Genomic DNA, 71775 nt, shown 5'->3' with positions numbered 1-71775 from the left:
CTAGAAAATACTTATCTCGCCCTTCATATTTCTTTATAAGGGAATTTCCATTCACCGACTCCAAAAGCTTGTTCGGTTTTTTCCTTCTCTCCCTCTTTTCCATATGCGTGGGAGTTAAGGGCGAGAACGCGAAGCGTTTTCCCGGCTTCGCCCCGGCTGTGGGGGAGCCTTCGGCCTTCCCGGAAATGAAACCCTGCAATTATTTGTTGGCTAAAGTGAGCGAAGTGCTTCGAGCGAGCGAGAAGCACGAAGCGGTGTCCAGTAGCCCTGTTGGGAAGGTGAATGCAAGGAAGGGAGGGAACCCGGGTACTCTCCCTCTCGCTTTCTCCCGACAATACAATGAAGTCCGGAACGGAAGGAATACTCCGCCTGGGAAACACTACCGTTCCGGGAATACTACCCGGAACGCTGGCGGGAATACGGCTGGAAGGAATACATACTCCCTATACTCCCAGCAAAATACTACCGTCCCGGGAATACTACCGGCCTTCCTTGACCGTGTATTTATTACGTGGAGTGTATTCCCCTGGAAGTTGAGAGTAGTATTCCTATTCCTTCCCTTCCCTCACCCCGGCTGGCTTCCCAGTGCGAGTAGCAATACCCCCAGTTGCGGCATGGTATCAATGCGAATACCAATATGCAGTGTTGCAGTATGGTATCAATGGCAGACCGAAGGTCAAATATAATAGCGTTGAGTGAGATCCCCAAGGCAAGGATCGCACTCATAAGCGAAAGGGACCGAAGGTAACGTCCCGGCAACCACCGAGAAAAAGCATTCCGAGGCCTCCTTCCGGCCGCCTTACCTATAGCTGGCACTGCTGGCATTGCTACTGGCACTTACCTTTAGGCTTGCGGCCCAGAGTAGCTTGCCTCTGACTTCGCTCAAAAGGCCCAGCGTACGTACTGCTACTAGGGAAATGTTAGCATGTACTGCGACTAGGGAAATGTTAGCTTGTACTGCGACTAGGGAAATGTTAGAATGTTAGCTTGTACTACTACTAGGTAAACGTTAGGTGGTAGCCTTTTTATAAACCCTTCGCTTATGAGTGTGATCCACTTTTCTAAAATCCCACTCAACGCTGACCTCGACACCCTTTATTTGGAATTCGCGTTTAGAACGAACTGCACGGAAACGCTCTGGCAGAAGTATCAATCAGAATCTGAGCATGGCTCGGACTCCAGACAGGTGTAGAGTTAGTGCCAGGAGGAAGAGTAATGTGCAGGATATGATTCAGCAGCTTCTTCTGATCGAGCTCCTCAATCCGATGCAGCAGCTGTTGGGGTTCCCCGGGGGTGCATTTGGAGCTTCTCGAGCATCTTGCTGTCTGCAGATAGGAGGCTGATGCTCATGCTTGGGAGGCTCACAAAGAAGTTACTTTTTCATTCGAAATCAAAGCCAAGCGTTTCCACACGGCAGCTCATTCGACATTTTTCTGATAGAAGTTGGTTGGTCGACCGGGGGTTTCCGGCCATCCATCTTAGGCGAATATTGGCATCTGCCTTCCAAGCAGTTCGGGTTCGAGTCCCGTTATCTGCAAAACAACCCCTGGATAAGGGGGTAATGTAGGCTTCTGCCTCCTGAGCCTTTAGGTTTAGGCCCCGGGAGGAGGTAGCTTTTAATACGATGACATGTTGGAGCGCTGTGCACCCCTGTGCGAACAAACAGTGCAGGCTGTGTTATGCCAACAGATAAAGCTACAGTTAAAAGCGCTGAACGCTTTTCAAGAGCATTCCCGCCTACGTTTGCAAGACAACATAGTCAGTTGTTTTCGCTTCTCAGTCGGTGATGAATTTCGCTCTTCTTGGCAGAAACATCAGTCAACACTAATCCAACCAAGCATGGTCTCCTTACTCTTTTATCGTTTTTAATTTGCACCTTCACCGGAGATCTACTTACCTTTCAAACAAGGAAAAGGCCTTCTCTCAAAGTTAATGGAAACTCCTTTTGATTTTGATAAAGTGTTTGAGGGTGGTACGTTAGGCCCTCTCTCCTCTTCTTGCCTTCTCTCCCCTTCTGGCCTTCTCTCTGGTAAATTCTCGTTAGCCTTAGATCTTTGCACATCTGGCCTTCTCTCTGGTTCGTTAGCCTTAGATCTTTGCACATCTGGCCTTCTCTCCGGTTCTGACGATCCAGATCCTTGCATATCTTCATTAGGACCTTTATCTGGTACATTAGGGCCTTTATCTGGTACATTAGCAGGCAGAGAAGATGTCACAAGTCTGCTATTGTTTTTCGAGCTTGCGGTTTTGGATGGAAGTGAGAAACCACATATTAAGCATGTAAAGTCAGAGCCTGAAGTGGCCACTAATTCGTGCCCCTTACTATGAAGGGAAGTTTTATTCTCTACAAGGTTGCATGGGGGGGAAGGGGTCGGACCTTCCCCCAGTGTTGGTTCGTACTGAAAAGTTTTTACGGAATGAACTGGGTGAATAAAGCGCTGAAGCCGAATGTATATCTGTAGTGATCGATGTATATACAGAAATAGATAGAAATATATATATACAACGGAAAGGTGAGGGGCTACGCGGAGGAAAAGCATCCACGTAGCTCTGAATTATAGGATCAAATTACAGAGTGAGCCCATCGTCCCCGCAGTGCAACTACTTCTCGCCCCGCCTCATGGGACTCTGTTATTCAATTCGATTGGCAAGGATGGGTATCTGTTGTATGGATGAGGAATTGGATGCTGCTCCATTCGGCGATGTTTATTCCTCCGCTTCGTTCGAGCTAAGCCCTCCATGACCTGCTGGGCTGTAGGACCAATCCAAACTTTCCGACGTTGATGAGTGAAGACAATCAAGATTCTGGAATTTCGCTACGTGTTGTCTAGTAATTGAAAATGAATAACTCCACGATGGTATTCAAACACGACGTCTTTTGGGGGGTCGGCATCCATTATGTGGCATTGGGGTTACATCGCGAGTTTTGGTAGTAATAGGACCTCCCTCTTTTGAACCTTTCGGCGGAAATCCCTTTCTTACAAGACCAATTCCTTTTATTCTCACTTCAACCGACTTAATTTCGGGTTAAGTGGCAGCTTACGCGACATGTTCTGCAGTTGCTTGAGCCGCATACTTGTTCGAGCGACGAGAACCCTTAAACCCTTTTAAACAACCTGAGGAGGACCCTGTTTTTTCATCTCCCTTACAATTCGTTACGGTAGTGGAGGTATTACTAAAAGTTGGTTAAGTATGGGCAATACCGTGGTGCTTCCTTGGCTTTTAGTGGTGTTTCTCCCATTTTCGTTGGCGGCGCGGTTACTGTTGCTAGTGCTTAGAAGGCTGCTTTTGCATAATTGTATTCTTCATCCTTATCTCTTCGGTTTCGTTTCTCTTCCGGCGCCTCGCTTTCTCTCATTCTTGCGAATGAAAAAGCGTCGTTGCGAATTATTATTCCCGATTGAAACTTTTCCCAATTTGCGACAAGTTTTAGCATTAGTGTGAGTTCGTTAACCGCGTAATGGCAATCCTGCTTTATGGCGGAATCCGCGATAACGGCTAATACTGATTAATCATTTGATATACCGCTAAATTTCTCTCTTCAATTCCGAATCAACTAGGAATTTCTTTCAACGTACTATTGTGCTAATCCGGTCAATCTAATACCAAGTCGAATTATTAACCTTAATGTTATCACCGAGACCCGACTAATCACAAACCCAAATGGCTTTTTTAGGTCCAATTCCAAAGATTCGGGTTGAGGCAAGTCTGACTTATTTATTGGAAACTAATCTGGTTCCTGGAATATATGACATGATTTGCTTTTTCTTTCCCTGCTTTCTACGTAGAATTTCGTTTCAATATTTTGTACCTCTTCCTTTATAAACTTCAGGGGGTTTACAACTTCTGACGCTAACAGCAAATTAAATAACTTTTCAGGGATCCATTCCGGTACGACAAGTGATATTATGCTTCGAGCGAAAAACACAAACCGGAGGCGTAACTCAAAGTCAAATCTCATGGCTGAACCCTGATTTTGAATCCAAAATAGAGCCTTGTGGGTTAGTACTGACTTTGTATCCAATTGTTTCCGAAGAACAAACGGATTAGGCTTCCGTAGACTTGACTTGATTTCGTTGTTCTCGAGGTTTTTCGTGTAGAAGCAAACTCTTTTACGACCAACTTTCAAGCAAGAAATTCCTAGAAAGAAAGGCAGCGCAGTCCACTAGAGAAAGTTGACTATTCGATGGGGGGCTCTTTATTCCAATCAGGTATGGCCTCAACCAACTCCCCTGCTGCAGAAACCAACTCCTCCGCTTCCACAGGAAACGTCGCGTGGAGGTAGTCGATGTCACGAAGAAATTCTGGAGAAGCGGAAAAGGCTTCAGAATCATGCACGGAAAGGTGGGCAGCCTGACCAAATTCTGTGAATTTGAACGGGATACAATCCCCACAAAGGTAATCTCCACTCTTCCCTTTGACCACGGGATAAATTCTACATTCCGGACATAGATCTTGGCCGTTCCCGGGTTTCCGACCTCTGCCGCTGCCACGTGGATATCTGTTCCGTTTCCGCAAGTAGGGGGTTTGGGTGGTTTTCGAGGGGGCCTCTAGGTTTGCCCGCGGAGGCCCCTAGGCAACCCCTGTAGCAGAAATAGAAGCAGCAGGGTTCTGTGGCTGAAGGCCACGCATGACGGAAATGCCAGGAAAGAGGAAAAAAGGGTCCAGCGGCAATGGAAATGAATAAAAGACAGAAAGTGTTCCTAGGCCCTATATAAAACATAGATGAGAAATGCTTCGAATTTCGAGGGCAAAAATGCTTTAGCAAGGTACTCGTGTTGGCTTTGCTAACACGAGGTCTGTTCTCGATATTTATGGCAGTTTAAGGAAGCGGGATGCCATATTCGACGGGAATGGGTTGTGGGTGGATACGGTGCCCAAGAAGATAGTCGACAGTGAAGTGAAGCTCCGGTCTACTGCTCAGACGCATTCAAGCGAAGCACCATCCAAACCAGTGGCGAACCCCCAGCCTACGCCTGGGAACCCGTCTTCGAAGAGGAAGAAGGAGAAAAGGGAACCCGATAACGAGAGGTCTACAGATCAAACGCTCGCGGGAACCAGCGGCTCGTACTATGACGCGAACAGAAAAGAGCTGGATCGGCCAGAACCATCATGAACCGGCATGAACCGGATCAAATGCCCCGGGAAGGGAACCAGCCTCGGTGCACATGAAGGACAATGGGACGGATGATTCGGACGATTGGCTTCGAGGTTATAACGTGAACTGGGAACCGGATAAAACGCTTCCGGCTCGGTTCCCCAGCGCACCTTCAAATGATTCGGACGATGGGCTTCAAACGAAGGACGATGGGCAAGCTCCTTCCACACCTGATTCGGATGATTCTGATTGGCTTCACAAGAACCGGCAGAGAGTGCTCAACGATGTTCTCGGGAAAGCAAACCAACAAGTGCAGGCTCAGCAAGTGTTGAAGAGATCGGGGGGGACCTTCCAGAAGATACTGCGTTGTCGGCTCCGGGAACCGTTGAACCCGCTTCATCTGCTGATTCTGATGCGTGGAAAATCGAAGCTATCAGGAATAGAGCCAAAGTCCAGATGATGAAGGATAGTGTTGAGCGATACAAAATGGAAAGGCGGAAGAAGGAGGCCCAGGACCGAAGTGAATGGAGAGAGAAGATGGAAGCTGAATTATTTGGTGAGTCGAGCAGCAGGCTACAGCCGGGAAGACCCACATTTCCGCCATCTCTCACAATTCAAGGTCTACGGCTCCCGAAGCTACCTGTTCGAAGAGACAACAAGCTTGCCCGACCGGAGGAACCGAAAAGAATGAAGAGTGGAAAGGCTAGAGAGCCACCAAGAAGGCACTTGCAGTTCCGGTAGTTTTTGTTTCGACCCGTCTGTTCTGTTCTGTTGAACTAGGCACCTTTAGCTTCCCACTTGAGTGAATGCTTAAGGACTAGCACTTCACTTCACGGGAAGGGAAGGGAAGGGAAGGGCTTTCCCGGATTTCAGAATCAGCATCAATGATGAAAATATTATCGTATAATAATAATCAATGCATTGCATTGATTTTCGCCTGGACGATGGGGCGATCGATCCGAAGAGCCAAAGCTTTCACGCCAGTGAAGCGGTAGGATTCGTGGCAGCAGAATGCCTGGCCTCCCTGGCTCTCGTGGATGGCTGCGGGGACCGGCAGCCATCCAAGGCTACAGGGTACGGAGTCGAGGGTTCTGGCCGTGACGCGGCGACTTCGCTTAAGGATGGGAAACCATCCGACCAACAAGAACCTTGTCTTCACTTTTGCCCTGGATAAGTACCCTGCTTCCCTTTTTCCCCGGGTTCTACTGTAACCCAAAGACGGGTAGATCCCGAAGGGAAGCCCCGGTTCCACTGGAATTTCCAGGAATATGCTGGTTTAATTCAGTTGATTTTTACTTTGGAATCCGGAATCAAATTGAATAAAGCCCGTAAAAATTCTTCAATCTGCGGAAAGTATCCTAGGAGGTGCATTGAGCGTTTCGCTTACTCAACGCTCAATGCACCGGAGGTAACATCAATATTTCCCGCTCAACCTCCAGCCGTGTAGTTTCAGCAGAACCCGAAGGGGTACCTCAGCAGAACCCGAAGGGGTACCTCAGCGTCCGTGTGCCAATAAAAAAAGCACAAAACAATAAAGCCCGAAGGCGGGGAGTTTCTCCCTTCCCTTTGGCGGTTCCACATTTCTGCTAGTTGAGGGGATCAAGATTCTTCCATACTTAAGCGGACTCGAACCGCTGGCATCCGCCACAGGGTAAGCTACCGTCTCTCAGGCCTACCTGAATGATTCTACCACGGAGGCCGGCGATAGACAATGACTCCCCTCCGAACACGGCCTACAACTCTCATTGTACCGTGCTCTCCGAAAAACCTTTCGATAGGACAGTTCGATAGGATGGGGTAAGTCCTATCCGCCCCGTCCTTCCTTCCGTCCTACAGTTCGTTCCCGTCCTGCAGTTCGGTAGGAAAGCAGTAAAAAAGCAAACGAAGATTATCGATCCATGCTTACGTAAAGAAGCAAACGAAGATTATCGCCTTTCGGCACGGGTTTCGCGCGTTCGCCTTGGCTTTGGCAAAAGGCCATGGTTCGCCGGTACGGCCCTGTGTAGCCATTTTTCCCCGGGAACGAGCCGACCAACTCGATTGGCATGGGAGGGCTTCTCCGGTTTTGCAGACCTTCCGAGCTAGAAATGTTTACAGCGGGGAAAGGATTGATGCAACCATCGTAGTAAAGCATCTCGGAATCATTACGAAAGGGAATCAATGCAAAGTGCATCGCTTGCTTTTAGGAATAGTTATAGCACGCGCAGAGCCTATCGTCAATCCAGGGATGGAACAAACAGGTAAAGAAGCGGGCACAGAATGAATGCGCGACTGCTTCCGGGAATGATGTCGAGTGAACGACTGATGAAGCCCAAGGTAGAGGCCTCGTAAGACCGGTTTTCGGAAGCGTCGAAGGCCCCGGTGCGTCGAGTGGGATCCGGGTGGATCACACGAGTAAGCGAAAGGGGCACCGAATGTAATATATCCTTTTACACATTATTCTGTCAAATTGATTCGCCGGCCAATGTAGAAGGCATAATCGGCTATCGACTCCAACAAGAATCAGTTTTTATCCGGAAAAGTACTTGGACTCGGCACTGGAACTGTCCTATCGCTACGCAAATCAGATCCCCCCGGTAATTCTGATTTGCGTAGCTTGTGAAACCTTGCAATCCCGCTACTTCATCCTTGCAGGGACGGGAAACGCTCCGGCTGGGGGAACAGATGATACTCTATGCTTTTGGCGGAACTGTCCTATCGCTACGCAAATCAAATCATTCTTCCCCCGATTTGATTTGCGTAGCTTGCCTGCCTCGCTTCGCTCGGTTGTCGTGGACCGCCTACTGCCGGGACTTGCTACGCTACCGAGAAAGAAAATGAAGACTCTCTCTCCTCCCTGACGAACCGGGTAGAATTTACTTCATTCCTTGAACCCCGACGTCTAAACACGTCCAATTCGCGTTAAACGCCAGTCCCACGCAGCCTAAGGGCAGCTGCGCAGTCTCCTTTCGTGCGAGACTCTTTGTCTCGTATCACCATCCCCGCCCACCGGCAGGGACGATTTGTCTCCCTGTTTTACCAGACACCTATTTACCCGCACATAGCAAAACCGCGTACTGCGCTTACCCATGCTACATGCGTGCGTGAGTGCTAGTTACTCTGCTCTAGGACAGCCCATTGCTGAACCTCCAGGGTCGAAGCGGTCAAAGTCAACCCCTCCTACCCCCGGTGCCGGGACCATGCCCACGGCTGCGCTTCGCAGAGTCCCATCTCATAGGATCGTTACCACAACACTAGTGGTTAGAGATCCAGGCGGAACACTTTATCCTACGCTACGGGGGAGTTGGCAATTTCCAGGGCCTCCGGCCGTATTGGACTGGCACTACTGAAAGGCCATTAAGTCAACCTTTTCGGCTTGCCGGTAGCCTTTTACCCCGCCCAGTAGATTCGCCTAACGCTTATTGGTTCGCTAGCCTAGTAGTTAGCTTATTAGTTCGCTAACATGTACGCTGTCCCGGCGCTTAGTATGCAAGTTATCGTATAATAATGAGAGCTTATTAGGCTATAAAGCTATCAATAACGCTAACACAGTTTTGTTTCGGAATCGAGATTTTAGCACTCCCAAATCAATCATCCCTGTCTTTCCACTGATCAAAATCGGTCTTTTGATAAATCGGGCATCATGTAGAAAGAAAAGTCATACTTGCCGTGCGCTCGCATCGCTTCACTTTGCTCGCCCTTGCCTTCGGCTGCTTCACAGTCAAAATTCTATCCATGGGACAGAGGAAGCCGAAAGGTCCCGTACCCCACCCCACCTCATTAGAATTCGCCGGGGGTACCTCACTGCGTTTAGGGAAAGCGCTGAGTGGCGCTTTATCCCGGCGGGGCCTTCCTGCGCTTCCCCTTTTCCGGAGGGGTAAAACGCGGGGCGTTTTCATTGATTTGTCGAAAACGCCTTCTCCAAAAAAAAGTTGAGCGACTAGAGCTATTAGGCAGATCCTTGTGGTATTCGCACCTCTCGACCGACAGAGCTCCGTTGGTTGGCACTTAGCTCGCTCCAGTTCGATCGACGCTTAGCTGGCATTTCTGCCAATGACAATCCGGTTCGCCAGTATAGCCAGAGAGATCAACTCAACCACGCTACGCCACGCCACCTGCTCGACTTGTTGGTAGGTCAAAAGGGCTAAAGGTTCAATTGATAGATGAAGTGGAATCGTATAAATGGTAACAAAGACGGAAGGAATCGTCAAATTCGTTTTACGATTCGTGCTATCGATAGCCGCCCGGAGCAACGGGTTTGACCGGCTGGAAGTGAAAACTCTATAGGACGCCGCAGACGACACCTCGGCACACAAGCTAATATCCATCATAACGATGGGCATTACAATGAAAGCCACCAGAGAAAGGGAGATGAAAGCGAGGCGCCGAAAGGAAAGAACGATAAGGAAAGAAATTCCCTACTTGCTTCGATTTTTGCACTCGTTTCCGGCCAGATCGTGAGGGGTCTCTGCCTAATTCATCCCTTGGATGTGAAGGTACGCATTTCACTAATCTTTATTGGATTAACCATAGGCTTCTCCATAGTCATAGGTAGGACTCATGTGGGAAAACAACTGCAGAATAAAATTACAAAGATTTTCTTTTTTAGGTGGAGAAGGAGCTAAAAATGGTTATTTTGGACTTTTCTGGGGTGTAGAAAGCAGCACTACATCTGTCGCTGGACGTTGTTTTGTAAACATAATGGGTGAAAGCAGCTGGAATTGCTGTGGTGTCATGGCAGTGCGGTGTTCTGGTAAGAAGGTCACTACGAAAGATAGCCTTGAGGGATATTCGTCATAAAATGTTAGGTATAAAAGTTCAGGCACTTCCCAGTGTCCTGGATTCCGTTTTGGCAACGGAGACAAGTTTGGGGGAAGTAAGAGGAATATTAGGGTGACTCTAGAACTTTGTCGTGAATTTTGTTCCCCGTCTTTCCCTTTCTTTTTTCCCTTCTTTTTGCCCTTTCCTCGTTGGGAACAACAGCAGAATTCGGGAACAACGCCCCACCATTGAGCTAGCGGAGGGCGCGGAGCGTCGGCATGGTCGCCTCAATCCTGCCCGCTTGCCCGAAACCTCGGGCTAGGTCGCGAGTCAGGCCAACCTGGAGTAAGCTTCGTATAGCGGAGCCGACCGAGGTTTCTAGGGAATTTTTTTCGTGGATAGTGGCAAGGAAGCATAAAGATCTTATCTTTGCTCCGCACTCCGCAAAAACAAGCTCGCTTGGTGAAAATGGTAAACACGGCAGACTTAAAATCTGTTCCGAACAACGAACGGATTATCGGCTCGAATCCGATAGCGAGTATCCATTAATAGTGTCTTCCGATTCGTAGATAGGGGCGAGTATAACTTAATGGGTCAGAGTGTCAGATTGTGAATTTGAAAACACGGGTTCGAATCCCTTTTCTCCTTGATGATAGTCCTAGGACTACTCCCGGGGCCCGTGGCAAGGTTAAGGGGATTAACTGCCGTAATCTCCGTTCCGGACAGGATCCTCGTGAGAGGGTCCACCAAAGGCTTACCCTTCCGCCAGGAAAAGAAACCCGTTCACTTTGAACTATGAAAAACCTCAGAAACACGGCACAAACCCTTTGTATTCCCTGTATTACTATACGGAATTGTTCTCACTATTTGGCTTCGTCGATATCGATAGTGCTGTCTGATCATTCAGGCCGTACTCGCACTTCAGCCTCCATTCGTACAATAAATCTAGGTTTATATGCTGGCCGGGTTCGTTCCCTTACCGGCCGTATCTCTGGAGCGTGCGGTAGCCGCTTCTTCGCAAGAAGAGAAAGAATAGGGATAACCTTTTATGTTGGTCTACTGGGGTTACAAAGTCCTTTATTTCAGCGCTCGTTCTCAAAGCCCACACTAATGAATTCTTCTCAATTGGATTCACCCTGGAGCCCCCGCAATCTTTCCCCCCTTAGCGGCGTAACGCATCTAGCAATGCTCAAGCATAGAGAGCTAACCGGCCAAAAGCCTAGCTTTCCTTTATTAGGGAAATGGTGAACGAGCAGGCCCCTGTGATTGAACGGTTTGGAAATGTCCCGGACGCTCGTTACAATCTCTGGAATGATTGGAATAACTTCAATGAAGTGGTTAAGCAGTGTGCAGAAGGGGCTCTGCCGGGGGGAGAGGCGTTCTGCGAAGTAATAAATGCCCTTAAGAAAGGAGAAAATTGGGCGAATCTTCTCCTCGGCGCAATAACTGTGAATTCGGCAGGGCATTCCGAAATAATTCATTGGGTGAACCAAATTCGGGCACAAAGAATGGACTTTTACCGCCATGTGCTGTACCCTGCGGTCACTCATCTAATTGGACTCGCGTGTCTCGACGAGCACGTCAACAATGCGCGACCGCTACGCTTGCGGGGAGCAACCCTGGAAGCGTTCGTGCAAAATAGAATTGAGGGGACAAAAGTAACCACCCCAACCTCCGTTAGTTGTTACCACGCGGGAAGAATAGCCGAGTATTTGGCCAATTTGGCGTACTCGCACGGACGGTTATTATCATTACTTCCGTCAGGGGCACATTTCTCATATCCACTCGTTACCGAAACCGCCATTGACACGGCTCTCGCGGTAATCGCCCAAGAGGAGGCCCAAGAGAAGGCGGATCTCAAGGGACTGAGGGATTTTGCAGCTAGTTGTAGGAGCGCCGGGGCACCATACGTGTTGGAGGTGCTCGCCGGGCAGCAAGAGCCCCACCAGGCTAGCGCAACCTCCGAGGACGCGGCGCCTTCCGCGCAACCGGCTGAGTCCTCCGGGACCCGCGGCGAGGGTGCCTCTTCGGTTAGCGAACAACTCGTAGCGAGGTTACCTCTTCTCCTCGGAGTTGCCACAGCTGTTCTCCGGCACCATGACTCCCTTCTTCCTATTGGGATTGCTCTGGGAATTATCTCTCTTTTTATCAAAATCTGGGTGCGCCGCAGGCCGATACAGAAAGGGAAGGGCGGTAAGGGAGGTGTGAGGAGGGAGGAAAGCCCTGGAAAGAAGTCAGAGGGCCCATACTACCTGCCTAACTCGGTCCGTTAATGCGCATAAGACCATGGGAGTGTATCGGATCGAAAGATGCTAGCAGAGAAAATTTTCCCTATATTTGATCAATACCCATGCCTAACCAGTAAGCATTTCTACTACGAAAGAGTTCGTCAAGCCCATCAGATATTGGAGGATCCAAAGCTCCCAACGGAGCACAAGTACTACATCCGTGGGAATTCGAGGAGTGCTACTCTTCCAGAGACTTATGTCAATCCTGTTTGGACAACAAGTATGGCTGTTGACTTCGATTGGCCTACTGGCTTTATAGAGGCAGAGAGATCTTATATGAGAGGGACGGAAAACAACAACGGATCTCTATCGCGGTTGGCTTGACTCAAAAAGAATTGGATGGGCCTTTATTAGAGGCTATAGGACGGAGGCTACATATTCCTACTCAGCTCATTGAAAGGCCGCGCCTCTATCGATTAAGGACTGTCCACAGTAGGGCAGTGCTTGGCATAAGTTGGCTCTTCGCCGATTCAAAGGTATGAAATCACTGGAGCTGAAGCTCCGGTCGAGGGCCATCTACTATAGGAATAATCGGGAAAAGCTTGAGCAGACCCGAAGGATTCTCCAAAGGAAAGGCTTCATGACAAGATGATAGATAAAGGTACAGTCCGATCCATACAGAGATACATGGCGTATAACGTTAAGCAAGCACAACGCTGCTGAGGTTATTTAACATATATGCCATCCCTCTCTAAGTGGTATAACCAGTCATTCTGGAGGAGCTGTTGATTCAGCCATTTCTAGTCCTCATTCATCAGGTGTTTCCCTTATTTCAGGTTCTATTAATTCTATAACCACTACCTCCAACACGCGCGGACCCGGAATGACCATGCATAGATTACCCCCATTCGTTCGGTTTGTTTCAGTTACAGCATGAAAGATTTTCTTTTTTTTGCAGATTTGGCGTTTTTCAAACATTTCCGCCGGGGGTACTTGTTGGTTCCCTAACGGGAACCCTAGCAACTCAGCGCTTTATCTCCGGAGAAGCGCTTTTTGTGGGAGAAAAACGCCACTCTCTACCTACACAATCCCCAGCCGCTTCGCATCTGGGTACAATTGAATCCGCTACCTGCACAATCGAATCCGCCTAGCAATCAAATTCGCTACCGGGAATTTTATACTTCCTGAACTAGAATTTGCGTTAGGATCTATTGCTCGGGCTTATTATACGTCTACCGTAGGCTCAGATGTGGATACACGTGCTTACTCTACGGTGGCCATCATGACTACCGCCGCGTTTACCGGAATCAAGATTTCTAGTCGGATTGCTACCATGTGGGGAGGTTCAATATAATACAAAACACTCACGTCACCTGCAGTAGGGTTCATCTCCTCGTCCACCATAGGAGGACTTACTGGTATAGTCTCGGCTAATTCCGGGATAGACATTGCTCTATATGATACTTATTATGTGGTTGCATATTCCTATCACGTATCTCTCACGGGAGCTGTTCCTGCTCCATTCGCAGGATTCCACTACCGGATAGGTAAAATACCCGGTCCTTAATATCTAGAGACTCCGGGTTAAATTTATTTCTGGATCACTTCCTTCGGAGTGAATTTGACTTTCCCTCTTACGCATTTTCTAGGTCTTTCGGGTATGCCATGTTGCATCCCTGATTATCCAGATGCTTACGCTGGACGGAATGCCTCAAGTAGTTTCGGCTCTTATGTTCTTGTACCGGGGATCCTTCGTTTCTTTGTAGTAGTTCTTAAAACTTTGAGCAGTGGGAACAAGTGTGCTCCAAGTCCTCGGGCTGGTGAATGGAATTCAACCACATTCGAATGGATGGTATAAAGCCCTCCAGCTTTTCATACTTTTGAAGAACCTCCAGCTATCAGGGAAACCAATCTTAAACCACCGAAACCACCGAATGGAACATGCCCCGATTCCTTGAGATGAGATTCTTCGCTTATAACCTTGCCGTTCAATATTACTCGAAAACAAATAGGCTAGACTGGAGTAGGTTTTTGCCTCGGGGGAGGGGCTTAATGAACCCCCCCCCTCCCACCAATGTTTTCTTGTTCATAATTGAGTCCCTCTCAAAAGAATCTTTAGGCTCATTTTCTACTTCGGGGAGATATAAATCCGATCATTATTTGTACATGTAGAACAAATAGTTTCATTTCCTCTTTCCCCACTCCATCTTTCAGATCCCGCACCCCACCCCGACTCACTGACTAATTCAAGTCCCATTCAATCTTGTGGTTATCCTTGTCATCATCGACTCGCGGGATTTAGCGACCGAAGCCTGGCGAATCTGTTAGTTCCAACTAGCCATGGATTCCGACGATTGATGGATCTTTTATCGAATCTCTCGTTCCAGTCTCACGCGTTCGACTACCAAAGAATCAGTCTATTCTGAGTGAGATAGAGACACATCGCTCGGATGAGAAATGATGGGGAGTAGCTCCATACAACTCGATATGTCTAACGAGTCGCACTATACGTCAATCCGAACCGCATCCTCTTCCCCAGGTAGACGAAAGGGCACCTTCGGAACACCAATTGGCATACGGAAACCGGTAGTAAGTTGTAGTTGTCTCTCAAACGAAAGCGTAACACCCGATGGAAGTGGAGGCTTGTGTTGTATTATAACATGTCTAGTCGGAATGAATTTGCATCTCTTGAGGCGGATCCTGGTGGAATCCTTGGTACATAGCCGAGGGATCCGAGATCTGATTGGTGGTGGAATATTTCCCGCGAGATAGATGGGACCAATCTCTACGTTGTTGCGTAAAAGATGTAAACGCTAAAATATCTATGTCTTTCCCTCCGCTAGGAGGGGGGATTCTCGGCCCCCCACACCGATACGCCCGCCTATACACCCATGCATTTACACGTATCATTCAAAGTGGGATCTCCATTCAGGATCGAAGAGAGTCTATTCCACTTCTTTATAGCGCAGGCTTCCGACGCGAGAAAGTCACGTAGTGTCCATTCATTTTCAACAAAGGGGTTTCCAACGGGTTTGCCTCGGTATCGCGTTCATACTGTTGTACTAAATGATCCCGGTCGCTTAATTTCTGTACATCCAATGCATACGGCTCCGGTCTCTGGTTGGGCTGGTTCAATGGCTCCGTATGAATTAGCGGTTTTCGACCCATCTGATCCTGTTCTTGATCCGATGCGGAGACAGGGTATGTTCGTCATCCCATTCATGACCCGTATCGGAATAACGAAGTCATGGGGGGGTTGGAGCATTACCGGAGATACCGTAACTGACGCAGGTATCTGGAGTTATGAAGGTGTAGCTGCAGCTCATATTATCCCATCCGGTTTATTATTTCTAGCTGCTATCCGGCATCGGGTCCATTGGGACCCGGATTTGTTTCGCGACGAACGCACGGGAAAACCATCCCTCGATCTACCCAAAATCTTTGGAATTCATTCATTCTTATCAGGAGTACTTCGCTTTGCTTTTGGAGCATTTCACGTAACTGGTTTATTTGGGCCCGGTATCCGGGTATCGGACCCCTATGGATTAACCGGTAAAGTACAACCTGTGGATCCGGCTCGGGGAGCTGAGGGTTTCGATCCCTTCGCCCCGGGAGGAATAGCTTCTCACCATATCGCAGCAGGTATTTTAGGTATACTAGCCGGTCCATTTCATCCCAGTGTTCGTCCCCCCCAACGGTTATACAAGGCCCTACGCATGGGGAATGTCGAAACCGTTTCGTCCAGCAGTATCGCTGCCGTTTCCTTCGCCGCCTTCGTAGTTTCTGGGACTATGTGGTACGGCTCCGCCGCCACTCCAATCGAGTTATTTGGTCCCACCCGTTACCAATGGGATCAGGGATATTTTCAGCAAGAGATAGATCGGCGGATCCGTGCTAGCAAAGCTGAAAATTCTGGTTTATCGGAAGCGTGGTCCAAAATTCCCGAGAAATCAGCTTTTCATGATTATATTGGTAATAACCCAGCCAAGGGTGGATTGTTCAGAGCAGGTGCTATGGACAACGGTGACGGAATAGCTGTCGGTTGGTTAGGGCACGCCGTCTTCAAGGATAAGGAAGGTCATGAGTTACTTGTGCGCCGTATGCCCACCTTCTTCGAGACATTCCCGGTGGTCCTGGTCGACGGGGAAGGCATCGTAAGGGCGGATGTTCCATTCAGACGGGCGGAATCAAAATACAGTGTTGAACAAGTAGGTGTAACTGTCGAATCTCATGGTGGTGAACTAGATGGAACTAGTTTCAGCGACCCCGCTACGGTGAAGAAATATGCTAGACGTGCCTAATCAGGCGAGATCTCTGAATTTGATCGTGCCACTTTGAAATCGGACGGTGTCTTTCTCTTGCCGGGTAGTTTGAAATCCCTAGCGACCACAATGTGCCCTGAGCTGGGTGGTAAGGGCTCAATCCCTCACGAAGAACTGAATGAGTTCAATATCTCTGATAATATGGATAAATTAATCAAGTATCTTGAACAAGATATCCTAATTCTAGCGGGAGTGCTTAGGAAAGCACAAGAGAAGTACTGGAACCGATTTCAAATCGACATTACAAATTGCCTTACTGTTTCCTCGATGGCCATGAAAATCTACCGTACACACTACTATCCTACTACATACCCAATTTATAGGCCCGAACCCAATAGAGCTCGCTTCATTCGGCAAGGTTATTATGGTGGTCACACTGACGTCTACAAGCCCTACGGTAAGGACTTGTTCTACTACGACGTGAACTCTTTATACCCCTATGCAATGACGAAGCCAATGCCAGGCGGCAAACCAGTGTGGCATGGTAACCTAGAAAGCTCCGACCTAGAGAACTTATTCGGATTCGTTACGGCCAAAGTAAGGTGTCCCGACCACCTCAAGGTTCCTCTACTACCATATAAAGATCCTAAGCTGGGAACTCTATTGTTCCCTACAGGTACCTTCACGGGTGTGTACTTCACGGAAGAGCTAAAATTAGCTAAAAAAGTAGGGTATAAGGTCCAACTTCGACATGGATATCTATTTGAGAAGAAATCAAGCCCATTCTCTTTATTCGTGAAAGAGATTTACTCAGAGAGGAAAGAAGCGAAAAAGAGGGGAGATGAGCCCTTGTCCTATCTGAATAAATTAATAATGAACTCCTTGTACGGTAGATTTGGCATAAAACCAGAGAGTAATATAACTGAAATCTGTGATAAAGAAAGGTTCGACATGCTAATGTCCAATTTTGAATACACTATGTCAGAGCCAATCGGTAATAGCTTGTACATAGTAAGCTACACTGGCAGGCTTCAAAGACTGCAGGATGTTCCCGACGATGATGGGACCTTATCGATCCAGCATTTCTCGAAATCACGAGATGCCGGTTCTTCCTCAGCGGTACAGATGTCGGCAGCAATCACAGCATATGCTCGGATACACATGTATCCTTACATATCCCGCGAAGGATGTTACTACACCGACACCGATTCAGCAGTGTTGGACAAACCACTTCCAGAAGAAGAAGTGTCTTCGTCTGAGCTAGGCAAACTGAAGCTGGAACACTTCGTAATAGAAGGATTCTTCCTAGCACCTAAATGCTACGCCTTACGGGTTAAGGATGGTAATTACGTACGTCATAAAGGTCCAGCCAAGGACTTGGTCGACCTCCAGTGGTTCCAAGATCAATATCAAAATATAGATAGAGTGGAAAGACGTAGCTTAACCGCCAACTTCAAGGTGAATTGGAAAGATCTAAACATTTACCGCAAGGAGATGATGTTAAATCTAGGTATCGACCCTTCTTCTAAAAGAATCCCCGTGTTTGATGAAAATGGGTTATGGGTGGATACACTGCCTCTTCAGGTTAAAGAAAAGCAAACTCATATTTCTTCAGAGCAAACTCATATTTCTTCAGAGCAAACTCATATTTCTTCAGAGCAAACTCATATTTCTTCAGAGCAAACTCATATTTCTTCAGAGCAAACCCAGATATCTTCGGAGCAAACTCAGATTTCTTCAGAGCAAACCCAGATATCTTCGGAGCAAACCCATCTTGAGCCACCGAAGCACAGTACCCAAGATCTTACAGGCGAGAGTACGTTGGCCTTGAAGAGAGAGATAAACGCTCTTAAGTTGGAGATTGAAGCCAAACACACTGAAGAGCTATCGAGCCTTCAAGCAGAGCAGAAAGCAGCTTCTCCTAAATGGAAAGATTGGGTAAAAACATGTAAAGAATGGATAAAAAGATGGCTTCTTCCGGTAAGGAAAGACTTACCCAAAACTCTTTCTTCAGAGCAAACCCAGAAGAAATCACCTACTATCTCGGGTCAGCCAACCTTTAGGCCGAAATCACTAATGAAAAAACAGCTTGAACCACCGAAGCCACCTTTACAAAGTCCAAGTACCCAAGGTCGGATGGACCTGAAAGGCGCTGTTCCTTCGCACAGTCCAAGTACCCAAGATCAGATGGAAACTCTTCCAAGACCAAGAAGAATAGGGGGTAAGAAAAAGGAGAGCGATATTACATTGGCGGGAGAGATAAACCATCTTCGTTTGGCCCATCAACAAGAGATAAACGATCTTAAGGCGACCTTTCAACAAGAGATCTTAAGTTGATCATTAAGTCACTAGTAGAGGATAAAGCCACTGAAAAGCAGCAGGAAGGCACGAAGTCAGAGGCAAATACAGGGACTAAAGCAAATACAGGGACGAAGCAAGATTCTGACCAACCACGCGAGAACTCAGCACAAAGCGGGCCTAAAGCACAAAGCGAGAGCGAGACATCAGGACAAAGCGAGACATCAGCACAAAGCGAGCCAAAAGGACAAAGCGAGATGGAATATTCTGACCTTAAAAGCAGCGATAAGGTTGATTCTGCCATCGAGACTAAAGGACAAAGCGAGCCATCAAGACAAACGATTTTGCCTGGTTCTCTTGATGCTTGGTCAATCGAAGCTACAAGGCATAGAGAACACATCAGGAATCAACAGCAGATTATTGAAAATCTTTGGATTGAGGATGAACGTAAACTAGCCGAACAAAGAAGAAAGGAGATGGAAGCATGGCTTTTAGATGGAAGGCCTCCGGATCCAATCGAAGAACAGGCAACCAAGAAGCGGCAACCAACCACAGATAGAGATAGAGAGAAAGATCCCCCTGCCTCAAACAAATAAAGGCCGAGTCAATTCTTAGGTGTGGCACCGAAGAGGACTTGTGCGGGGATTCGAACCCTGTAGCTATCAGTGCACAAGAAGAAGAGGCACTCAGTGCCCTTGCCTTTTTGCTTCTCCCAGAAGTGGCAGGAACCAAAGGCCTTGCTTTTGCTTCTATAATACCCAATTCCGTGGGACCCAGAGCTATATCGTTCCATCTCTAGAATTCCGTGTAGTGCATGCAAGCTTCAGGGCACTGAATGGGATTCGAACCCGGTAGCTCCAATTTAGCTATCAGTGCTTCCGGGGGAAAACCGGTGGCGCTCTTATCCAAATGAAACAGTAGTGACAGAAGTCTAGTCTCTTAAATAACATATTTACTTAAGAAAAACCATAAGTACGGGACAAAAGTGAATAAGAAACATAAGTATGAGACAAACTTAAAAGAAGACAAAATGCTATGTTTATGTAAAGCATTACGAGTGGAAGAATCACCAGTACTGCTAGCCAATATTGATTTGAAACCATCGCTAGCCCCATTTCCACCATCCCCTACAGTATTTAAACCTCTAGAAGTACTGGCTTCACAACTAGTATCCTCGACTACTTCTTTTTCTTTTGAAACACTTATGATCTCGTCAAAAAGAATATTGTCATGAATACTAATATGTTGTACCGAAGAGCCAGGTGACAAGCATTCCGTATTACTAATCTCTAAGGAAGATATCGGTGCCGGTGACAAGCATTCTGTATTAATACTCTCTGAGGAAGATATAGGCATAGCGGTATTATTTCCACTGGATAGTGAGGGTAGTTCCCCCGAGCTTGAACCGGTGTCCTCTACTGAGGTATTGGAGTGTTTTTCTGATGAAGAAAAAACAGAACGAAGCTTATAGAAAACATATATATAACCCTATTGAACAATTACTGGTATTAGTATGGAATATACGATAAGAGTATAGTGCTGAAATGTTGTAAAATCAAAGATTCCTTCGGACCCTATGGTCTGATTTATCAGATCTAGGATTTGTAGCTGTTGGTTCGAGATACTAACCCCTTCCAGATCGGTCTGATTACCTATATCGCTTCGCTGAGCCATCATTCCGTTAGGCCTAACCCCTTCCAGATCGGTCTGAGTACCTATATCACTTCGCTGAGCCATCAAAAAGGGCATGGTCTGTGTTACCGCCCCACCAGCATTCGGAGTACTATCCTGTGGCATATCATCTACTTGAATTGGCCTAGGAAACTCTCTCTCGTCTAGGGTAATATCTGGATTATTCGTTGTGCTCCTAAACATCCATCTCATGCTTAGTAGGTAAGCTATATGGCTTAACATAACATTAAACCTCATATCAATCCCATCAACCCTCTCATGAATATGCAAAAGTTCATGTGCTATACCCCTAACTCCTGCTATATTATTTCTAGTAATCTCACCAACTAAAGCCACATCGGAGAGAATTTCCGCATTAGTTGAATTTCTTTCTGAAAGGCGTTCTGCTGATATATTCACCTGATTTTCAAGGGCTTGGTTTAAAGAAGCCTGTTCAGATTTAATATGCTCAATACCTGTTGATACAGTGGTATTGAACCTATCAAGGTCCTCTGGGGATATAGGCGCGAATCCACCCCTAAAGTAAACCGCTGCCAGCACGAGTCCGGCAAACAATACGCAACCCCAAAATCTAAAACCTTTATACCAGGGTTCCCCTTCCTCTTTAGGTGTCTTCGTATCTTTGAAAACTCCTGTATTATACCCCTCAGTCTCCGGGTCCCCTAGAACCTGTGAGTTATTGTCTACTACGGATCCTAACGTTGCGGGATCTAACGTGTCTGATAGATTGACTAGAAAGAAATATATGAATGGTAATATGACTATTACCAGTAAAAGTAATCGGAACCATACAGTTAGCTTTAATTTATCACTACAAGCCAGGAGTGCAATTGCAAGTGTAATGGCAACACTCAATGGGAATGCATAATCAAAGAGATTAAGAGAAGGCATTTGGTATGTAGTAAGGTTCACTAAATATTCCTGATTATTCATTATTTTATTAGCATAAAGTAATGAATACCCCAACCCTATTGGGAGTAAATATTTCATTCGGGAAGCCAAGTTTCGTAAAAAGCCTTTGATTGATTGAGTTTTTTCCAGTATTTGCACTCCGCCGCTTTTACTCCAGTCGAACAGGTATTTAGGCCCCGTATCCGTGGTTGGACTTTGTTCTTTAGGCCCCGTATCCGTGGTTGGACTTTGTTCTTTAGGTCCCGTATCCGTGGTTGGACTTTGTTCTTTAGGCTTATCTAAGTCTTTGTGTACCCTTTCTGTAGTCGAAGGTGTGGTAGGGAACGTCAATGGAGGTAAGGTCAGTAAAGCTTCGGATTTAGCAGGGACAGAACCTTTTTGATCGGGTTGCTCAATTGGTACTTCTTCTTTGGGGAACCCCTTAATTAGCGGTGGTTTGATGCCTTGGTCGGAACTTACTGAAGGAATGGAGAAGTTTACGTGTTTCTTGTTCTTTGTTGGCCCAGAAGACAACGAAAATCCGCATGCTAAACAGGTGAAGTTGGAAGTTGAAGTACCTATTAATTCGTGACCGTGTTTCTGAAGGCAATTAGGCACGCTAATGGATATTAACTTCCTATGAATATCCTTACTTTTTCTCACAACATTCTTGGCCAATCCAGTTTTCTTTCCAGTTTTAACAGACCTACTAATATCCATGGACATCTTCTTTTTATAACTTTTACCAGCCTTTCTACCTAACTTCTGACTAGTATGGTTATCCCTCTTCTTCGAATCCATTTCCAACCATTTAGTAATCTGCGAATCAGCCTGAGTCATTATCTTACTCGCCCTTGACTTGGCAGTCTCTTTCAATTTATCAATTTTTTCTTTAGTGCTTTGGCTAGCATGCCGAACCGTAGAGAAGAGCCAGGGAGATAGGACGGGATTCTAACAAATCATGGCTTTGTCTTTTAGTAACGTGTTTTGGTTATTGACATTTAGACTAGAAGAAGTAAAAGAATGTTCAAGGATACCAACAGAAGAATGAGCCGAAGTAATAATATCAAACCATGGAGTACGTACAAAGCCACCAATTTTAGCAGATGAAATAACATTACGCTGAATGTGCCTAAACTTTGGTATGTGGTTAACTTGAGAAGAAAGAAGTATACCATCGAATTCCTGTTCCTCCATATATTCAACATGACTAAGAGTTTCATCATCAGAGCTACTGGAATCACTGCAATAAAGACGTTTGGGTAAGCACATATAATAACAATGAGAAGTGAAATAGCAACTAGAAAAAGAAGTGAATGTTGCACAGGCAAAACGAGGACTCCAAAAAGGAAAGTTTAGAGATACGGGTAATCTAGAACTAGGTTTGATCATGGTAAAAATCCCTCTCGGGTCAGTTTTGTTTCGTGGTTTATATGAATAGGATTAAATTTATCGGCCGGTTTAGAAGTTGTGGCTAGATATGCCTTAACTCTCACCAAAATAGCTTGGTGGACCTCAGCCTCCCACCATCTGGGTAGAGCACTATAGTTTTTATATACCATTGCACCCGTGTAGGTATATATAACTTTTAGAGGTCATCCCATAGATGAGAGAGTATAATAGTCCGAGAGAACATTTTCAGATTCCCAAGGGGGAACCTTTGGGGACGCCACTCCCCTTTCCCACTGGTATTATACTTCATAAAGGGGAACAAGCAGGGCTCTTAGCTTTGCTCTCTACTTCATAAAGGGGAAGTAGGAGGGCTCTTAGCTTTGCTTCAGTTTCCTGTTCGGTATCAGTTTCCTGCTTCATTTCCTGCTTGCCGGTTCCTGCTTTGCTTCAGTTTCCTGCTTTCCGGCAAGCAAACTTCATTTCCAGCTTCCGGTTCCATCTCGCACCCACCTAAAGCTTCAGAATTGGGTATAATAGAAGGATTGGGTATAATAGAAGGATTAGCTAGGCTTTGCAGGAAACAGGGGGAATGAAAGAAGTCAGCCGGGAATCGAATCGCAGGAATTAAATAATCGAATCGCAGGAACCATCTCCCGGAACCCTTCCAACCCTCTCCCTTCGATATCGCAAACTTCGGTCACAGGCAAGCACCATAAAGCTTTTATCCCTATTAGCTAGGAGGTCCGCGTGCTGACGGATCTCTATCTTTTCCATCTCTATCTTCTCTATCTTTTCCATCTCTATCTTTTCCATCTCTATCTCTATCTATGGTCGGTTGCTTTTCTTTGACTGGATCCGGAGGCCTTCCATCGAAAAGCCACCATAAAGCTTCGGTCACCTAAAGCACCATAAAGCTTCGGTCACCGGCAAGCTTTTGCTTTTCCCTCGCACTCACCGGCAAGCAAGCTTTCCCCATTCCCAAACAAAAGAAAGCTTCACTTTCCCTAGTAGATACTGGGTTCGAATCCCATTCAGTGCAATGCACGTAACCCCGGAATTCGGCGATATGGATTCCCCCGGAATTGAGTATTATAGAAGAGATAAGGATTAGCTAGGCTTTGCAGGAAAACAGGGGGAATGAAAGAAGTCAGCCTCCATCTCGATTGTTTTATCGCATCGCTAGTTGAAGAACCGCTGCGCTGAAGAACCCAACCGGAATCGCAGGAATCGCTGGAACCTAGAGCTTTATCCCTCGGCACCATAAAGCTTCGGTCACGCAAGCACCCATAAAGCTTCGGTCACCTAAAGCACCCACCTAAAGCCTTTCTATATACGAAATTTTCCAATGCTAATCCTTCTGCAAAGCTGAGTAAATAAAGGCACCACGAATCACCTAGAGTTGGTGGTTGATCCCTATTTTTCGGTGCTTTCCCGCCGAATCACGCAAGTTGAAAGTTCTCGATAGTTTTGCTTTGTAGCCGGAAAGATAAACTCCAACCTTTCTTTCTGGTAAAGTCTGAACTTCCTAGAAGGCGACTGGGAGCTCTCCTGGCGCCGGTGAGCCAAGAGAGAGAGGGCGGCTTTACCCGAACAAACCAGTTATGGGAGCCCCGCCCCTTGGGCGCAGTAATCTATTTCTGGATACATCGCCGAGAAGGGCGACCGGGAGGGTTTCCCCCGGGTAAACCGAGAGGGGGTGAGCGGTTATACATAGAGATTCTATAGACCGAATTGGTAGTGAGTCAAAACTGTTCCTGAAAGCTAAGACTTTGAGTTGATGGTTTAGCAAACCGAAGGTAATGGACATGACCGGAAGCAACCAACCTTCCGAGGCCCTTTCGTCCTTTGAAACCTAGCCGATTTGTACTTTTTCAACACTCCGGGAGAGAGTCATTCCATTACACCGGGTTTTCTTCGAAGGGATGAGTAATCTACTTGCCGGGGGGAACCTCCCCCCCAATTCGCGATTCCAACCCCCCTCGGATATTCAATAATGATTTCAATTCGCGTTTAATCGGGCTGTCGGACTGATAGTAATACGTAAAGCCCAGCAGAGAAGTGAGAAGCATAATTGAATGGAGAATAATATTCCCACGCGTGTTACCCCTGCTTCGGAAAGCAACTCCTCGTTAGTAAGTTCAGGACTCCCAGGACGGAGCGTTTTAAATAACAGTTCAAATCCACAGCCATGGCAATCGAGCTGACTGAGACGATCGAAAGCATCTTCTGGGCTAGGATAAACTCACAACTGCGATTTTTGCGGTATCCGTTTGGGGTATGGTTTTTGCCAAGTGTTGAATGATCACCTTTGGCATGGCAGCATTCAGCCAAATATCACTTGGGATGGCTAAGGGTGGGACGAGCAGGGTGTAGCGCAGTCTAGTGGCGCATCTGTTTTGGGTACAGAGGGTCATAGGTCCGAATCCTGTCACCTTGACGAAAGCCGATTAGCGAGCGCACACTGTCTTGGCACAAACTGCCATAAATATCGGAGAACAACGAAAGGGATTCATCAAATAAATAACACGAGTGTCTCTTAAGAGCATCCCTACCATTCAGTAGATCCAAGCCCATGGCCTCTCTTGGGGTCACTCGGAGCTTTAGCAAGCACCATCGGTGCTGTTACGTACATGCATTCATTCACAGGAGGTGGAACACTTCTCAGTTTGGGCTTAGGATTGATCTTATACACCATGTTTGTACGGTGGCGCGATGTTATATGTGAATCTACTTACAAGGGACATCACACCAAAGTGGTATAATTAGGACTTCGCTACGGTTTTCTCCTGTTCATCGTCTCGGAGGTCATGTCCCTCTTAGCCTTTTTCCGGGCTTTCTTTCATTCCCCCTCGGCACTCACGGCAGAGATCGGAGCTATTCGGCCCCCCAAAGGAATTGAGGTTTTAAATCCTCGGGGAATTCCTCTTCCAAATACCCCTACTCCCCCTCCCTCTGGAGCTGCCGTAACTCGGGCTCATCATGCTATACTCGCAGGTCCAAAATAACAAGCGGTTTACGCTTTAGTAGCTACCGCTCGGCTGGCTCCAGTCTCCACCGGGTTTTAAGGAATGGAATATTACGAAGCACTTTCTACCATTCCCGATGGTATTTATGGTTTTACCTTTCTCTTAGCCATCGGGTTTTATGGGTTTCATGTCATTACAGGGACCATTCTCCCGATAATACGCGGTATTCGTCAATATATGGGTCATTTTAGCTCTTCGCATCACTTTGGCTCTGAAGCAGCTGCTCGGTACCGGCATTCCGTGGACGTGGTTCGGTCATTTTCATTCGTCCCTATCTATTGGTGGGGAGGTCTATAACGAGGTATGGGCCTTGCCCTCCCCCGGGATGCGAGTAACTGGTAAACCCGACAGGTTGAAAAGCCCGACGTTGTGGGGGCGGGCTGGCCCCGAGGGTAGGCTTGTAGCGGGTGGAGATCCGTTCCTTTTGGAGCTTGATGAATCACCCATGAAAGGAATTTACCGTCGTTGTCTCCCTCTTACGATTTTGTACGGTGTTCGGTAGGTTCAATTCTTACTGTATCTTTCGGAATGCATTGGATGGATGCCTGGGCCGAGGGTTCAGGGGCCGAATACCCAACGATAGAGTCAGGTTCAGGTTCTACTCTCCGTCGCCCATCAGCACTGGTCCACCCCATCCAATGCATCACCGTCCCATCATCATCCATTCCTCCTGTTTTCCATTTACCGCCCCCTTCTATTTCTTCTTCTTCCTATTCACTATCCCCGGCCGGAAGTTGAAAATAGAGACATTTCCGTCCAAGGAACGAAGGACCGAGGATCGATGGCCACTTCATGTTAGGTCATCTCGGTCTAACGCTTGGAATTCAGAATGATGCTCAGTATGATAGGGCAAGCATGCTTCGCCCAGGAAAAAGAATCAAGCGGCTAGGGGACCTACAAATATTCGTAAATGCCACCCTACGACCTCTCCGCTCTTATCCCATAACTGATCCATGCCATTCAATCGATTCTTGAGAGGACCATGCAACAGGGGGGAGGGACCACCCCCGGCCGTGGAACGTAGCATCACGGAAGGAAACCTGCTAATATCTCAATAAAGAGCTCCTTCTCCTTACTCTTGTTCCGCCGAATCGGAAAGAGAAACCCCGTAGGTCTGCTTGGTGGCTCTTTCTTCTAGCCCTATAAGTAAGCCGTTGGTTGGAACACCGCATGGGTGGTACACCGCATGGCAAGATTGGTACCTCGAATCCCGCGTCGAAATCCCAGTCGAGCCGGGCCCACCCCTATGCGCTACTATGGGGGCCCGGAATCCCTCCCAGTTCGTTCGATAATTAGGACCCCCCACTAAACTAAAGTAAAGGGACTCGAAAAGCCTAGTTTCTTCTTGTTCTTTCTCTTTCCCCTCCCTTTCTCTTTCTTCCTATCGCAGAGGGAAAAGCGGATGGAAAAGCTTTAGGTGAGTGCAATTCCGGGAGAATAAATGTTCACGGCAAAAGCTTCTGCCGAGGGAAAAGCAGAGGTGAGTGCCATTCCGGGAGAAGTAGAAGCTCTAGGTTCCTGCGATTCAGGTTCCTTCTGCTTCTGGCTTTAGGTGAGCGCTTCTGCTTCTGGCTTCTGCCGAGGGAAAAGCTCTAGGTTCCTGCAAGGTTGGGTTCTTCAGCGCAGCGGTTCTTCAACTAGCGATGCGATAAAACAATCGAGATGGAGGCTGACTTCTTTCATTCCCCCTGTTTTCCTGCAAAGCCTAGCTAATCCTTCTATTATACTCAATTCTGTTGGTTGGGAATCCTTCTATTATACCCAATTCTGTGCTTCAATAACTTTCCTTCTGCCTTCGTTCGGATAAATGATCTTGTCCTAGAGGTTAAAGGCCCCTGCCCGGAGGAAATGCGTTCTGGGAGATCCAGTACCTTCTGGAAGGGGGTAGTTGATCAAGAGGGTGGAAATCTGAATGGTTCAATAAATGGCCTCTCCCAATGCCGAAGCAAATTGGCATGTGTTTTTGGCAGCCTCATTCACTGCTTTCTACATGTTCCGCATCCAAACGTTTGGACGTGAGCTCAATCGGATGGGACTCCCCGAATGATCGTACCGGGGGAGGGGATTCTCCCGATATTTCCCTCGATTGAAAAAGAAGGGTCAAACCCTTCACTTATCCACTTCGAATTGGGCCTTCCTTGCTCCCCAAACAAATATGCAGGCTGTGTACGTTTACAAGGAGGACAGACTCCCACAATGCAAAGCTGAAAATTCTGGTTTATCGGAAGCATAGTAAAGTGCTCTCCGAACCGAACCGGGCTTTAACTAGATCCTTGAGCGCCCCCGAAGGATCCACTTTTTCTGTTCTGTTGATAATATTCTGGCAACGGAAACGCAGAGGGAAAAGCAAAAGGCAAGGGAGAAGCGTTGACAGCCGGGCTTCCTGTTTACTTCTCGGGATAAGATTCTGCTTCTGGCCTTACTGATTGAAATTTCCTTTACGGGTTTACGCTAGAAGGGAGGGGGGGATTCATTAAGCCCCCATCTCGATCGAGGTTTCACCTATTCGTTCTTTGCTTCATATTGGCCCTAAAAAAGGAAAATTCGGAATCTCGCCATCCGGGGACGGATCCATCTTGGGTGGCAGGCGTGTACTGCATCCGCGATTTGAGCAACACTTGAAGTCATTGCTCCCCATGTAAAACCTCATCGGGTCCCTCTTATTCGGTATGAGATTGTACCCCCTCATGAGCACTCTGTGCTCTTCCGTTTTGGGGGTTTGGTAACGGTATTTGGGATAAGGACCTCGGCACCTCAGTGGGTTACCTTCCATCTGTTGAGGTATGAAGTACGTATCTGAGATTTCCTTCCTGGCCTTGTTCGCATTTGTATATTGGGAATGTAACTTGACTGCCCCCCTTAGTGCGCTCTGCACCACCGTTTTTTGTAGTTTGGATAAGTGGTCGATCTTCAACTTCCCGTCTTTGATCGGTATATTTATAATGCTTGCCAGGCATTGACTATATTTGCGGAGGGGTTTTCAGGGCCTAGACTTATACCTGGCTGCTGAAATACGTACACGACTCGGATGAATAAACAGCCCAAAACGTGACGAGAAATCTGACCGGTTATCTACGAAGGAGTAATAATGGAAGAAGCCCATAATGACGTAGTTGTAGTACTGTATGATCCAATCATGGCTGTTATCCCTTAGTGTCGTTATAGATTTGGGTTTTCGCCCCCCCTGTGACGGCATGTGTATCTTGTGCAGTTTAGTGATTATTCTATCTATAGAAGCTTTCATGCGGACGGGCGCAATTCTTGGTTTTCGTATAACGGAGCCGATTCTTTGCTCGGAGCTCTGCTCGATACGGGTTCCCTTCAGGCTAATGGTTGTTCCTAGGAATAGGGTTTCTTCGCTGTATGGGTGAGTAATTTCTGCTTTTCTTTCCTGTTTTGGGCGCTCTCCCGGGAGTTCTGCTATCTCCGCTTCCGGCTGCTTTGCCTCTGATAGTGGAGCGGTTACTCCGGTGATGGAATTGTCTACGTAACGAACATATTTTGGTCGTCGGAAGTCTCCGTCGTTCATTATTGTAGCGGGTGTTTGTCTCTGTTGATTTTCCAGTTTCGCTATCCGTTGAGCTTGTCCTTTTTTCCGAGCGTACTTCAGCCCAGAGGTGATTTTCATCCACTTGCTATTTCTTTTCCAGAAAACGCGAAGCGTTTTCTGCCCTACGGGCCTTTCTCTGCCGCGGTTGAATCTCCGGATTCTCTCTATCATCCATTGATCGGGCTCGTTGTAGTAGATACTTGCTAGTATCGGGGATATGTCATTCCCCTGCGGAACCCCCTTCTTTTTCACGAACGAAGTGGGTAACCCAAATGGCCTTTCAGGCCATTTCCGGGGCCCTAGCCAACAAGCTGCCTTTGTGGTGTTGAATTCGCATTTGCCCGCGCGTAGTGTTCTTCGGATAGGTCTCATCGATTTATTGTCTCCGATCTTCCTCCTCATGATTCCGGTTGGTATGTGCGAATCGATGGTGTCATAGTAGTTGCTTATGTCTCCCCCAATTGCCCACGTAGTGGCTTTGAAGTTGGTGCGTATGCCTTTGGGTGCAGTATGACATGATTTTCTCGGTTGGAATCCGTGCGACATTTTGCTGAATGTCGGTTCATATACCACTTCCGAGAGCATCCTCGGCGCTTCAAGAACGATCTTATCCAGGATTACGCTTAAGGGTCGGAATTCGCTCTGCCCATAAGGAGGAAGGCTTCGCCCATAAGGAAATTTCTCCGTTCTCAGTTCTTCTTGGACTTAGTTAATCCAGTCTGCTGGGATGCTATCCAGCGTCTGGCCTAATATAGCTGGGGTGGGGCGGTGTGATTAGATGTTACCTACCGCTATGAGTGGTAGGTCTCTGTCCGGGGGTAAGGAATGCGGTTGGTAATTCTTATGTTTTGGATTGACCTGGTTCGTTCGATAGATTTAGTTGAGGTAGTTCGGCACCCACAACGTTGGTGTGCAGAGGTTCCTTAACTCGAGTTTTCCCAGCCCCTGTGAACATGATGGCGTATGTCTTGAAGCGGGCCTCTCTAACCGGTTGGGCCTTCGACCCACTACGGCCATTTTTAGTTTGGCTTTGATAATGCTATTCCGAGGGGCGCCGAAATAAGGATTATTGAGAGATCTCGTCGAGATCTCCGTGAGGTCACCGTGCGGCGCTCGGTTAGAATTTAGTGATCTAACTCTAGTGGTTCCTCTTACTGAAGTAGTAAAGGGCTTATCGGAATCCTCCCGTTGCCCAGTTGCACCTTTGGAATCCCCCTTCAAGCAGATCTCTCTCACCCTGCTCTTCGGCACCTCAACTTTACCTCGTGGAGTTTCTCCACCGAAATATGAGGCCGAGGAACCCCCCCACGTAGTCAAACTTCGAGTCGCACGATGAAGATTAAGGCCTGTTACCCTGTCACCACCGGCAGAAGTTCGTGCGGAAAACCGGTGTGTCATATATATATCGGTAATTATCCAGTCGAACCTAGAAATCTTTATTCCAGTAGACACAGCGATAATCGTAGGGGTCGAGGCCACCCCGCCCTCCGAACCGGACGTGAAGGTCTCCCCTCATCCGGCTCTCCACAGAACTTCGAATGGGTTAATCGGTTATAGCTTCTTCAGATTCACCTCGTGCGCAATCGCCAGATCCGAATAGTCGAAGGTAACTAGACCTCCATGCATCTGGACACGATGGTGGTGACACGGAGGAGAGGGATCTGCTTTCGGTTCAGTGCCGACTGAGTGGCAGCCAAGCCTGATAGTCTTTATTTATCCTAAAGTTCACCGCTTTGACCTCACGGAAATGGCCGAGATGTCTCACTAACTTACAGACATGATAAATCTCAATGTCCAAGTTCTTGCGTCCCAGCACAGCACTGGCTGGGTTGGCCCAGAGTTGCTTGGGGAAGCGAATCCAGTCAGGGTTGAGAGACTTGAATTCACCAGTGATCTGAACTTTCACATTCGCACCTTTCCCCAAGCTTCTGATCTCAGCTGAAGGCATCAACGAGATCCTTCTGTCTCTTTCATCTACATACCCCAAGTCCCTACCGAACCTCCGAATCATTTCCCGATTTGTGCTTATTTGCCGAAGTGAAGATGGCGGACCATTGGATATGATAATCCACTATTGCCTTCACCGAGTGAAGATTATCGCGAATACGATACTACTGCAGCATTCCGCGACCGACGGCATTGTACTATCGGATTCTATCCGGGTGGAATGGATTTCCCGATCTTCCGTAGTGAGTAGGGTTTCCGGGCTTTGGCGATATAAGACCCCTTTGCTTGCCTCGATTTATGGTAGATTTGCTTCTTCGGAGCCAGAATCTGTAGTGGAACGTAATTGTATCTCTCTGCACTCTCCAGAAACGAAGCATGAGGCCGCAGGCCCAGGACACATCTGGCCCAGATATCTCAGTCGATTCCACCACCCACTGCCCGATCCGGCCTTGAAGATCCTGGGAGAGTTGCTGAATCTCTGATGGCAGGCCACACAGCGGCGCTGTTCCTCGAAGGAACGTCCGCTCCGCCCTCTTGGGGTGTAGGGGCCCCGTGGTTACGGGGGAGCTGGGGCGTAGGGGAGCTCCCCCGTAACCAGGGAGGTCCCCGTACCTGGGGCCCGGGATAAATTGCACGGGGAAAGCGTAGCTTTCCCCGGGTCTCCCTTCGCCTTTGGGTCCCCTCCCCGGGCGGGAGACTTTCTCTGGTCCGGGGAAAGGAGGATAAAGCGCTTGCCGCTTCCTTAGCTCCTGGCCGCTTCCCGCGGGGGACGAGGTAAGTACAAGGTAAGCGCGGCAAGCGTTCCTTTACCTCACTCCATTCGGGATAACCTTCGGAGCGCGCAAAAGAAAAGCGCTTCTCCGGAGATGAAGCACTGAGTTGCTAGGGTTCCCGTTAGGGAACCCGGCCTTCGGCCCTCTCCCTACGATCTCGTCTCCCTTCTTCCGGGACCCTGGGGTGGCTTTGCCACCCCGGTACGAATAAGGCTATCGTCTTATTCCCCTCTCACTTCGTTTTCGTCCCCCTCCGGGGCCCTCTCCTTCCGGTCTGGTGGTGACCACTTGACCTTCGGCCTCGTGGTTTTACTCCCTCCCTTCTAGAGTATCCCTCCGAGACTGTAGGCACTTCCCCGCTTCGCCCTCTCGCCCTCCCCGTCCTCGGGTAATTCAGCCGCAAAGAGACGCCGGGTTTCCAGGAGAAGGGGGCAAGAGAGCTGACTGGCCGATTCCTCCTTCGAGGGGTCTTTGGGCGCCTTCCGTAAAGCTCTCGCCAACATGGTCACAGCTCTCTTCCTGAAAGCCGCCCCGAGCCGCTTCTCACGGATCTCAGCCATATAGCGAGCCGCGGTTTTCACTCTCAGGCGCCACTCGCGTTGTTTCGGAGAAATTCAAGACCAATTCTTGATCGGGGGCACCTTAATACGCATACCCAAGAAGGTGACTTCTCCAAAAGCCATATGCTTCGCTCTAGCCGCCATGCCTACCTCCAACCGTAGCTGATTCTACAAGAATTCAGTGATCCTGTCCTAAATCCCTCTTACCAAATTCGCGTAACCGGCAATTCCTAGCGATGAGTCGTCCGCGTAACGCACGTATCTCACCCGAATGGATTTGGGGTCCTTGAACGAGAAGATGCCCGCTTTTCCAGCCGCCCTCTTAGCCATAACTGCGATCGATACTCTCTTCCGAGGAGGGAGTTTCATAATATGCTGATTGGCTTCGAAGTGGGGATATGCCCCATTCTTCCTGCGGAGCTTGCAGATCTTGGTAGTGTCATATTGCCTAACCAATGGATTAACGAACACGTCTGGCTCGTGGGGGTGGATGTTACACAGAAGGGGCGAAATAATACTCCCCTGCGGCACTCCTTCATCCGGGTTAGGCCTTCCTTGCTCACCTCCTATTGGACCCGCCTCAGGAAGACGGTCTAACAGAAGCATGAACCCAGGATCTTCCACCCTTCGTTCAATGGGAGACTTAGGGATGTTCTGATCGATAAAATCGTAACCTTTCTCGGTGTCGAACTCCAACAACCAAGAGATGCCTGTCCATTTTTTCTTTATGGACTCCAGTCCTATGTGACATCCTCTGCTCGGCCTGAACCCATGCGAACAATCCAGAAAGGTACTTTCATACACGCCTTCTAGAGCTATTCGAACAGCTTCCTGCACGACCTCGTCCCTCGGTGAAGTTATACGTCGTGGCCTTCCAGTCTTCCTAGGCTCTGGTATCATGACACGTCGAGCGGGTCGAACCCCCCCCCTGTTGAGACTTTCATCCCGAATAGCTTGGCAAGTCTTATCGACCCATCGATCAGAGATCCGGGGGTTTACCCACTCCGTTTCCGCTAGAAAACTCTGGGGTTCCCTCCCCCCGTCTCCGCCTGGAGTCGAATTCTCAGGGGTTGACTCGAGGCGCTCATAAGCCGCCTGAATGACATTGGGGTCACTCGCAACGCGACAAAGGTTTGTATATTCCCCTGGCTCATTCCTAACCCATTGAATTTCCACCCTTCGATGAAAGCTTCTGCTTCCCTTAATATCCGCCATACGACTAATATTTGCCATATGACACTGAACATGGGGTTTACAAAAGATCCCAGAGCCTTGGGGAAATCCCCCAAAGCTCTGGCGGGGATCGTTATTTTCCCGTGCTCTAGCCATTTCGCTTCCTAGACTCCTAACCGTACATGTAGATACGGTGGCTACGCCATATCTTGAGGATGGTAGAGGGCTGCTATTCCCTACCATGATAGGGACTTGGCATACCACGATCCCAGTAGCTGCGCCCATGCATTCCCCTGTGCATGCCCCGCCGCCGGAAGGGAGCCTATAACGGGACTCGTTGACTTACGCTCTGGCTAGCACTACACCAACTTCGGTCTTCACGCCCTTACTGTCCTTCGGGTGGGTGGAGTTGGGTTTACCGTTTACCCACCACGGAGCCTGGGGCCAACGGGTCGTAACGTGCTCCTCGCACATGGTGGCCGCCCCAACGCCCTTTCCTAAAACTGCACCTTCGAAACAAGTACTACCTGAAATAAAAATGAGTTCTTTCATGCGTTCCATTCCCGTGTGTTCGTGGGATAAAATCCCCTTTTCATATTCATAGCTTTATTCCATTTACGAAACTTAGTACTTCTCCCCATTTACGAAACCTAGTACTTTCCTAGAATGGCCATGAGCTGCCTGCTAGATTTGAAAGCCGAACCCCATAAATTTACCCTCAGGACAAAACAGCGGAATTTCGCTTGGGAAGCGCTCCCACAAGCAAGCAAGCCCGTGAAACATCTTCCGCAAAGCGAACGGCATGGGGCACCCACCCCAAAACTCCATTGACCTCGACTTCACTACCAGATGCATGGAACTCGCGAGTGGCGGGTTGGTTAGATTACCGGAAAGTTTTATTGCGAGAATGCTCGTGATAAAACTCAATTGGGCCTTTTCACACCATGCACTGCTACCTAGTACTCGAAGGGATCGCTCCCTTCTTTCCTCCTTGTGCTTAGACCCGAGACCCCTATTTACCAAACTGCGAAATATTCACATAAATTCTATTTTCTTCCGCAAGCAAGTTCCATAAAGAAAATAGAATGGGTAGGCGCCTCTAAAGTAAAAACTTCCACTCGCTGAGGAAACGCTCTCAGGTCCGGGCGTAGCGGGCGGATATAGATGGAAGGGAAATTATCTGCCTTCCAAGCAGACTATACGGGTTCGATTCCCGTTATCCGCTAGTGAAAGAACAAAGAAAAACCACGAATTGACCATGACAACTCCTCCAGAACAAAAACATGAATCGCACCTACCTAATCAAACAATTCGTGCGGCCCAGTAGGCGGGTTCCCTTTAGTATCAATTCTGGAGTTCGTTGTTCCTCCCTTTCCCTGCCGGCTGGAAGTTCTAATTTTCCTATCGATCCTGCCACGAATTCCCATCAATATCGAGGTAGGAATCCCAACAACAAAATTTGTATATAACGACGTGTGCTTCTGCTTGGTTCAGCGGAATGCTCCTACGTGGTACAGGCCCGGGCACGAAGATAAATAAGTCCCGGGGGGCCCGACCTAAGTTCTCTGTCGCCGAGGTAGCAAGCAGATAGGGGGCTCAGCAATGAGTTACCGTCGTCACACGCTGCTTCGTGAGGTGACATCTCTCCTCCTCCTCGGTAATAGTTCGAGAGCATCTCGCATTCTTTCCGAAGGTTGGGGAGCATCTGAAGCATCAAAAGCATCCGCATGCTTTCGATGGATAGAATCACCTACCGAACAATCCTATCCAGATTGATTTATTCCCCACCAGCCACCCCCTCCGCAACTAATAAATATCCGCCTGCCTCTGCGGTTAGCCAGCCAGAATGATCTGGTTTTCTGATACAATACAGATGGTGCTCACCGTTTGTTTTTTAGGAAGTTTTTTCAAAATCGATATTATTTCTTCAATTGTGGATTCTCCGAGAAAACGCAAAGCTCACCTTCTTTAGGAAATTGCCTAAGGCAAAAGCTTCTGCCGAGGGAAAAGCAGAGGTGAGTGCCAGGGGAAGCTTCAGGTGATCAGTTTCCTGCTTCAGAAGAACAGGTAAGTAAGGAACAGGTAAGGAAAGAATTCCCCAAAAAGAAAGATGGAGACCCAGCATCTACTGGTGGGGCATGGTTAATAGCGGCGGAAATGCGAGGTGAGTAAGTAGCAATCACCATAGGAATCCGCTAGACCAATAATGCTAGCCGAAGCAAGAAGTCAAGGGAAAGGGGGGAAATTTCGGTCTATAGATGCGGCTTGCTCGCTGTAGAGACTTCTATCTACCAAATTTCTTAACCGTTAGAAACTTTAGGAAAGTGCCGGGGCCAATTATGCCTTCTACACTTTTTTGACCTAGAATCGATTATTAGCCATAATCCTACTGTTCGGTTCCAATCGTTGATTTATTCCGAGTAAGTAAAACGATTACGCACCGAAGAGGACTCGAACCTCTGCTTTCTTTGCCGGTAGCTCCAATAACGCTATCAGTGCTTCCGGGGGGAAAACCGGTGGCGCTCTTATCCAAATGAAACAGTAGTGACAGAAGTCTAGTCTCTTAAAACCCATATTTACGGCAAATCTTCATCCGTAGGAATATCCTCTAAAGTGCTCTGCGCTGAGCACGGACGATAGGACGATTCGCCGTTACCAGGTTTATCGGCGAATTGTCTAAAGTCACGTAAACAATCTGCATTTGCGTCAACACAATCGGCATTATCCTCACTACAACCTGCATTCTCCTCACTACAACCAGCATTCCCATCAGTAATCACGATATCAATCCCATTCACGTTATTGCTAGTAAATTGACTGGGATTTGCGGGTAAATACCTCTTTAATATACGCTTGCGTCTATAACCGCGTGGGAGATTGGGGGGAGTCTGGGTCTCAGCATTAGCTGTGGTAGGCGGTCTCTCTTCAAAATTCTCAATATCTTCCATCTCCTCTAAAGGCGTGGTAGTCTGAGTTTCAGGGGTAGCAGTGGTAGGCCGGGTCTTTGCAGCAATATTCTCAATATCATCTATATCATCTATATCCTCTGGCCCCTCATCGGCCACAACATTAGCAATCGTAGAAAGCACCTTGGGTATAGCTCCAAGCCCGCCACTATTAGTACCACCATCATCTCCACTTCTCCTATATAGGAGAATTGCCATCAAAGCACCTGTTAAACAGCCCAACGTCACAATTGTTGAATCTGACAAATACCAGGGATAGGAGGAAACCACATCTGCTGCTGAGCTGGCAACATCTGCTGCTGCTGAGCTGGCAACGTCTGCTGCTTTTTGTGCTGGCAAGGGTAACGATGACGAAGGCAATGGTGGTGATTGTGCTGGTACTACTATTATCCAGGGGAACGATACTGCTTTTGACGGGGGCACTTCCGATACTGCTGGTAACGTTGTTTCCGAACTTTTCTCCTTCTCTTTACTACGTTTATGGTATTCCTTCTCTAACCTGCTTGCAAGTTCCCGCATGTATCTACCAATTCTGTCAAGCTCGGATATTAATTTAGAAAACTCTCCCTTATCAATCAGCTTGAAGATTTCGTTACTTAAATTCAGAGAGCGCCCCTCACAAAGCCGTATGTAACCAGCTGCAGCATCGCCAAGGTACCTATAGACTTCCTGCTGCCTTTTTCTAAAGTTTACGACATCCGTGATCAAAAAAGTGCATTTTCCTTGAAATACGTGAACTTGGAAAATTTGGAAGAAACTTTATCCATACGCACATCCCTCTCGAATTTCTGGAATAACTTTATGTAAGAGACAAACTGCCTTCTATAGTTCAGGTAGCTCTTCTCCACTAAAAGATTATTGAGCTTCAACCGAGCTATGCAAAAACTAACTGATACCATTGGATCCGTTGGGTTTTCTAGCAGTCTTTCAAAGGAAGCTTTATAACTGCTGTTGGCTTTAATCAGAACTAAGTTTTTCTTTTGGGATCGGCTCAAACCTTCACTTCGAGTAGTACTAGATCCGCCCAAGTAAGTCGTTTGCTGCCGCCTTTAGCGCACTAGTCCAATAAATAGGGTAATCATAATCCAGCTGAGATCTTTTGATCATTTCTTCTATACTAAATATGGGGAGCGTATGATCCACGGTTCTCGGGGTTCTTGTCTCGGGCATGGTTTAAAGCAATCGGTTTTTAGGGGTGTGTGCAAACCTCACGATTTCCCAGGGTCGCTCTGGGCCGCAAACCTCACGATTTCCCAGGGTCGCTCTGGGCCGCAAACCTCATAATATCTCGGGGTCGCTCCGGCAAACCTCATAATATCCCGGGGTCGCTCCGAGTGGCAAACCTCACAATGACCTTTTGAGGGGTTGCTCCAGGGGAAGTGCCGGATGGCACTAGAAAGAGGGATAAGTGCTGGGCTGGCAAAAGATGGAAATCCGGTTTTTCCGCCACGGAACAGAATACCTCCAAAGCTTCTTCCAACATGCATGCCAGCCCTCCCGTAGCTCCGGATTCCCAATTCCCGGGAAAATTGGGCAAATAGAGCCTACGCAATGCGGGTTCTAGCTGCTGTTGGAAACCGAAAGCAGTCGTTTCAGGCGATTGCTAGCCTTTAGGAGAGGCGGAAGCCCTCTCCATGTTCCGGTGCTGGGCCTTCCTCCAGTGGCCCTGCCCCCGGCATGATGGAATGCAATCCCGATTCGACCAGTGATAGAACGATTCATACCTTTCTCATGTGGAAGGCTTTTGCATGTTGTCAAAAACTCCGAAGATTGTTGGCTATTCCCCAGCACCGTAACCCCGACACGTCGCCTTCTTCCACGCTGCATGAGACTCCGAGAGCACCGCTTGTTCCTGCAGAAGACTGGGATAGCCCCGACTTCTTGGAATTCTTGGAGAATCCCATCGCTTTTGACCCGATGTTGTTGAAGAAACCGCAGCATACAGGTGCAACAATAACGGAGGGCAAGACCCGGCGGAAGGGTTCGTGAGAAATACCATGGCCGATCTTTCGTCGGCCGAGAGGCTCGTGATGAGGGTTCTTCAGGAGGAGCTGCCACTTTTGGCTGCTATGATGGAGAAAGGCGAGGCCTGCGCTGCACAAGTACACAATACCTTAAAAAACGTCATCCCTCATTTGAACCATGTTCCATGCTCGTATGAGCGCCTATGCCTAGAAACGATGGAGCCTTCGGGCCACCTTCGCCAGGAAACAGGGGAGCCTTCGTCTTCGGGCCACTGTAGCCCAGAAACAAGGGAGCCTTCGTCTTCGGGCCACCAGGAGATTGAAGAGCGGGCCGCTGGCGCCACCGATCCTCGCACGTGGCCCCGCCTTCGGGCCCTCTGTCTGCGGTCAATCCAGGGAAGGAGTTGGTCGTAAGTAAGCGGACATCAAACGCTGAAAACTACGATCTTCAGCCTGAAGGTGCGGTCGGGCTGGGCTTCGAGGAGGCCCCGCTCTCGAAGCTTTTCCGAATTTGCTCGGAAATTCAATTTGGGAATGGCTCCAATAGGCTTTTACTCCCTAACTTCCATAAATATCGAACACAGGGAGAAAAACACTTCTGCAGAAACGAACCATTCTGCACAAAGATGGCTGTTTTCCACGAACCACAAAGATATAGGTACTCCACATTCAATCTCCGGTGCCATGGCTGGAGTAATGGGCACATGCCTCTTAGTACTAATCTGTATGGAATTAGCATAACCCGGCCATTAAATTCCTAGTGGAAATCATTAACCTCATAATGTGTTAATAATCGCTCACGCTTCTTCAACGACACTCCCTCCGGTTACGCTGGCGATGATAGGTGGATTCGGTAATTGGTTCGTTCCGATTCCTACAGGTGCACCTGACACGGCATTTCCATGATTAAATAATATTCCATTTCGGTTGTTGCCACTTCCGCTGTTGCTCTTATTAAGCCCAGCCTTAGTAGAGGTGGGTAGCGGCACTGGGTGGACGGTCGAAAAGGCCGTGCCCTATGGAGACATAGGGAACAATAATTCCGCTCGATGCAGGAACATCCTCACTACGGAGAGAAGTGCCAAGTCAGGCCGCAGGCCTTTGAAATCCAGACCACTACATGCAAAAACCTTTCCCACAAGGGGACAACCTGCCTGGGGGGATTCGCCCTCCCATCAGAGACTCAATGCGGAATATCCATCATTCTGCGGATGGCTCGTAGGTATGACAGACGGAGATAGCTGCTTCGGCATCGTGCTCCAAAAGCGCGAGTACAACCTGAATTTCCCTATTGTCCAAGGCAAGTACAATCCACGGATCTTGTATTACATCAGGAAGATGCTCGGTGTAAGGTCCGTTAATGCGCATAAGACCATGGGAGTGTATCGGATCGAAAGATGCTAGCAGAGAAAATTTTCCCTATATTTGATCAATACCCATGCCTAACCAGTAAGCATTTCTACTACGAAAGAGTTCGTCAAGCCCATCAGATATTGGAGGATCCAAAGCTCCCAACGGAGCACAAGTACTACATCCGTGGGAATTCGAGGAGTGCTACTCTTCCAGAGACTTATGTCAATCCTGTTTGGACAACAAGTATGGCTGTTGACTTCGATTGGCCTACTGGCTTTATAGAGGCAGAGAGATCTTATATGAGAGGGACGGAAAACAACAACGGATCTCTATCGCGGTTGGCTTGACTCAAAAAGAATTGGATGGGCCTTTATTAGAGGCTATAGGACGGAGGCTACATATTCCTACTCAGCTCATTGAAAGGCCGCGCCTCTATCGATTAAGGACTGTCCACAGTAGGGCAGTGCTTGGCATAAGTTGGCTCTTCGCCGATTCAAAGGTATGAAATCACTGGAGCTGAAGCTCCGGTCGAGGGCCATCTACTATAGGAATAATCGGGAAAAGCTTGAGCAGACCCGAAGGATTCTCCAAAGGAAAGGCTTCATGACAAGATGATAGATAAAGGTACAGTCCGATCCATACAGAGATACATGGCGTATAACGTTAAGCAAGCACAACGCTGCTGAGGTTATTTAACATATATGCCATCCCTCTCTAAGTGGTATAACCAGTCATTCTGGAGGAGCTGTTGATTCAGCCATTTCTAGTCCTCATTCATCAGGTGTTTCCCTTATTTCAGGTTCTATTAATTCTATAACCACTACCTCCAACACGCGCGGACCCGGAATGACCATGCATAGATTACCCCCATTCGTTCGGTTTGTTTCAGTTACAGCATGAAAGATTTTCTTTTTTTTGCAGATTTGGCGTTTTTCAAACATTTCCGCCGGGGGTACTTGTTGGTTCCCTAACGGGAACCCTAGCAACTCAGCGCTTTATCTCCGGAGAAGCGCTTTTTGTGGGAGAAAAACGCCACTCTCTACCTACACAATCCCCAGCCGCTTCGCATCTGGGTACAATTGAATCCGCTACCTGCACAATCGAATCCGCCTAGCAATCAAATTCGCTACCGGGAATTTTATACTTCCTGAACTAGAATTTGCGTTATATTTGTCAGTGACAGCATCCTGCCCTTCAATCCCATACAAGCCAATTTCTAATAAACTTCCCGGGGGCTTCCCCCCTCGTGAGAGGTGGGAAGCTTGCTGGGGGATGAGCCCCCCAGTTAGAGGCACCTGAGCTCATATGCACTAGTGTTTTCGCCCAACGTCGCACCGCTGCCCCGGGGTAGTATTCTCTAGATAACGACAATCAGGCCCGGAGGTTACCGGTTCCCTGATACCTACTCAAGGCGCCCACCCCTCTCCCTCTCACCCACGGGGAGTGGAGAGATTAGGCGAGTGGAGATTAACCCAAGATTCTCTTACAAAACTATTTCTAAATGAACATGAAATATGCTTGTATATTTAGTCTAGTTGAGCGTCTTAGGCGCGTCTCCTGGCGGTGGATTTTGGAAAATCCACGGCGGTTGTCCTCATGGTTGAATTTCCCTTTGGCAACCGTCCTTGGTCGGCATACAAAGGAATTAGGTATTACGGCGTTTGTTATTGCTCGGAAAATTGTGAAGATGTATCGTGAATCCCCTGTGTCCTGCTGTCTTTATTTGAAGCAGTGCCATCTCGCCTTGATTAAGGCTTTGGGCTCAACATTACGGTTCACGTATACACCTTCCTCCAGGTTAACCCAATGGGACTTTCCAATCCGTTTTTGTCCCCTGAGACAAGAGCTGGGGAAGCTCCTCCACAACTGGCGCTCGGTGGGAAGCTATCCCCCATCAATTTGAATTCACGCGATGAAAATAAAAAGAAAAAATTTGTCGGATATCGAGGTACTATTCATGTAGTACCCGAACAAGGTGCATCCTTCTTAATCCTATCACCATCCAATCTTTTTCGTAACCCCCTGCCCCCCGACCCAGACGGAGGGGTATATGGAAGGGGGGGTGCATATTCCGATAATTCTGGATCGGGGGGTATGACTGTCTTTCGTAACAACATAGATTCAAAAGATCCCCACTCGGATTCTGATGCTGGATCTATTTGGAGAGGTACCGCAGGACCAAAAGGAGTATTGACAGATTTTGGAGAATTTTATCCTACTACTGGTGGAAGGGGAAACAAAAAGTTGGGCCTTTTAGGTGATTCACAAAATAGCCCCTACTCTTTGTTGTTTTCCTACTCCGTATCAAGCAACAAAGTCTCTTTTGCCGAGGATCCCTTTGTCGATGAGTCAACAGATGCATCGGGACGTAGGTATTGGTATTCAATAGATGAAAATGAATCGATATTTGAATACTCCCCAGATTTATTGGTGGGAGGATCCTTCCCCAGATTGATCTTCCCCCCATCATATTTCCCCGGAGCAAGAATTCTGCCTATTAATCTCGGACTTCTGGTCAGTGAAAACGCATGCATTTACGGGGGTGATATCTGCCTCCAATCCGGCCAAATCATAGCTATTCACCGAGAATACTCACCAATCAGAACAGCCAAGCCTCTCCTAGCAACTGAGGGGGCGACTATTCATAAGAATTACGGAGATATCATTGGGAAGGGGGATACATTAATAACATTACTACACGATAGATCGAGGTCTGGGGATATTATTCAGGGTTTTCCAAAGGTTGAGCAGTTGTTGGAATCTCGTTCCACCGCTTTTACCTTAGCAAGAATCGAAGATATTTCTGATAGATGGAGGAGAACTATTACAAGATTAGTTGGTAATCCTTGGAGTCATTTCACGAGTGCCGGAATAGGTATGGAAGATTGTCAACTGGTTCCGATTGATCAAATTCAAAAGGTTCATGGATCCCAGGGGGTGTAAATATCCGATAGGCATATAGAAATCATCATTTGACAACTGACATCGAAAGTAGTAACGTTGGAAGATGGAATAACTAATGTTTTCTTACCCGGAGAGCTTATTGAATCATCATAAGCGTAACGAATGAATCGCGTCTTAAAAGAATCGAATTTCTACGAACCTGTTGTATTGGGAATGACAAAAGCATCTCTTAACACTACTAGTTTTATATCAGAGGCGAGTTTTCAAGAAACTACTCGGGTACTGGCTAGAGCCGCTATTCGGGGTCGAATCGATTGGTTGAAGGGACTGAAAGAAAATGTCATCCTTGGTGATCTCGTTCCCATTGGGACCGGCAGTCAGGAGGTTATTCGTCAACTAGATGTAGAGAGAAATACGGAATTTTATTTAGCTATTAGTGATTTTAACATTTTCAGTCGAGAGGCAAGGGATATTCCCCCTCATACTTATTACGGGAGGGAGCCGAGTTCCCACCATAGATTAATGATTCACGAAGGATTGAGACAACCCCTCCCCGGAGTCAATATTGGTGAATGAGATTCAGAATCATTTTGCGACGTAGCATCTCGGGTATGTCTCACTCAATAATCCCGACCAGTGAATCGTAATAATTACGTAACTTCCATAAAAATCAAATCAATCTGCGGCTTTTCGTAGTTTTTTTTTTGGGGGGGGGTAAAATGCAACAGAAAAATTGGAATATCGATCCAGAAGGGATGATGGAGGCGGGGGTCCATTTCGGTCATCAAACCCAAAAGTGGAATCCCAAGATGTCACCTTATATATTTACGGAACGGAAAGGTGTTCACATTCCCGATCTAACTCAGACTGCTCGTCTCCTATCCGAAGCCTGTGATTCGGTATCCAATGCAGCGACGGAGGGAAAAGAATTCTCAATAGTAGGTACAAAATACCAAGTAGCTGATCTAATTGCATCGGCTGCGACGAAATCTCGATGTCACTACGTGAATGAAAAGTGGCTCGGTGGCATGTTAACGAATTGGTCCACTACAGAAACACGTCTCCAGAGATTTCAATATTTGCAGAATGAAGAAGATACGGGGGGGTTCGATCGACTCCCGAAAAAAGAGGCATCGATTCCGAAAAAACAATTACTTCGATTGAAGAAGTATCTAGGTGGAATTCAATATATGTCAAATTTACCCGATATTGCGATAATTACTGATCAACACGAATAATCCACTGCTATTAGAGAACGTATCACTTCAGGTATTCCTACAATCTGTGTCGTCGATACAGATTGCGATCCAGATCTCACAGATATTCCGATTCCAAGTAATGATGATGCGCGGTCCTCCATTCGACGGGTACTGGATAAATCAACACTGGCTATTTCTGAGGGTCGTTCGAACTCAAAGATATTGAACTTAATAGATAGTGAAATCAGTAACTATCCCAACTATTCGTGGTAGAATGAAACAGAGACTTACCCCAGAGACAGCAATATGCTGTGATTCTATTATGGGGACAACCCTGGGATTATGTAGTGATTAGGAATCCACTTGATTGTTCTGTGCAAATCATTCTTCCCCACGTTGATTCCTGATAAGGAGGTAATACGAATTCCGAACAATTGTCCATTCATGGGATTGATAATCTATATCAAGTATCGGGCGTGGAAGTGGGTCAACATCTCTATTGGCAAGTAGGAAATTTCCAAGTTCATGCACAAGTTCTTGTAACTTCCCGGGTAGTAATTGCTATATCATTGGGTTTATCTACCGCAGCTACTCGGGATTTGCAAACCATCCCGACTGGCAGTCAAAATTTCATTGAATATATTCTTGAATCTATTAGGGATCCGACTAGAACTCAGATGGGGGAAGAAGGGTATCGTCCCTGGGTTGCATTCATTGGAACTATGTTTCCATCCATTTCTGTTTCTAACCGGTCAGGTGCTCTGTTTCCTCGGCGAGTTATCCAATCACCTCATGGAGAGTTGGCTGCACCTACGAATGATATCAATACAACTGTTGCATTAGCTTTGCCTACATCAGTGGCATATTTCCACGCGGGTCTAAACAAGAGAGGTCTTAGTTACTTCGGTAAATACATCCAACCCACTCCAGTACTGCTACCTATTAATATTCCAGAAGATTTCACTAAACCTTCACCACCGAGTTTCCGACTCTTCGGAAATATATTAGCTGATGAGTTGGTAGTAGCTGTCCTCGTCTCTCTAGTACCCCTAATTGTTCCCGTACCTATGATGCTTCCAGGATCATTCACAAGTGCCATTCAAGCTTTGATTCTTGCGACTCCAGCTGCAGCTTATATAGGGGAATCCATGGAGGGTCATCATTAACCGAGTTTCGATTCCGACGAATCATCGGATTAGGATCGTGGTATTCGACAGGTACTCGGGCCACCTCTTGGAGTAGCAAAAACTGTTTCTGTGGTATAATAATATGATACCCCCCTCCTATTAGAGGGGGGGGGGAAATCCTACTACTCCCATTTCCATTCAAAGGGATGGGGATGGAAATGACAATAGTGATTCCCACCATTCGACTCGAGCATTCCCTCCAGTCTGCAGGGGGGGACGAATCACAAGATGTTCCACAATTCGTGGGAATCTTTGTCACCTCGGGAACCAATGATACCGATACTTACTAGTATCTCCTATCGTGTTACAACAAGGAGTTGAATCTCATCCGGGCCGTGGCTGGAATTCCTCATCATGAAGTACTATATTTTCATCCAATTGCTGCATTACGGGTAACGAGTGAGATTGGTGGATTCTCGTCGGGGGAATGGCTTTATTTCTCGCCCACCGGTATTGCTATTTCAATGCTTCGAATAGAAACAAGTGAATCGGAAGGAACATTTCAACCCATCAGCGGCTCTGAGTGAATTTTCACAGAATTATTCCAGTAGGCATTGATTTTTGCTAAGTCGGAATTGGTTGAATTAAATAAAAAAGAGGAGATTAATACGAACCCCTTGATTCCTGCTGCTTCTGTTATTGCTGCCGGATTAGCTGTAGGCCTCGCTTCTATTGGTCCCGGTGTTGGTCAAGGCACTGCCGCGGGTCAAGCAGTAGAAGGTATTGCGAGACAACCAGAGGCAGAGGGTAAAATTCGAGGCACTTCATTGTCAAGTTTAGCCTTCACGGAAGCTTTAACAATCTATGGACCAGTTGTAGCCCTAGCACCGTTATCTGCAAATCCTTTCGTTCGATCCACCCACAGTGAGGGGTACTTGGGGAGCCCTGTACCCCCTCCCCAATCGGACCCTTTCCAAATCGATTATCTGATTGGGAGATTATCTTATTCAGGGGGGGCCCCACCAAGCAGAAAACGCTTCGCTTCACCGAATCCAAACCACTTTTTTTTGCCTAAGAAGAAGGCAAAGCCAACCACCAAGGGGGGGAACCGGCTTTGCGGTTGGTGGCCCCGTAAGGACGAAAACAACGTTCGACTTGCATGTGTTAAGCATATCGCTAGCGTTCATTCTGAGCCAGGATCAAGGGTTTTGGGGGATTTTGCCATCTAAGCAATAACTTACGACGAGCCCCGGGGGGGCCGAAGGGGATAGCGTAGATCATACGCTACCCCGACGACCCCGCTACTAATGTAGGCGATTCATGCTTTCACTGCTGGCAAAAGCCAAACGGCCCCGGTCCGCCCACCATGCTGCTAGCGGACACTTCGCCGCAGCTGAAAATTCTCTCACTAGCAGGAACACACATAAAAATTCCGCTGCGAATCTTGGTTGTGCTCGCAGCAGGCTTCTGGTGCTTAAAAAAAGTTTCAAAAAGGCCCATCTCTAACGAATAATCGGTCAATAAATGCCACATACCAGCATTAAGCCCAAAATTGGAGAATGGCTAGCGCCACCAAATGACCATTCAATTGTACGGAAGGTGCAAAACCGAGGCAGGCAAGACGGGTTCGAACCGCAAACGTTCGGCTTTCAGCCGATCGATTTACCAATTTTAATCTATCTCGCTTTTTTTCATGGGAAAAAGGGTCGGGCCCCATCAAAACCCTCCCTCATCATTGTCGGCATAAATTCATTCCCCTCTCGGGAATTAAATTAAAGGGTGTTTGTGATTCGTTTTTTCGAATGTTTAGTGACAAACAGCACGAGTGTGCATGAGGGTCCGGGCTGTCAACCACGTCTCCCGATAATTCTCAGTACATATGGCAGAAAACGCCTTTCACATATCGGGGTCGGAATGGGATCGGGTGTTCCGCGTCTTACTAGGATGCCCGGACGGAACGAACACGCTTGATTAATGAACAAAAGAGTGCTAACGACAAAAGCACCGAACAGAGAAAGTGCAAATACAGCTGGTACTTAGCCTTTGATTGTTCGATCGCTACCAACCCCACAAGGAGGTCATCAATTCGCAGGTGGTTATTAAGTAAAAGGTGTAATATGAATGGCTACGCTTTTTCGAATATTCATGGATTATTATACGATAATCTTCGTTTGCTTTTTTACTGCGAGATTGGTAACGAAAATTCGTTACCGCTATTCAGACTTGACTCCCGATCTCTTCAATGCCGCCCAGCCGACGGCCGAAATAACTGACATACAGATATGGAAGTATACATATGTCTATGTCACCCCCAGTGGCTGCTTGTTCAGAACGCGCGTTTATCAGTGTTCGCGGCGGTCCGGTTGTAGTATATAAGGAATGGAGACTAAAAAGTTAATTAATTAAAAGGTACCCATCTTTCCCATTCTTTCTTCGCGAAGTGGTTAGTAATGTACAGCATTCTCAGCTCAGTTGGATAGAGCAACAACCTTCTAAGTTGAAGGTCACAGGTTCGAGTCCTGTAGGATGCAGAAAGTGCACATTGGATCATATACCGTTGGGGAATGCCTCTACTTGTTTGATTCCTCGAACTTCTACTTGTTTGATTAGTCCATTGGAACGGGTTAGGACGTGTGGATTGACCGATTTATCAATGTCTCGCGATCTCGGCTCAGAAGGTCGAAGCTTACTGGGAGAGTGGCCGAGTGGTTAAAAGCGACAGACTGCAAATCTGTTGAAGGTTTTCTACGTAGGTTCGAATCCTGCCTCTCCCAATGCCGAAGCAAATTAGGAAAGAGAAGCGAAGCAACCGAAGAATGAGAGGGGAGCGGGGAGGGAAGCTCGAACATCCAATATCTAACCAGCCAGCCCCGGCCAGCCCTTATTTGATTGACCAAGTGAAAGAAATTGCGGAGGAGGATCCTATGATTCCTATTACTGAGTGAAGCGAGGAAGTTTGATCGCTGTCATCCCGCGAACGCGAATGTCTGGTCTCTAATGTTGTAACTACTTGATATCCCTCATGCCTCAGTTCGACCACACCTAGCGGACGAACTCTCTTCGTTCGATTCCCCGATGGTGCCGGTGGTTGTCGGAGTGCCCCAAAGTCGAGTTGTCTTTCTTGCGTTGTAAATTGCCCGCATTTGGTTTCTGTTCTGGTTTGAATGACCTTTAGAATAGAATAGAATAGAATAGAATAGAATAGAATAGAATAGAATAGAATAGAAAAAAGTGTTGGCCTGTGCGCGTGTATAGCTCTAGGGCGGAGTGTGCCTCGGATCTCGGATTTCATAAACCAGCCTACTCATTACGACGGGAATTCCTATTTGTTGTCGAAAGCAAGCTATGCGATCGGGGCAGCCACGCAACGGGAAGATCCGATCCTTGGCCCAAGGTTGGCTAGAAGCAAAGATCCTTGGCCTGCGCTGCGAGCGAGCGATGTGCACCGGCCAGAAAGGATACCCCCGAGAGCAAGGCTTCGGCTTCTCCAAGGAACCTTCTGGAATTCAATCCCAGCAGCAATGTATATCTCGACCACGTAGTTGCCTCTCGGGCGACGAAATGCTCTATGCCTACCATTCGATCTCTGGATAAAGCCTTCGATCAGCACATTCCCTACGAATCGGTCTTTCTGAACAGCTCAGCCAGGATCCAACTTCCGACATACAGCTTTTCCATGATCCTCCTTTTCTAGCTTCGAGCCGGAAGCATACAGCTTCCAACCTATGGGGTCGAACAGCTAGGAACTTTCTTTCTTTTTACCCAATTTTCCATTAAATACTGCTAACCCCTGGCTAACAGGGTGAAAAAGATAGCTTATATCCTACCCGGCTTCTGTCCCACTCTCTCGATCGTCAGATCCACACCCTCCTAGATGTTCCCTATCGGTTCATCTAACGATCCACCTCGTAGCCCTCAGCTATTCTATCCTCATGGCTAGGATCTTAATCTCTAAACCACCCCCCGGTAAATTGGGAAATCAAGATTTCCCTTGCTCAGATGACGTTAGGAAAGGCTGGATGACGGTTATAGCCGTAGACGCCTATTCGCTCTAGCAAAACCATGGCTCACTAACATGGAGGTATCCGACTAAAACGGAAAACCTGCACTTAAACGATCAATATGGACCTCATCCACAAACAGCACAAACAAGGACTTCCTGAATCACCAATAATTTGAACAGTTAGGCCTTCCCATCAATTCAGCCTATTAGGCCAAGGAGTGAGTTTGAGAAGTTTAGGCTAACTACCACAACTATTACTTGATGATGCAATTCGTGGTTCGTAGTGTCGATGCAATTGATGAGCAGTGGTCGATGCCAACGCGAGGTCGAACTAAACTGATCACTGAAGGCCTTCCATATAGAAATTCTATCCCACAATGCTCCGACTCCATAACAAGAGAAAGACCCGGCCTCTGCTGATCGCCCCGAATCACGGGAATCGAAACAAGCGCTTATCAAACATGCTTCTATGGGGAACATCACCAAGACGGAAATCGAAGGGAATCGATAGAAATCGAGTCGAAGCCCAGGAATATGCTTCTAGCCAACCGGCTTCCAAAACCAGCTGGACCCGCCTACTCCGGGCCTCTTCCCTTCGGTCGAGTAATTTTCAATACCCCGAGAGGGGAGCCGGCAGGCCGACCTGCAAAGCCAACCACAAGGGGACTCCCCGGCACAGAGAGGCCCCCCATAGCATAGGGGCGAGCGGGGGTCCTGGGAGCCGGCCCGGGATAGCGCTTCATCCCGGGGCCACCGGGCTACCTTACCACCCCGCCTGCGAGGCGGGGCTACCCCCACACTCCCCTTGGGTTACTTGTTGCCCTTCCCTTCGGGCGGGTTACCTTGACAGCCCCCCGGGGCTACCCGTAGGTCGGTTTGGCAATCGGGCTACTTACCTCTCCGTAGGTCTCCGGGGTAGGTACTTGGTGCACCTCCGGGGCACTTGCCAGCCCTTCAGGTTAGTGCCTGTAGGGCATCGTTTCAACGAAACAGAACTCCTCCTCCCTCCGGTTCCCCGGGAGAAGTGGCCCTCTCAACAAATCGAGGTCTCACTCCGTGACCTACCTAAAGTATGGGTCAATACTTTTCGCTCCAATACTAGTAAAGGATGAAGGCCAAAGGTAGGGACCAAAGGATTGGGTTTCTTCCCGGGTTCTCCGCCTTGCCAGGAATAGGGCAATAATTCTAATAATCCGATAGTGATAAGGATAATGGGAATCTGATGATAATATCAATTGGGAATGACAGTAATAGTAGAATAGTAGTAATCCAATAATAATAATAAGAATCCGAGTTTTTATATCTCGTTCAGGAAAAAGGGCTTTGCGCCAAGCACACTCGGCAAAAAGGTTACTCGGATCGTAGATGGACTGGTATGAATCGGTAAAGAGGAGGCAAAACGAAAGGGTTGATAAACACGAGAAAGCGTGGGCGACCTCAAGCCAGCTACAGGGGGCTGCTGCTCCAGGTCGGCATGGTCGCCTCAATCCCTCCCGCCCTCGGTAAAGAACCGCAGGTCCGGCCAAGCCAGAGCAAGCTCCGTCTAGCGGAGCCGGGGTGTCTAGAGAAGAAAGTGGCGGACGGGGGCCCGGGTGGGTCGGGCGGAGCAGCAAGAGATTCTGATCTCCGCCCCCGGAGCTTTGCTTCCCCCGTTTGCTCACTTGGTGAAAATGGTAAACACGACAGACTCAAAATCTGTTCCATTTCAAGGGTTATCGGTTCGAGTCCGATAGTGAGCATACTTGCTTGGTGAAATTGGTAAACACGACAGACTTCGAATCTGTTCCATTTCAAGGGTTATCGGTTCGAATCCGATAGCGAGTATGGGCGTGTCTGAATTGGTTTGTTGGGCGGGCCCTTGGGGCTTGCTTGCGGGGAGCCCCAAGGGCGAGTATAACTCAATGGGTCAGAGTGTCAGATTGTGAATTTGAAAACACGGGTTCGAATCCCGTTATTCGCCAAAAACACATCATCCCAACGCTTGAATCCCGACTACTTTGCGCTGCTATCCTCATAGCGAAATAGAGTTCGAAGGAGGATGAGAACCTTCGGTCGAAGCCCAAAACAGAAGACCAATCAACGCCAACCAAGACGTTCAGCCAGGCCGAGCTGTAGACCGAAGCCGGGCAAGGGGATTGATTGGTGGATTGCCTTGATGTCCTATTTCTTGGTTGTGGCCAGAGATTCGAAAAAACCGACGGGGGGCCGGGATCGGAATCCCGGGCATGGGGTAGTGGGCAACAAGCTTCCACGCAACATCACGCGCTGTGATCTTAGCTCCGCTAGGATTACACACTCCCCCCACGCCGGGGGAACCGCTGGGATTCTGTTTTCAAGAGGAATCTCGAACTCCTAGCTCATATCGTTTCGGAGTATAAGTTTGGTACTTCCATTCCATTCCATTCCATTCCATTCCATTCCATTCCATTCCATTCCATTCCATTCCATTCCATTCCATTCAGGTTTTTCCTCTTAGCAGATTTCAATTTCTTTTTGGGAAGAGGTGAAGCTACGGAACCTGGAACAGTCAATCCAGTTAAAGACTTTACCACCAGCCCACCCATCATATATGAAATTATCCATTTCTGCCAGATCCCCTCTGAGAACCCGTTTGCCCGGGGACTGAAGAGGCCCCTAGGCGAGGTAAGTGCCGGCACAACGAAATTTCTACAAGAGAATGGCACTTTAATGAAAGGGGTTCCCAGCGCTTTCTCAGACTTCTTTGTCCGCCTCGGGAAAAACGCCTACCGTTCTTCATCTCTCTCAACTAAGGCGTTTCCTACCTCCGTGGCGAAAACGCTACCACGCGTTTCCATCCGAACGCGGCGGTATTTTTGGTGTCAAGGGATCGAAAATCAAATGAGGTGAAACACCCGAGTGCCCACGCAGAATTCTCATTCATCTGGTAGTGGATGGAACCTCGGCTTTTTTCTTCAATGTCACCAATCATCCATGAAAATTGATCGGGAGTTTGCAGTTGCGCTTCGACGACCGAAAGGTCATTGGAATGTCTTGGCCTGGGCAAGAATGAATTCTGAGGTTCACTGGTTGAGTCCCCAAGGCTTGAGGCGTTTTCAGTTCACCAATGGAGACGCAGTCACAGGTTGAGTGTTGCGCGATCACAAACCGGACACTCATTGCCTAAGATTTTGTACGGTGTTCGGTAGGTTCAATTCCTACTGTATCGAAAAGAATGCATTGGATGGATGCCTGGGCATTGAGAAGGAAGGACGCTTTCAAAGGCGAAAGGCCATGGGGAGATACCGTCTGTGATCCATGGATCTCCAATCGGGAAACCGTATCCAAGCTTGCCGGGCATGCCGTGTGCTGCGGCTCCGCCTCGGACTTGAAAAACTTAGCGAACCGAAACATCATTGTAGCTAAAGGAAAGGAAATCAACTGAGACTCCGTTAGTAGCGGCGAGCGGAAGCGGATTAGGCAAAAAAAGGGGAAAGGGCCCCGAGAGGGGGACCCCCGCTTTCCCCGGCCCCGTGCGGGGGGGAACTTGCAAGGGGGGGGGGTGGAAACCCCCCCTCAAGGAATTCTGAAAAGGTTGGAAGATCTGGCCAAAGAAGGTGATAGCCCCGTAGATCTTTCCTGGCAGGTTTGATTACCGTTGCAAAACGCGGATACCGTGTTTGAATCATGATCGCTTTTACGTGATTAAGGGGGACCACCCTCGCGGCCTAAGTATTCCTCAATGACCGATAGCGTACTACAAGTACCGTGAGGGAAAGGTGAAAAGACCCCGCCATATGCCGGGAGTGCAATAGAAAACCTGAAATCCGATGCGAACCATCAGTCGAAGGAACGAGGCTCCGAAAGCGCTATAGCTTTCGGAGGCGAAGCCACTAATGTTCGATAGAACGCATACGCGAGGCTGAGAAAGCGCTATAGCTTTCGGAGGCGAAGCCACTAATGTTCGATAGAACCCTTGAGCGAAGCTTTGCGTTGTCGGCTCTCGCTCGGCACACTCTAACGGCGTACCTTTTGCATAATGGGTCAGCGAGTAAATGGAAACAGCGGCTTAAGCCATTAGGTGTAGGCGCAACGAGGTTGAATCTTCGGCGTTGTTTCTATTTGACCCGAAACCGATTGATCTAGCCATGAGCAGGTTGAATTGAGCTCTCCACAGAGGCCTTGGAGGACCGAACCCACGTATGTGGCAAAATACGGGGATGACTTGTGGCTAGGGGTAAATCAAAGAGCTACGACTTTGTGGAGTCCGGAGGACCACAAAAACCTACAGGCAGGCAGGAAAAGGAGTCCTCCTTCGGCCTTTTGCCCCATAAGCGTGCGAACGCTTTTTCAATAACTGGCTCATAACGGTGAAACCAGCAAGCTGTTTTTAAGAGTAATGGCCATACCGTGGGAAGTCGTGAAAGCTTCTCCCCCTTTGCGGTCGAGTGCCCCAGCCCTCGGCGATGAATGAAGCAGGTCGAGTTCCAAGATGAAAGCAGGTCAGGTTCGGTAGGAACCGCTAGCGCAAGCAAAAATGCGTTGGATGGGAGACCCAAGTACCCCCCGGGACCAACACTTAAACAGTCCGGAGGACCACCACCAAAAGGCCCGGCAGGAACCCCACCTAAGAGTATCCTTTGGAACTTCCGAAGGGGTCCAGAGGACCACCACCAAAATGCTCTCGTTCCCACTCGTTGATCCTCGTCGCTTTATTTCGTACCCCAGAACCTCGTTCCGGCGGGAACCTCTCTCGTAGCTATGAGCTAGCTCATTGACCCCGTAACGACTGATTCGAAAGATGAGAGCATGATCGTTAATGCCAACACGCCGGTTCTCACCCTGGCCGAATTCATCTTGAACCAAAGGTTTTCCGGCCATATGCACGCACCAGTGTATCGAGAGCTTTTCGGCGAAGAAAAAAAACTAAACTTTAGACCACATTCCCGCCAAACATGCCGGCAAGAGAGCCCTTCACGAACAAGATAAACATGGGGCGTAATGTGATTTACTCCCGGCATTAGTGCGTGACCGTTGGGGGAAAGGACATGTCACGTCTTGTCTCAAAGGTGGGCCAACCAACCACCCTAATACCAGCCATGGACTTGAAATCAAGCAATCTTCAAGGCTTGCTCCAAAACCGAACCCAGGCGAAGCAAAGGTTTAGCTGGCTGAATCTCGACTATTCGCGAGGCGAGCTGCCAGTGTTGATTGGAGTAGTGCCGAAGGATGTATCGTCCAACGGAGTGCGATTCCTTCCATAGATTTGCATGCGAAAACAAAACGAGCTTCAGTCTGAGCTTCTAAAGATGAAGGTACATGGACGGCCATCTGATCTCCGTCAAAATCTGCATCAAACCCACCACAAACCAATGGATGCAAACGAATAGCGCGTCCTCCTACCCGCTTCCCGAAATGCTCAAAAGTTATCGTATAATAATGATCGAAACTACGGAATTGAAAGATTTTCTACCACAGTCCGGGCACTCTAGTAAGACGTGAAACACCCGATCCCATTCCGACCTCGATATGTGAAAAGCGTTTTCCGCCATATGTACTGAGAATTTCCGGGAGACGTGGTTCGACAGCCCGGACCCCTGTTGGAAATTTGATCATCGTAGAATGATACTGAATTTCCTAAAATGTAAAAAAACTATATAGGGAAATGAACTATCACGAGCAGGATTATGACCATGAATACGACAGGCCCGGCCTCTCTGGCGCCAGCACGGGTAGTACCGGGTCAGAGTCAAGCCTACCCGAGTCCCTATTTTATAGGGAACTCACAGGGAAAGGAAAGATTCTCCCCAAAATGACCTTCCCTGCCATAGAGGTTTTGGAGAATCTTCATTCAGAAAACCCATTGGCCTACCTGCGACAGGATTTGGTAGATTATGCCGATCTTTCAGACCAATGCAAGCGGGGGGTTCCGACGGGAGCCAACGTTTATGAGTTCGGTCAAACAATGAATCCCGTCGCCCAGCTTGATTTTATCCACACGGAGCTCCGCCGAGGACAAGGGCAGGGGTCTTCCGACTGGGAAGACTAGTAAGGGCGGACCTCCGTATCCTTGGGGATACAGCCAAAGCCTTCTTCAGGGAGGAGGTGGAGCCGGAAGAACCAGAAGAAACGATTGTTGAGCCGAAATCCCGGGAAGCTAGCCCATCACCAAAAATTCCACTAGATGAGGAGAGCTTCGACAAACTTTCGTTTGAGGAGAAACAGGCACACGCCCGAACCCTTCAGTATTATGCATTTTTAATGTGGAGGCCCTGTCAAAGCCTTTTCCTGGCATTAATCGAAGGGGATTTCCCAATCGATCGCCCGATTGACGACTCGGAAGGGGAAGAGGCGGTCGAATTCTCCGACATGGAAGTGGAAGAGGCCCCGGAACGGGAGGGGGCGGGCGAATTCTCCTACTCCGACCTTGAACGGGAAGAGGCCCTGGAACGGGAGGAGGCAGGCGAATTATCCTCCTCCGACATGGAAGACAGCTGAGTAGTTATTTGTTAGAGGGGCCATTATCTGGATAGGTAGGCCCAAGCCTCCCTATGAGAACCTAGTGAGACTATTTTTTTACCCCAAATAGATAGAACCAAGAGATTGATTTTTGAAACCTCAAGAGGGGGGGCTTAAGGAACCCCCCCACCCCCCCCCCACAATATGGAGTAAAAAAGCCAAAATAATTCTGTAGGATACTGTTGAGATAGGATTGAAATCTGACGCATCTGCAAACTCATACTCGATTGGAGCAATGTAGCGAACAGAAAGGGAAATATAGAATCGGATCCAATTTATCATAATAGATTGGTGAATATGTTGGTTGATCGCATTCTCAGGGATGGTAATAAATCTCTAGCTTATCCTATTTTTTACCTGGCTATGAAGCGGATTAAGGAAAAGACGAATAGGAATCCACCGTCTGTTTTGCGACAAGCTATACGTAGAGTAACCCCCGATATAGTAACAGAATCTAAACGTGTAGGTGGATCGACGTATCGAGTTCCCGTTGAAATATTACCTTCAGAAGGAAAAGCTTCGGCTATCCGATGGTTATTGGTTGCGTGCCGAAAACGTTCAGGTCGAAGTATGGCTTCAAGACTGAGTGACGAATCAATGGATGCCGCTAGAAATCACGGCAGTGCTGTGCGTAAGAAGGAGGAGACTCATAAGATGGCTGAAGCTAATAAGGCTTTCGCCCATCTACGGTAGTCTCAGTTTTTCCTTTCAATCCACAATTTTCTATTCTATTTGTGGGTTGAAACCCTCAATGTAGTATCCTTGCATGACTCATATCGAGACATGGCAGGGACATCTAGATAGGTGGAGACTAAGTGAGTAGAGACATGGGAGAAATAGAAATATCTAACGAGATATGTTTTATAAATGTCGAGGTATCTCTAGATATATGTCTCCCTCTCCCTCTACTTTATTATAGAGGGACTACTCATCCATCGGTCAAATATGAATCTCTAAATGTAAAAGTTTGTTTTTTCAGTCAAGACACGGGAAATTTTGAACAAATTATTGACTTTTTTAGCGAAGTTTCAATATAAAGTACCGTAATAGTTACTCCATTTCTAAGTATCAACCTGCTTCGAACTACGAAAAGTATTGATCCCCTCTTCCTCCGCGATAATTTCTCGATTCTTCCAGAGTTTAGTAGAATTTCCGGCTTAGTAACAATAGCTATTGCCGATTTAGTATCTAAGGGGAGAGATACACCTCTGCTTCATCGAATTTCCCTAACATCCTTAGTCATTAGCATAGTACTCTCGTTGTGTCAATGGCAAACCAAAACTGTTTCAATTTTTTATGGAAGTATCCAGATCAACACTTTCAGCAATATATTCAGACTACTCCTCCTGATCTGTCCATTACTATCTGTTCCATTATCAGTTGATTACGTACGATGCGCAAAAATAGCCTTGACAGAGTTTTCGTTATTTATATCAACCGCGGGTCTAGGGGGAATGTTTTCATGCCGTGCAGATGATTCAATAACTATTTTTGTAGCTTTGGAGTGTCTGAGCTTATCTTCTTATCTATTATCCGGATACACGAAAAGGGATATAAGATCTAATGAGGCGACCATGAAGTTCCTTTTAATGGGCGGGGCCAATTCAGCCATTCTAGCTTATGGGTTTTCCCCACCATACGGATTATCTGGTGGAAAATTTCAACTCGATGAGATAGTTGACGGACTTGTGTCTACCCAGATGTATAATTCTATTGGAATATACATTTCCATCACGTGTATTGTGGTAGGAATGGGTTTCAAACCTTCCCTGGTTCCGTTTCATCAGTGGACTCCTGATGTATATGAAGGAGTGTGACTCGCCCGAAAGAGGATCGACTTTTCCCGAATCCCCTTACGAATATTAAGCAATTATTATACGATGGATATCCCACAGTCACGTGGGGGGGTAAGAACTCCCCGAACATCTTTATCATTAACTGACTCTTATCACAAGTTTCACGAATTTCCAACAATAAATCGTTTCGTATAAGCAAGATAAAACAGAGTGCGGAGAAAGATGCAATTCAACAGAGTTTCTAATTTATTGGTTTTATGCTTCTGTTGCTTCCTGCTCATTCCTCCAAAAGTTTAACCATTATGGGCAGGTGTCACGAATAAAAATGACTGATGTAAGGGAAGGGTAACAGCAAGGGTTTATTAGCCCCCCCTCCGAGATGTAGATTCCATTAGTTCCAATCCTTCAGGAATTATAGGTGCAACATACGATACAAGCATTTGTCAGCGAAGGAATCGCCCCAAGATAATGAAGCCGTGCCTGTCGGGGACGAAGAAAATCCTATTCCTGTTCTCCCGTTTCTGATATACTCTGCCTCACTCTATACGAAATTTCCCTCTATTCAGAATGAGAGAATAGAAAAAAATGGGGAGATTAAAAGATTGACGGAGACTCGGTTTGAAGATGAAGGATTCCCCGAGAAGTTGAGAATTAGTATTTAGACCCCAACACTGGGGGGTAGGTTCCGGAACACACACGAGGAAAGTTCTAGGGTATACGCCAATCAAGAATATCCTATGGACTAGGAGCCATGTGAAAGAAAAATTTCATGCATGGTTTTGGATGAGCGGTGAGGCCAATGACATCCTTTCCGACTCTGACTCTCCCACACCAGTCGTTGCTTTCTTTTCCGTTGCGTCGAAAGTAGCAGCTCCAGCCTCGTCCACTCGACTTTTCGGTATTACTTTTTCATATCCGTCTGATGAATGGCATATAGCTTCGGGAATACTAGCCATTTCTAGCATGATATTGGGAAATTTAATCGCCGTTACTCAAACAAGTATGAAACGTATGCTGGCATATTCCTCCACAAGCCAAATCGGCTATATCATGATTGGGATACTCGCTGCAGACCCCGATAATGGCTATGCAAGTATGACAACTTATACGTTCATTCACATATTCATGAATCTAGGAACTTCTTCCTGTATTACCTTATTCGGCTTACGGTCTAGAAAAAGCCACTACTGCTCAATATGGTGCCGAGCTCCACCTGCTCCTTCCACTTCCAGCAGGTATACTGGTTGGGGTTCGAGCCCTCTTCGGTGCTCAATATAGGTTCCCCGCACATAACGCTTGCTCGCGGTAAGGGACTGAGAAGGGGAGACAGGGACTGAGAAGGGGTTCGATTCCTCTTCTAGCAACAAACTGATGTTCTGGGTAGTACAGGTCTACTATAGCTCCAAAGGGCAAAGGATTGGCTCCTGCTGGGAGTAAGAAGAAAAGGAGCCACCAGCCAATAGCCCTTCCCAAAAGGCAGTACAGGCCTACTATAGCCCCAGAGGTTCGAGCCCTCAAAGGCGCAACAAACTGATGTTTTTGTGGGCTCGCTAAACCAGAGCTATCGGCCTAGTAAATTGGGTTATAGAACATTCCCGGGCAAGCAAGCAAAAAGATTGAGCTGAAATGCCAACCCACCTCGAATGACTTCTCCTTAGCCCCCGTAACTAGGTTCGTTGCCCCCGTAACTCTGTCTACTGTCCTCTGTACTAGGCGTATTGCCCCCGTAACTCTGTACTAGGCGTATTGCCCCCGTAACTAGGCCTACTGCCCCTGCAACTAGGTGTGCTGCCCTCTACACTCTGCTTATTCAACTTAGGTGTGCTGCCCTCTACATTCTGCTTATTGCCCGGGCTTACGAATAGAACTGTTCTCCCCGTTCCCTGCCTGGGCACTAAAGTTGAGAACTTTTATTTGCTGGAAATAGAAAGAAAAGGAGCCACCAGCCAATAGCCCTTTCCAAAGGGCAGTACAGGCCTACTCTAGTTCCAGAGGTTCGAGGACTCAAAGGTGCGTATCATTTATACGCTGAGGTTACTGCGCCACGTAAGGCCTAGGAAAGAAGAAATTTGATTGCCGGGTAGTACATACGGGTTATGGAACATTCTCTGCCTTCGGCGCGGGAAGGCAGGTCTAGTCGAATCAATTTGGTTTCTAGAAATCCGCGGGCAACCGTATTTTCCCCTAGCCCACTTACTTGACAAGGGAAAAAGCCTTTCACAGTTAAGTTATTGGGCCCTGTAAAACCCTTATTTAACAGGTATTGGGCCCTTTATTTTCTTTTCTTTTATAGAACTACTCTTTAGCGGAAAGTCAAATTGGGTTGTAGAATTCGATTGCCTTTGCCGTTTAGGGCACTAAACCCAAAGCAAAGCAAGGCAAAGCAAAGCCGGTTTTAGGGCACTGAAGGGTTTCGGCTTCTCTTCCAGAGTCAGATTTGGGTTATAGGACGTTCCCAGCCTTTTAATAAGGGCACTGAAGTTTGCAAAGTTGATCTCAGCTCGCAGGCCTCTGAAGAAACCGCATGCCCGGGAAGAGCTACATTGGCAACTAGAAGCTCAGAAAGAGCTCTTCCCGACTGGTTTGGGCCTACCTTTTTAGTGCCCTAAAAGGCTGGGAATGTTCTATAACCCTTCTTTCCATTCCTAGGACTGCTTTCTTTTCTTTCGCTAAAATCAATCAATTTAGTGCCCGGCAATCAAGTCCCTAAAAGTGCCCGGCAATCGAGTTCTACAACCCAATTTTCCTGTCCTCGCCCCTCAGAAAGCAGCTTTTCCCTTCCCTGGGATTGTTACCTGGCAATAAACATTTCGTAAAGGGTTTACAGGGCCCAATCCCGGTTTTTGGACTAGGCTTTTCCCGTAATTCTATCCAGAGGGATTGCTTTTCGAAGAAAAAAAAAAGAGGGTTTCCCAAACCAAAAGGGAAAGGGAACCAAACCGTAGAGGAAGGGGAACAGGAGGATAAACCCCCCATCAGTAAGCTAAAAGTTCGAAACTTTATAAAAGAAAATAAAGGGTAGGGCCCAATACCTGTTTGTTTTCGGCGGAGAAATACGGTTGCCCTGTTGGGGGCGATATTGTTAGTTCTTTAATCGATTTGATGAAAAATAGGCTCTTCACGAGTTCAGGTTCAAGTGGTGTCAATTTCCTAAGCCACCAGAGAACAGTGGAAATGCTCCTAAGCCACCAGAGAACAGTGGAAATGCTCCTAAGCCACCGGAAAACAGTGGAAATACTGAGTTGCCGATGGAGTCCCCAAAGAACGGTGGAAATACTGAGTTGCCGATAAACCCTCCTTCCCCAGAGAGTAGTAATACTGAATGCCTGTCACCGGACAGATCAAGGGTCCAACCTATTAGGTTTCACGACAATATTCTCTTTGACCACAGTGTTCCTCCTCCCGTCGGTACCTCCAATGATCAAGGTGGAAATGAAATAGAGGCTGAAAGCTCAGCCTCTAATGGTGGGATTGACTTGAGCAATGTTGAATTTAGTATTAATGCTCCAAGCCCACACCGGGTGCATAGGTGTAACCTTTTTTTTACTAAATACTTTCCTTCCTTCTTGGGTTTACTAAAAGTTCCCTATGGCATTTCATTTAAGGTACTAGAAATCTTTAACCACTTCTTATTCTTAATATGGAGCCGAGCTCCACCTGCCCCTTTCACTTCCAGCCAATAGCCCTTGAGGGAGTACCGGCCTACTCTAAGAGCGGTAAGAGGTTCAACTCCTCTTCGGAGCAACATTCAGAGGTTACTACTAACTTTAGGACTGTCATAGGACTAGTAAAATTTGTAGAAACCAGTTTGCTTGCTGACTGGTCCAGGCGAAGCCCGGGAAGAGCTACATTGGCAACGACTTTGCTCAGGAAGAGCGATTCCCGACTGGTCCTAAGAGGGAAGGGCTTTTCCTAGGCTTTTGAAGAGCTTGGGCCTTTTAAGTCAGTTCTTTTTCCCGCGTAACCGGCTTAGGCTCAGCTCTTCCCGACTGGTTTGGGCAAAGGGAAGGGCTATACTGGTAACGGCTCAGAGCTCTTCCCGACCGGTTTGGGCGAAAGAGCTTTTTCCTTTTAGTTAGGGCCTTTTAAGCCAGTTCTTTCAGGGCGCTGGGTGGTCAGTTCTTGAAGGGTTTTCGCTGGGTGGTCGGTTCTTGAAGGGTTTTCGCTAGGTAGTCAGTTCTTGAAGGGTTGTAGAAATTGCCGGGCACTAAAAGCAGATTGAATTGAGAACAGGTAACGGGTACTAAAAGCAGATTGAATTTTACTGAAAAAGGTAGTGCAGGTATACTGTAAGAGGTTCGAGGACTCAAAGGTGCAACATAGTTTGACTACAGCAGAGGTTATTGCGTTAGAAGGCCGGTTATCCTTCAAAGCCGGCCAACGGAAAGGAAAGCAAAGAAGGGTTATAGAACTCTGATTGCCGGGCACGGGCACTAAGGCACTAAAGTTGAGAGCGGGCACGTTTCTCTAGCGGAGAGAGAGAAAGCAGGCCTAGAAATGGAAAGAAACCCGCTGGGTGGGAAGATTGGGGTTATAGAAATCAGGGCACTAAGGTTGGGAAGTTTTAGCTCAACGGTGGGGGTTTCTCCCCCTGTGAACCTCTTTTCCCTTCCACCGTATTTGATCCTCCGCTTTAATCAAAAGTGTCACTTCTGCCTGGGAAGAAATTTAGTATATAGATGAGGCTTTAGGCCTTTACTCCCACTTTCAAATAGGCCTTTCTGGTTTTCGAATTACGCGATGTACGGTGATGACTTAGTCATCGGCTGTCCTCGCTACGTGATGATGTACCGAGATCTCTGTCAACAGCTTGGTGTTGAAAATCAATGATGGGAAGTCTCTTGAGTCTATGAACTCGTCCTGCGTCAAGAGATTCTTCGGTTTTGACACCTTGTCTGTGAAGGAGGTTTCAGCGTCGCGTGCGTCTATCGTGATGTTGAAGTCCCTAGCGGAACGGGTGAGGGAGTATAGAGAACCTCGGTTCTCTGAAACTTATACGGAGCAGGGTACCGTGTAAGGTCGACCTTGGGTTGGGCAATAACATCTGGTGTTCGTCGGCCCAGGTTCAGTTGTCTAAGCGTTGGCTGAGGCACTGGCTCGTACTAACCAGTCTCTATGGCCCTTATCCTCTACCTTGGCTGTGGTGGTTATCCCAGTTTCTTTTGAAACCAGTCAACCACTATCACTACTTTTGGTTAGAGGGTTTGATTAGAGATCGGTTGTATCGGGAGATGGAGAAGGAATTTGAGATTCCTGACCTGTCACCCCCTTTACATCCCGAGTTCGCTGAGAAGTACGTACTTGGGCCATGGCTCAAGATATGGTTATCTCAGCTCTCTAAACGCCTGGTGAGTCTGGTTGAAAACCAGCCGATCGAAGATATTGCCGTTAAGTCTATTGCAGTTCCGAAGACGACAGCTAGGCCTTCGCCGAAAACCGAATTTCGATTCGGGCTTAAGTATAGGATCTATGATATGATGAGTTCAGTGGAGCGAGAGGAATACTTCTTGTTTCCGCTTTCTCCGACGCACTGTCAGAGTTCAGCCCAATCTGCCACTTAGCAGGTTCGAACCTTCGTGTGTAACATTTGGTTAGTGTGATCCTATCCTTACCTTAGTAAAATAGGCCTTTACTACCACTTCATTGAGATAAGGCACTCGCAAACCCGCCTACAATTTGGGTTATAGAACTCGATTGTCCCATTAAAGTTTGGATTCTACCCTTTCCTGCGCCTCGCACTCATGTTCCCGGGATTCTTCCATTGAACTCTCTCCCTGTTCCCGCTAGGTGGGGAGATTTGGGTTATAGAACACTCCCCTAGGGCACTTGATTTTAGGGCACTTGACTTTAGGGCACTTTCAAACAAAGGGCACTAAATTCAATGGATTTTCTTTTAGCTCGAGCTAAAACTAACCCTTAAACTAAACTAAACAGGGATATTTCTATAACCCGAATTGACTGACTGCAGGTAATTTTATATAGCCCTAATTGACGACAGGGGAACTTGAGAACCCCTGGTAACGGTGACGGGAAAGGCCTAGTCCAAAAACCGGTATTGGACCACGAAAAGAGAACAGGTAGATTCGTTCTATAACCCAAATTTACTACCTGCATTAGTGAGCTAAAAGTTCGAAACTAACTTTAGTGCCCATGCCAGGCAATCCACTCCTATAATCCTTCCTTCTTTAGTGCCCGTGCCCGACAGGTTCTATAACCCTTCCTTTCCCGTCCGAGAGGTCGGAGGCTCTTTAGCTGGCCTTAGAAGCCTGCCCACGCGGTGCCTTCTTCTGATTCTTCTTTAGGGCCTCAGCCTCTGCTTCCTGATTCGGACGATGGGCCTCTGCCTTCTGATTCTTCTCTGGGGACGAAGTTTCCGCCTTCCTCTGATTTGGACCACGGGACTCTGCTTCTGCCTTCGAAAGATTCAAACTTAGAGCCAGAAAGAGAGTATTTGAAGGGTTGCTCGAATGCCAGAAGATTCCGGGAAGAGAAGGCAAGGATGGAAGGCCACCGACGGATAGAAAGGGCAGGGGGCCACCGACGGATGGAAAGGGCGAGGATGGAAGGCCTCCGCCCAAGCCCTCTCCCGCGAAGCCGACCCATCCTCCTCCAACAGGGAAGAGCTAGCAAGGGGGAACCCGGCATCTGCTGAAACTTGCTGGCTTGCTCCTTCCGCTTCTATGCTTGCTTACGAGAGTAGCCTTAAAATAGAAGATGTAGGCACATAAGGCTAGCTTGCGAAAGTCGCCTTAAAAGAGAAAGAGAAGAAGTACCTTCAGTTCAGAAGGCCCTTCAGTTCAGAAGTCCCTGAAGAAGGCCTAGGAGATGTTTAATGGCAATAAGACTACTTAAAGGTAATCTGCGTGTCCAATCGTTGATTTCTTCTGAGTCAGTCAAACTATGTTGCACCGAAGAGGACTTGAACCTCTTATAGTTCTTAAAGTAGACCGGTACTCCCGATCGGGCTATTTACAGGAAGTAGAAGGAGCAGGTGGTGCTCTGCTTTAGTGCCCTCGCGGAAAAACTACTCTAATTAGCGTTCCCAATTGCCTACAGGGTCACCTTGCTTTTCAAACTCCTATTTTGTTAAGGGTTTGCCCACTAAGAGTCAATAAAAGTATCAACACGATACCACCTGGTTTAGGGCTCGCACGCTAACCGCTTGCAGGTATCCAATTAAGAATACTTAAAGCCCACGTCTGCCTCGCTTCCACGCTGGAGCCCTTTACTTTACACGGGTGGGTTCCCGGGACTACTTAAGTCATCCTACACGCTGCTACTCGCCAAGGTGGCCTGCTATCCGGATAATTAGTAAATAGAATTGGGTGGTCTAGTTCCCGGGCCTTCCCTACCTAGCAAGCAGCTCACAGCCAAGGCACCTAGCAAGCGATGAAAACGCCTGGCAAGCAATGGAAACACCCAGCAAGCAATGGCAGCACCTAACAAGAGGATAGGAGATGGAAGCATGGCTGTTCGAAGAAGATGATAACCCCCGAGAACAGGCTTGCGAGAAGCGGCACCCAACAGATGGAAGGGCCAGGGCCTAGCTTCGGGAACCCGTGCTTGGCTTTTTAGCCATAGCCTTTTAAAGCAAAGCAATAGTGTGCCATTTCTCCATCTCAACTTTCTTTATAGTGTGCCGAGCATGAAAAATGATTCAACTTTATTGCCGGGGGAGTGCGAGCATGAAAACGCTCCCGCTCTGTATGAGTGGCTATGGCTCGCCAGATAGGTAGAGGTGAAGCGTTGGTTAAGTCAGTCTTGTGATCTCAAGGGCTCAGCAGGATAGATATGTGCTCTGGATTCAGTGGATCTGAATCCTTTCCCTTTAGCTTGTTGGCTTGGCTTTTTGCGCTAAATTAAACCCGAGCCAAGCCATGACGAGGACTGAGAGATATGCTTCCTGATCGAAGATCCAACCAGCCAATCTCTCATGCTCGGGTATCGCTACCGCAATACGCAGGGAAAAGCAGGGAACCAGAAACCGATCTGAAGGCAGAAACCGATCTGAAGTTAGCAGAAACCGATCTGAAGGCAGAAACCGATCTGAAGGCGGGTTCCCGAAATCATCCTCGCCCGCTCCAAAAGAATGCTTTGAAGAGGGCGAATGAGAACGGATACGAGAGGGATCTCTATAATACGCAAATCCATCTCTAATTCCTTGGGGTTCCCTTCCCTGGAGGCTGGTGGAATCCAGAGCTATGCTATATCGTTCCATCTCTATAATTCCAATGGTTACGTGCTTGGCACTGAATGAAGGGGATTCGAACCCATAGCTATCAGTGCTTCGGGGTCTTGGCCCGATAGCTATCAGTGCGCCCTTGCTTCCGGGGATTCGAACCCCAGCTCCAATTTAGCTATCAGTGCTTCCGGGGGGAAAAACCATATATTGGCGGAGCCCTTATCGTTTAGGGTCCTTCCCTCGTGAGAGGGTCGGATGTGGGGTGGAACCCACAGCGTGTCTGAGTCTTTCGAGATGATGATGCGTCCCAGCCGCACTGTTATCGGCTCTCTGGAGTAATCCGGAGCGTATGATAGCAATAACGGCACACTTCCTCTCGGGGAAAGAGCCGGGCCCTATAACGATTCGTTTGAGAGTTCGCTGTAGAATACCGGGATCGTGCGGGTCTTGCCCATTGACCAACCTGACGTACTCGACCTCATCAACCAGTAAACAGGCAGCCAGGTATCCAGGGAAGAGAGGCACGCAGAAGCTCCACAAGCCTTTGATAGCTAACTGACGGGTTCTCTCCCTAACGGCCTCCATCTTATTCCTATCGATAAACCACTTAAAAGGATATGTGATGATATAGGTAGGAACAAACGGGGCGGTTCGTAAGGGACCAGGCACAAAATACTGGTATATGTCGTGAGCGAATTTCCCGACCTTGTGTAGCGCACTACTTCTATTGATTGCCTTGTTGTCCAAATGCTCGCATAGCTTGGTGCTGATATCGAGGAGCAGGCGCTGTCTATCAGCAGGATTGAGATGAGTGGAATCCGAGAGGACCGTACGTACCACCTTAATCGCTTTAGACATGGCTGCAATGGCTACCTTATCGGAGAAGAATTTGAGGATACCCAAAGCACCCAGGATTGATATGGGATTCATAGATTTATCCTACTATAGGAATAAGTTTTCTCACGGGAAGTCTTCGCGTTTCGGATATTCAATCAATATTAGATTAGTTGGAGCTAGGTGTTCCCCCGAAGATCAAGTTTGAAGTGGGTCAGCCTTTAGGCTCCCTCTCTTCTTGGCCTTCGTTTGCCTTGCTTCACCACCTTACAATTCAGCAGTGTGCTGAAGAGTGTGGTATTGAGGGTTGGCACTGATAGCTACCGTGCCAAGATATGCCCCCGGAAGCAAGGGCGCACTGATAGCGTTATCGGAGCTACCGGTTCAAATCCTCTTCAGTGCCGAGCACGTAACCTTAGAAATTCCACCTTAGAAGGGAACCCCATGCTTCTGCTCCTGCACTCAATGCAATTTCTCCCTCCTTTCAGGCAGGACATTTCCCGGAACGAAAACGAAGTGAAAACGCAAAATTAGCTCCATACCTCTCTTGGTATTTAAGTAGAATTGTCATTTCTCTGGGATCTAGGCGTAATTGGAATTCCTCTTCGTTCCACTTATTATTAAATGAATCAGGATGCCGAAAGAACAGATCTCTTTTGCAATACAGGGGGAGGAGGTGCATCCGTCTGGTATCTATGTCCCTCCCCCTCAATCGAATGGGAGGGTGGAGTAACTAACTCCACGCCGAATGAGAGTCGTGTGTGAATGGGAGGTATACAGGCTCGCAGCATCCATGAATAATTACTAATGGAGTGATTGCTTCTGATGGGATCTGTATCACCCAATTGGAAATCGGGAAATCGATTCGGAACAACTAAGAATCTATCCCGGGGATGGAGTCACTTTCCCTACCTCAATTCCGGGAACCAATCCCATTTCTTAATAACTGATGAAGCTTGCACTCACTTCCAGAAATCACTTTTTCCCGTCTATCATCGAAGATTGAGTTGCTATCCGGTTTCTTAGATTGTTAAGATGTGTGAATAGCACAAAGTTGCAGGAAAGGTGTAGCATTGGAAATGCTATGTAGACTCTTGTTTACCGGGGGTTCGAATCCCCCCCTTTCCCCTTCGCATTCCGTCATTGACTCTGTTGTGGCACCCCAAAGAATTGCTAATCCTTTGAATGCTTCCAGTGGGTATTCCCGATTCCAAATAATAATTCCAAAACGATATAGCTCTGGATTCCCCCGGAATTGAGTATTATAGAATAAAGAAGGATTAGCTAGGCTTTGCAGGAAACAGGGCGAATGAAAGAAGTCAGCCGGGAAGCGCAGGAACCATCTCCCTTGCCGGAACCCTTCCAACCCTTTCCCTCTCCCTTCGATATCGCCTACCAAGAACTGAACTGCTTTTCCCTCTGCTTTTCCCGCTTGCTTTTTTCCCTTGCACTCACCTCTGCTTTTCCCTCTGCAGAAGGATTCATGGTTCACACGAATGAAGGTTCGGAGTCCCTGTTTGCTCTTCGCTCATTTCTTCCGATTCGTCAATACGAGAAACCCCCCTATCGACTCCAAATCAAACCTTTTCGAATGGACTCGGTTGCGAGGCTCAAAGGTTCTGCTGAATCCGCCTCAAGAAATACGTACGGGCACTGGGAACAAACGGGGTCTTTCAGGACTGAAAGGATAATGGGAAGAATCTTTCTAAATAGAGAGAAGATCGCATCGCATGATGTCAGAGAACAAATTCGGTTAGCAATCAACTGGTTCATTCCAAGTAGTCGATTCCCCGTTCATTCAATTGTTTGTTGCCGGTTCTCATTAACGATACAGCATAGGCGGCCTGCTATCCGGATAATTAGTAAATAGAATTAAGCTTTGTTTACACTTCCTGGGGAGAATCTGTTGGGGGGATATTCAGGTAATAAAGATCTCAAGCTTCTCCCGGTCACCGGCAAGCTTTTGCTTTTCCCTCGCACTCACCGGCAAGCTTTTGCTTCCCGTTGTTCCCGAGAAGGATTAGCTAGGCTTTGCTTCTTGGAGGCGGTCCACGTGAATCCCTCCAAGATAGCAAGCCGATGAACAACAGTATCTGGCTGGCAGCCCGCAGCAGGAAGGAAGTTTCGCTTCAACGGTTGAGTTGGCCTCTACCTCTCAAATCGCCTCTACCGCTTCGGGTGGGGAAACTTGCACGTGTGGTTCTGACCGGGGGGCGAAAACAAATCTGCCGGCACTGCACTTTCCCAGCGCTACGCGCTTACCCCGTACCCCCGAGACCGGGATCAATTGCCAAGTTCCCCCCGGCCTTACCCTTTGGTGCCGACGAAGCCTTTTCTCCCTCAACAAACTGCCATGAATATCAAGAACAGACCTCGTGTTGGCTTTGCCAACGCCTCTAATTTTAGCCTTTCTATGAAACCCTTCAATTCATCACGGCTTACAGTCCACCGGAACAATTTGCCATTATTCCATTGATTCCCATCCATATAGGAAATCCGTATCTTTCACTTACCAATTCCTCTCTGTTCATGCTACCCACTATCAGTTTAGTCTTGCTCCTAGTTCATTTGGTGACCTCGAATGGAGGACACTTAGTACCGAATGCTCGGCAATCCCTAGTGGAGATGATTCATGATTTTGTGCCTAACTTGGTGAACGAATAAATTGGTGGTGTTTCGAAACAATAGTTTTCTTCCCCGATCTTTGTCACTTTCACCTTTCTATTATTTCGTAATCCGTAAGGTATGATACCTTATAGCTTTACGGTAACAAGTCATTTTATTATTACTTTGGGTCCTCCATTCTCCCTTTTTCCTGGAATCACCGTAGTGGGGTTTTAAACACATGGGCTTCATTTCTTCAGTTTCTCATTACCGCCGGGGGTACCTTTGCCGTTAGCACCTTTCTCAGTACTTCCGGAGTTAATCCCTTATCGTTTTCGCGCATCAAGCTCAGGAATATGTTTATCTGCTAATATGATGGCGGGTTACAGTTCAGTCAAGATTTCAAGTGGCTTTGCTCGGACCATGCTATCCATGAGGGGTATTCTGTTATTAGCGCACCTCGCCCCCCTTTCGATCGTATTTGCATCAACTGGTTCAGAATCAGGTGTAGCTATTTCACAAGCTTATGTTTTTACAATCCCGATTCGTATTCACTTGAATGATGCAATAAACCTTCATTGACAAACGGTTTGGTTTCATCACCAAACCGTCCCAGTGGCTGCATTACTTGCTTACCCAGAAGCGCGTCATCGTCGAGATAAGGAGGGATAAACAGGGTTTGCGGTTGATGACGCAAAGCAGCGGTGCACTGGTCGTCGGAGACTTTGACTTACGTTAACTGCCGGGGGATGACTGTTAACTGCCAAGAGGCGACCCTACGGAACACTATTGGCAGAAGCCCGGCCGAATCCCGACGGGGACTAATTTTGTACCAAACCAGAATGGGAATCTATCTATCCCCCTATTTGAACAAGCTAGACTTCTCCACCTTGCTGCTTCACTAAGGTTCTGATCTCATTACTTCCGATACCGCCTTATCCTCGAGGTGCGCGACCCCACAGCTACCTAATTCAACAGAAGTGTACGAAACAACGCAACGCAGGTATGACTGAACTTTTGGCAGCTGGTAAGAAACCTCGTCTATGACTGAAAATGCCCAAGCCTTTTGTTTTCCCCGCCTCCCCTGAAGCCGGAGATTCTTGCTTGAGGTTCTTTCCGCAACTCCTATGGGCATCTGTGCCCCTCCCCCCCACTTCTACTATGGCTCCCATACCTGACACGATTTTCCGATATAACAAGAATAAGCTCTCCCAAAAGGCTACCTAGTGTTGCTTGAAAGGCATATTGGACTGACGGTGAGCCGAGGACTTCGAGGAATGAGTTGGAGCATCTGGGAGAGTACAGTTGAGGTTGTTAGAGGCCAATGATGAGCAAGACTCCACCAGCGTCCAGCTTGCATGCAAGTCTTAATGGAAGCCCTTATCTTCGCACGCTCTCAAAGTCTGGAAAAGAAAGATCTGCACCTCTGACGGCCCGGCTGGAAACTATTATTCAAATGGGTGAAGCGAGTCCGCGTAATTTTGATAAATGAAGGCATTGAAGGTGACTGGGGGTGTGCAGAACCATTTGGACCAGGCCCGTACAAAGAGAGAAGGCAGGTATTAATTATAAAATGCCACCGTCAGTCCAATATGCCTTTCAAGCAACACTAGGTAGCCTTTCTAATATTCCGCGGTGACGCTGAGCACTAGCTCGTCTTTCAAGCAACCCAGACTCCAGATCAGTTCGGTCATGGAAACTGGCATTGCATGCTGCGGCGGATAGCCCATTGTGTAGACTCTTTAGATGGCCCAAATTCATTTCGCAAGAGCCAAGATAACCTTTCTGAATCTCTTCTTTTCGGGTTGCACTTCCACCCGTTGAATATACATTCTACACAGCACTACTTTATACGTGGTCGTGAAAACGACCTGTAGACAGTCCGCAGAATGATTGCTCCATTTTGTGAAGCTAGGGTCTAAATTGTCTCAACTTCTGAAAGGTAGGATCATTCAGACGTCGGTGCAGCACGCGCAGTGGTTCTAGATTCAATGCACCATGCGCCTGCTCATTGCGATTCACGACCGCCTTGCACTCCAGGCTCCGGAGTCCCAAGCAAGTTTGTAAGATCTCTCCGAGGAGACCTAGCACTCCAGAGTCAGCTGGCGCTCCCGTTATTCTGCCTGTCCGTCACTTTATGTGCTCTACCTCGCCATCTCGACGAATCAATGGCTCGTCTCGCCGCTTTGCCCTTTCTCAGCGGTGGCCTCTCCATGCAGCTCACTCTTGTCGACCATTGGATGCGGCCAGCTAAACACAACTTCGCCCTTTCGCCCAAATTGCTGTATGGTAGTGGTTCATGTTTTTTCTTGCTATGCCTATATCTTCCTCAGAGAGTATTAATACAGAATGCTTGTCACCGGCACCGATATCTTCCTTAGAGATTAGTAATACGGAATGCTTGTCACCTGGCTCTTCGGTACAACATATTAGTATTCATGACAATATTCTTTTTGACGAGATCATAAGTGTTTCAAAAGAAAAAGAAGTAGTCGAGGATACTAGTTGTGAAGCCAGTACTTCTAGAGGTTTAAATACTGTAGGGGATGGTGGAAATGGGGCTAGCGATGGTTTCAAATCAATATTGGCTAGCAGTACTGGTGATTCTTCCACTCGTAATGCTTTACATAAACATAGCATTTTGTCTTCTTTTAAGTTTGTCTCATACTTATGTTTCTTATTCACTTTTGTCCCGTACTTATGGTTTTTCTTAAGTAAATATGTTATTTAAGAGAC

The 71775-nt window shown here is 47.7% G+C and overlaps 1 protein-coding gene and 3 non-coding genes across 4 annotated transcripts; all 4 read left to right on the top strand.

Moving 5' to 3' along the window:
• Window positions 1–47834: 47834 nt before the first annotated feature.
• TRNAC-GCA (transfer RNA cysteine (anticodon GCA)) lies at window positions 47835–47917 on the top strand. The gene has a single exon. It is a non-coding gene; the product is annotated as a tRNA-Cys (tRNA).
• Window positions 47918–50801: 2884 nt separating this feature from the next.
• On the top strand, window positions 50802–50885 carry TRNAL-CAA (transfer RNA leucine (anticodon CAA)). Its single transcript has one exon. It is a non-coding gene; the product is annotated as a tRNA-Leu (tRNA).
• Window positions 50886–51033: 148 nt separating this feature from the next.
• On the top strand, window positions 51034–51106 carry TRNAH-GUG (transfer RNA histidin (anticodon GUG)). Its single transcript has one exon. It is a non-coding gene; the product is annotated as a tRNA-His (tRNA).
• A 3663-nt stretch (window positions 51107–54769) lies between these two features.
• Window positions 54770–57440, top strand: LOC147879374 (uncharacterized). The gene is made up of 4 exons (XM_087372214.1): window positions 54770–55152; window positions 55386–55567; window positions 55865–56315; window positions 56690–57440. Exons 1-4 carry the CDS (start codon window positions 54770–54772, stop codon window positions 57438–57440), a joined length of 1767 nt encoding a protein of 588 aa, XP_087228340.1.
• The last annotated feature ends 14335 nt before the right edge of the window (window positions 57441–71775 follow it).

The sequence above is a fragment of the Dipteris shenzhenensis genome, unplaced genomic scaffold (assembly GCF_047967505.1).
Source record: "Dipteris shenzhenensis isolate YYH24624 ecotype China unplaced genomic scaffold, Dip_SZ_1.0 scaf0030, whole genome shotgun sequence".
NCBI classification, from domain to species: Eukaryota; Viridiplantae; Streptophyta; class Polypodiopsida; order Gleicheniales; family Dipteridaceae; genus Dipteris; species Dipteris shenzhenensis.
This window is presented reverse-complemented; position numbering and strand designations above follow the sequence as displayed.

Excerpts from the sequence above, each read along its gene's own strand:
- LOC147879374 (XM_087372214.1), top strand. The coding sequence starts at position 54,770 with ATGAACTATCACGAGCAGGATTATGACCATGAATACGACAGGCCCGGC. Across the intron at positions 55,153-55,385 it reads TCTTCCGACTGGGAAGACTA|CCTTTTCCTGGCATTAATCG; the intron begins GTAAGGGCGGAC and ends GCCCTGTCAAAG. Across the intron at positions 56,316-56,689 it reads GCTTTCGCCCATCTACGGTA|TATCAACCTGCTTCGAACTA; the intron begins GTCTCAGTTTTT and ends TCCATTTCTAAG.